Genomic DNA, 72,089 nt, shown 5'->3' with positions numbered 1-72,089 from the left:
CTCTGCTAGCCTGGTTTTTTTCCTCTTCATTGGAGTGGTTCTTGTGACATTTCAGTGGCATTTTCCTGGCTAAAATCCATCACCTGTATTCTGTCATCATCCTTGAACAATAGATTGTGGTACTGTCAGTGAAGACTTTCCCGAGCCTTCCTTGGCCTGCCTTTCTTGCTTTTCCTCCTTCCTGTCACATACAATCTTTCAGCAGCTTCTTGAGCGGGTCCTGTTTCTTTCTCACAGTCTTTCTGGAGCTCTGCAGAGCTGGCAGTGTCTTTTGGGGCTTTTGGCTTTCTAAGTTTTTTTTTTCATTTTTGAGGTGCTTTGCTTTTTAATTTATACTGTCATTTTTTACACAGTTGACTGGGATCAGATCTGTTTTTCTGTTGGCTTATTCTGACTCTTAGAAGTCCACAAAGCACATATTGTCTGATTGGTCTCCTGTTACAGACACCATCACTATATATTTTTTTTCTTTCAGCCAAGCTTCTAACCTGCAAGTTGTCGGTGGTTTTTATCTATTGTGTGAAAGAGAATTTGTGTCCTAGACTTTACTGTTGTTTCCTCCATGAATTCCAGGTCAAGTCTGCTTTCTCTCTCTCTCTCTCTCTCTCTCTTTTTTCAATTATTATTTTTTCTTGCTGTCTAGACAGTTGAAATTCTTGTGCAGGCCCTCACTTCCCATACTGATGGTGATTACTTCCTCTGCAGCTTCTAATACCTATGTTGTGGTTTCCCATCCCTTACTTCCTGTAAATTCCATTGCTGATATTGTGTTGTTGCTTATGGCATAAAGTTTGTCTTCCTCATCCTTCAGATTCCATTTCTTCAGCTGGCCTCCCTTTGTTTCAGGAAATTTGCATTTAAATCTCTGTCCTTACTTTCAAGGTCTTTCTTGGTGCATCCCCTTGCTCTCCCCCATTTATCACTTTTATCACTTGTATCTCTCCTGAGCCTGTTCTGCTTTACTGGCTCTGATTGCCTGGCTTTGCCAGCAGCAGCAGCCGTGTCTGCCCTCTCCCTCCAGCCCCACACAGAATTACCACTCCCACGGACCCACACACCCACCAGCATCTCCTCCTCCACAGCTTTGCTGACATCTGCTTTCCCTAAGTTATTTGCTGTGTCTTCTTGGGGTTTTGGGAGGTTTCTGGAGCCATACTCGCCTGCTGCTGCTGGGCTTCCTACCATAAATATACAAAGTAAAATGTAAATGGTCTTGAGAACGAATGAATCATATTAATCCTTTACTGTTAAAGTAGGTTTATAATGTTTTCCTTGCTTTTATAGCAACTGTTTGCCAGACTGTGTGAGGACATCCATAACATAAGTAGAGTTACTAGAAGTTGCTGAACACTTTACTAGGTAGACTTTTTTTCAGCTCTGTCATCATCAAAGGTACATTTCCAGCAAGTTTTGCTGCTGGTTCTCTGTGAGGAGCTCCAGGAAAATATCACACTGCACATGTGATAAAAGCACACATCAAAAGGAAGCTGTACGTGTGCTGCTGAACACTGTAACAGAAAATGATGCATTCAGCCCATTTTGCAGAAACTGTGCTAGGAAAATATGGTCATTACTCATCCAAGACCTTTATTGGAGACATGTAGTTTAATGGCAAATTCCATGACTGAATAAGAATTGTATGTCAGCTACTGTCTTTTGAATTAGCATCTATTGGTTTGTTTTCCGGATAAGGGAACAGCAAATATCAATTTCTGCTATGGCTAAGTTGTTAAAAATAACTGATAGATTTTCAGCTGGAAATTTCATCAAAATTGAAAACTTCACTGGAATAGTTAAATTGTTATAGAAATTGAATTAAAATTTATCATCTGACCTTATTTGCTTCAGCTTTGACACTGATGGTTTTTTGATCTTAATACAGCTGTTTCCATTTCATGAAGGATATTTAAAATATTATAAATTAGGTAAAACTAAATTCTTAATGACATATGAACTTTTAAAATATGAACTTTTAAAATTTTAAGGTGATTAATCTTTAATATTCTTCCAAAAATATTTCAGAGAAGCAAAGTCTGAGTAAGATGTATTCTAACCTCTTCCTACAGACATACACAGTAATGTGAACACTTAATAGAGTACCCTTGTATATTGATGTAAAAACAGAGCATAGGAACCTGGTGTTCCAATGTTTCTCTTTGTAATGCCAATAAAATTCAGAACTACAGAAGTATTCTTGTGAAAATACTTACATTCTGAAATTAATCTTCTCTGGTACACTTGGCCATTTATATCAATTGACAGTAAAAATATGGAAATAATTTAGATATTCTGTTTTAAAATGGAATGGAATGTGAAACAATAACTGAAGTGGTTGAATGAAACAGAGTTTGAAAATGCTAAGCAAGTTCTTAACAGCTGTGGATGCTAAAGAAAAGAGCATCATCTTTATTATGAATACTGAATAAATTAAAATTATTTGAAAGATGAAAACTGGTTTCCCTATGGAAACAATCTGGTGAATAGTAGGCAGTTATGAGAGACTGGAGCCTAGAAGATGGAAGAATTTTTAAATATGTTGGATGGGTTTTCTTCTGTACCTGAAGTGGTCACCCAGACTTTTTAAAGTTAGTGGAGTGAAATAAGTTCTTTTGGAAATGATCTGAAGAATTACATCTTAAAAGCATGTTTCCAAATTAGTTGTAGACAAATTAGTGTTGTCTACAAACTACATGCCAAAATTAAAGTATATTCTTTAACACACTTATATTTTACATTTTCTTTTTTTTTTATCAACAGAAGTATTTTGAGGTTTGCTGAAGACTGGCAGAGGAAACTTGCAGCATAGGAGTCACTGTCACTATTTAGATAGTTTATTAGCATAATAAAGATGTTTTTCTAAGTGTAGGGAGCAATCTGGTGTGGAAAAGTATTGTTTATAAAAGAGAATAAATTAGTTTAAAATACCAAATCACTCTTAAGCAAGACTTTAGAAATGCCTAGGTTATTACTTTTCATTGGTGACATTAAAAGGAAATTTTCAATTTACACCATCTGCCCAGATGGCTGGTTTGATTCACTCATTGCTTTAGGGACATACAAATGGAAGATTGAGATCTAGCAGGAGATGAAATATGGATGGGGCTGATCACATTATCTTCATGTCAGTCTAGGATTTCTCTGCCAGAAAGGAGCAGAGGCAGTTCACAGTTCAGCACTGGAGTTGTTCTGCTGAGCACATAGCCTCATGTCCAAGAAGAAAGTGATGTGTGACTGAGTAATGCAGCCTTTATTTGTTAAAATTGAAAGCCTTGTTTTTCCTTAAAGGCATGTTCACTTTTGTGTGGGTGTTCAGGTACAGTTCAGCTTTGTTTTTCAGCTGTGTTAAAGGAACATTGAAACTAGTAGAGTTGTTTCAATGCCTATTTACATTTGATCACTGTTGCATCAATTTCCTAACTCAGAAAGCATATATCTATGCATTGAATTTTTCCAGGTGTATGTTATAGGCGCAGCAAACAAAATGAGGCCAAATGCCACTGATCTTCTACTGATAACTTTCTTCTTACTCAATGTTTAAGTGTATTTTGCATTGGTTTTGATTCAGTTCTAAAAAGCAGAGTGGCTTTTGCATTAATAATCAGCTTTAGTTTTGTTTATTTCATTTCACATTATATTAAAATCCTTCTCAAACCCAAGGAAATACTTTCTTTTGTTGGCTGTATTTTAAGATGGTGATTTGGCTATGTGATCTCTTCCCAATCTGTGTTGTTTCTGGTCAGGCTGTGTATATGTAGTTGTTCTACTGTTTGGTTTGTAATCAGTGTTTTGGGAATCTTTCCAACTTCAGAGGTTGACTTTCAGGTTTGTGATTTCCTGAATGATTTTTAAATTTTTTTTTAACCCTTCTCCTCTCTTATCACTGAACTATTTAGCAGGGTTTGTGGAGTACTGGAAATTATGTTAAATTCTTCCCTGGAGTGTATCTCTTCAGGTGCTGTTTGTTTTGGGATTTTTTTTTCCTACTTAAATGGTACCTTTGTGGTACATAATCCCTTTTGCATTTACAGGCATGACTACCTAGACTTTATACTACACCCAGTCCTTGATGAGATGCGATGATAGGCAGAGGGGATGCAATAAGTCAGTGGAAGGATGAGAACTGGATCCAAAAGGACCTACTCTTTTAACAATAGCTTGTTTACTCTTATGTTTGGACAGCTAATGTGTGTGTATGTGTGCATGATAGGAAACTCCCCCAACTGGGCAGAGAAAATCAATAATATATAATTTCACTTACTAGAGCACAGGAAGGGCATGCAGGACGAAATAATGCTATTATTTCCCTTAACTCTTTGATGTTCAGCAGTCTTCATCTTGGCCTGAATTATGAAAGTGAATGATCTGAAGAGACTAATTAATTACTTTACCACAAAGGAAGCTGAGGGAAGCAGATTACAATTTTGATCTCTGTACAAAAAGGTTTGTGTGCTAGTTGAATTAGTCCCTTGAGTACCTTATGGTTTGCAGTATGTCCAACAAAAGGGCACTTGTTTCCTTGTGAAAACACTCTGTGCATACCAACCTTCCCCTGCCAGAACTGGAGGGCTATTCAAGCTGCTGATCAGCATTTCCCACTAGTGTTGGCATTTTCACCTAGAAATATCTAAATACTGTAATGTAGTCCAGGTTTTTCTTTTACATTGAAGTAAAACTATGAATTGTCATACCTGTAAACCAACCAGACTAAAACATACTGAAATAATTTCTAAGTGTTCCGCACATCACTATGTGTTATGCAGCATGATAAAGAGTGAAGATGAGCTTTTTTGATACATAGCTGTACAGTAGATTGTCCTCTAAAGAAAATTGATCAACCAAATCATAGGCTTCCTCATCTCAGAATGGCAACAAAGCAGGGAATTTGTATCAGGAGAAGGGTGTAGTAATGAGCATCACTTAAAAACACAAATTATTCTGTGGGTAACAAGGGAAGATGGGTTGTAGTGATGTCTCATCTTTCCTCCTGGGTTCTTCTCAGTGGTGGCACAGGTCCCCTCCCTCCCTCTGCTCTTTTCCTCTGTATTTTTTTTTTGATACAAAGCCCGTCCCTCCTGCAGGGTGCACAGGTCCCTCCCTGCCATGTGGGCCATGGCAGGCTCTGAACCTTTATACCTGCTCCTCTCCCACTCTCTTCTTGCTGTGTGGCATTAGTCTGCTTCTCTGCTTTCCCTAAGGATGGATTTTTCACAAAACATTTTCACATCTAGTCTGTTGGAGATGACTGAATTCAAACCTACAGGCTGTTTTTGAGCAAAGCATGGGATGGACATCAGAAGCACTCTGCCGTTATACAAGTCTCCTTTTTCTTCAGCAGTGCATTTGAAGGATACTGTGAATACTTTATTGGTCTTCTGCCCCAAAAAATGTATTTTAGGGATTGGAGTCTCACCAGTTTTTCTTGAGGGTTTAATGTATTTCAATCTTTGTATTTCATCTCTTTAAACTTTGTGTTGCCCACTTGCCATCAGCCTCATCATGCATCAGGGTTGCATGAGTATTGTTGCTGCAACCATGTGTCTCATTCCTTAAGTGGTAGCACTTTGTATGAGTACCACTACCATGAGTAGTAACATGTTAATACAGAAACACAGTCTTAGTTATCCCTTTTTCAAAGGTGCAAATAAGTACCCCTTTTTGGTACTATTTGCTGTTAATCATGTCTTTTGTTGACAGTGGTATTCACATTCTATTATGCTGACTCCCTAGCCCTATAGGGTGCTCTTTGCATCTCCTGGTTTTCCCCCTAAAAGCTTTCACTGTGAAAATGCCTTGCACTCTTGCTTCCTTGTGCTCAGCCTTGCTAGAGACTCTATGACTTCACACTCTGTCTTTTCTCTCTTCTGGAACATGATATCTCTATGCGCTTTCATAATTTTATTTTCCTTCCTAAGATACTTGAAGAGCCAGAAGAATTAAAGTGAGAGGTGTTATTTCTTTCAAAGGTACTAACAGTGTCTTGCTTGTTCTGGAGGTAGTATTGTTGGTTGTTGAAACTAATAGTTCTGCCTGCTCTGGATGTCTGAGAATTTCTCCTCTTACCATATTTCCCCTTGGAGCTTTCCTAGTTCTTATTGATTTCTTTTTGTTCTTGGGAAAAATTCGGATAGAACAGGTGATGTATTCTCTGTCCTAGCAGAGACTCCATTGTGTTAAGTTGGCAACCTCATCCAAAAGTTGGAGAGCTGAGAGTGTTAAGGGGAAAGAGGGAGACTTCTGAATAGTATGTGTGAGCTGTTTCCATTTAAAACATGGTCAATGTTTCTTTTAAAAGTAGAGGTATAAAAAAGCAGTTGAAGCAGTTGAAGTGATTGAATTTGAGAGAGCTACACAAATCTTAACAGTTTTGGTATCCTATCTGCAATCCTCCTGTGTCAGGCAGCTAACTGAATTCGGAAGTTAAATAACTTGTTGCAATCCACAGGAAGCAATAGTCTCGTTTTGAATGATAATATGAGTTCCTGACTTTGTGCTCTACCCCAGCAAGTAAATCTGGCTATCTACAGCTCACTCTATTCCAACATACAAATACTATTGAAGTATTGAGCAATGGTCTTCCTACTCTATTCTAGAAATGCTCTATTCTTGTCCCTTGTATAATATAAAACATTACCTGAAATGTAGGTGGAAACATTGGTATGTAAATAAATATATATAAAGAGATGTAAATAAGTAAATATATATATATATATATATATATATATGTATATATATATATAAAAGCATGGGATTTGAAGCTGGTCTGTCAAAATGAAGCTGATACATCTGGGTCCCCACGACTAGAAATAACATAACACTTTTGTGCTGATTTTCTCACCTATTTTTGATGCTGTTAGCAAAGTGAAGGAGGCCTTTGACAATGCATAGGAGCCAGGATAATGAGTGTCTTAGATGTCTTGGGATGTGTGCATGTGGAGTGCATATCAACTCCTTTGCATTTACTTTAGGAGAAAAGGAAGGAGTTGATAAATTTGATTTTTAAAACAGTAAGTGGCTGACACAATCAATATATGGACCACAGTGAATACTGGAGATTTTGGGTAACTGCTGCTTCAAAGACACTTTGCACTTTTCTGTTTTAATTCTTGTTTTTTCCTGAAACTGGGGTTAAATATTTTTGGTCATATGTAGCTGTTCTGGCTTTGTGCTTGGGACTGTTTGTATTTGTAGTCATATGTAGAGGAAAAAAAAAAAAAAGTAATAATTTTCTCATTGAAGTACAGAGTGAAGAAATTGAAAATTGCAGATTTCCTGAATTCTATGTCCCACTTTCTTTATCTTTGACCTCTAAAGTACTCCCAGCACTGACTTTACTTGCCATGTCTTGAAGAGAGCACTGATAGTGACAGGAGGGCCTGACAATATTAACATAGCAGTTTAATTCAGAAATGGACAGAAATGCTTCCCTACTGAATAGCCTTCACAGGCATTTAGCACTCTAGTTTTCTTCTGAAATCTACAGTTCTGCATGGAGGGGAAAGAAATGTGAAGGAAAGCGTTTCTTTGAGTTAAGGAAATATAGGGCTTTTTAATATGAAGAAGGAAAAAATCCTGGGACATTTTTCTCCCCCCAGCCCACAGAAAATGCATAAACCATCATCTAGTACAGTATTTAGAAACTCAGTGCAGATCTGAAAGAGTAAGATACTACCATTAAGATAAAAATCAAACTAATTGGACTAAATTTTTTATGATGCAAGGGTGTTTCTCCCTTTGTCGTATGGGGTTTTGATTCTGTAAGGTTTGATTGTTCATAATTCTGAGTGTAGATTTATATTTTAGTAGTGGTGTTCACTTAGTTTTGTGTTGTAATCATCTTTTGTCAATTTTCTTTTATGATGTGCCAAATAGAATAAAAGCATTTGTGGATAGTCTAAAATGTGTCAGTTCTAATTGTCAAACCAAAACTGACTACGGGCCTTTTTTATCTTTATCCTTCTTTTGAGAATAAAGACCAGTTTCTTCAAGATGAAGTTTCATCTTCAGTGTCACATCTTGCAACAAAGGTAAATACCTGTTCTTTGAAAATGTAACATTTAATATCATATATATATATATATATTTCAGTCCATGTATGTTAGAAAGTTGCCAGAATTTCATGGATAGCTGATTAAGGAATTTATAAAGTCCATTGATGATTTTATAATTATGTATGATCCTTGGTCATGGTGTTGTCACTGAAGTAATACTAGTGGTGCAGGATTAGTTGGAAAGGTCCCTTATTTGCTTTCATTAGTGGGGACGGGAAGGCATCCTGGTTTGTTTTTTCCTCCCAATGGCTATTAAAACACAAGATGAAAATAAGAAGCCACAGGAATTACTGAAGTCTAAAGAAGCTCTAAATTCTAGCTGCAACTGGCAATAAAAACATGAAGAGTAGAAGAGTTTGGGGTTGTTTATTCCATTATATGTCCACTGGCTCTCTGACCACAAGAGGTTAAGGATTTTACTTTTTATCTCTTTCAGGAAAGAAAAGTAGGCATGCAAGTTAAATTTTTTTACCTTGATATGTGTCCAAGAATCTTCTTTAATGTTCTTAAAATACATTAGTAGAAGATGAAAGATGTGGAAGTTATTATGATAAGCTAGAGCTTGTTTTGAAATTCCATAGGTATAAAGAAAAGTGTTTTAAAATACATTCATTAGTGTAAGAGGATACTTTACATTAATATGTATAAACTGAACATCTGTGTCTGTTGCTTCTTTTTGTTCTGCTTCAGATGCAGCATGATTTTCCTTGAAAATAGAAGTCAGATTGTACTACACCTTTTTCTAATCTTTTGAAGAAGTATATTCTTTTTTATGAAAACATAAATTACCATATATTTTATACCAAATGATAAATGTTTAGGGAGAGAATCTTAAAAAGAATCTATTTTCTATTGAAACTTTTTTGCCCCTTTCTTAGTCATTCAGGAAGACTTACTGGGTGTGTGTTATGACTTAAAAAACCAGAAATGTCACTCGATAAACCACTGCAGTATTTTTGTCTTTTAAAGGAAAACTCTCTTGTCTTAAAAATGTATTCTCAAGAAAGCTTCTTATCCTTCCCATCTCCTCTTTGTAAAAGCAATTTTCTATTTTATTTGGTTGTTCTGTTGTCTTAGACCAGTGTCAGTACAGTGATATTCCAGAAGTTCTAAATTTTAATATGTTAATAAAAGGCTGATGAATTGCATGTGTGACCTCTCCAGTATACACATGCCATGAATAAAGTAGTCTCCACATTGAAACAATGTGGTGATGAGCAGCAGAATTCTTGAAGAAGAAGGTAGTGGATGAATAGTGTGTGCTCCTTGGGGAAACAGCCTTACTGGTCTCTTAAAGCCTGAGTTTTAAGACAGTGTTGATGCCCATTTGCAGAGCAAAGCCTTTGACCTAGGTTTGGAGGTCTAAAATTGGGAGCTAGTCCTAAAGGCTGCAGGTGGAGCTTGGAAAATGTTCTTAGATCCTGCTCTTGCAGGAAGCTGCCCACTGAGCACTGAGGACAGGCTGATTGCAGTGCTGAACTTTTCTAGTTCTCGCATCACAGCTCTCTTGAAAGGCAGGTACAGGTGGTTAAAAAACCTTGTGACATCTCAAAGTGAGGAACCATGAGGGCTCCAGTGGTGCTCTGCAAAATGCAGAAATCTGGAACCTGTGTTCACACTCTGCCTGGACATGTGAATTAGAGAGTAAGTCCTCTGAGGAGTAACTGAGGGAGCTGGGAGTGTTTAGCTTGGACAAAAGGAGGCTCAGGGGAGACCTTTACAACTACTTGAGTGGAAGTTGTGGGCAGGTGGGAGTCAGCATCTTCCCCCAATTAGCCAGCAACAGGACAGGAGGAAATGGCCTCAAGCTGCATTGGGGAGGGGAGGGTTGCACATCAAGAGGAATTTCTTCACTGGATGCATGGTTAGCATTGAAATGGGAGAGAGAGGTCGTGGAGTCACCACTCCTGGAGGTGTTTGAGGAATGACTGGATGTGGCACTCAGTGCCACGGTCTGGTTGACCACCTGATGTTCACTCACAGGTTGGACTTGATGATCTCAGAAGTCTTTTCCAACCTAAATGATTCTATGATTTGGCCTCTGAGAAACTCAGTCTTTGGGGGTCTCACTGCCGTGCTCAGCTTCTGAATTAAAAGTATAGTAGAAACTTCATCTGCAGTTGTTTTTAGGCCAGATTTTGAAGAGACAATGTTTTGAGAAATGAAATAGATCAAGAACCTTAATTCACGCAAAGCCATGGAACCTGATGAGATACATTTGTAGGTCCTGAGGGAGCTGGTGGAGAAGTGGCTGAGCCACTATCCAGCATACTTGACAAGGTATGGCAATCTGATGGAGTTCCCACTGACTGGAAAATGGAAAACATGACCTCCATTTCCAAAAAAGGAAAAGAGGACCAGGGAACTGCAGACCATTCAGTTTCATCTCTGTGCCAGGCACGGTCATGAAGCCAATCCTCTTGGAAACTCTACTAAGGCTAATGAAAAATAAGGAGGGAATTGGTGACAGCCAACATGGCTTCATGAAGGGCAAATCATGCCTTTAAATTTGATGACCTTCTACAACAGTGTTACAGCACTGGTGAACGAGGGAGGAGTGACTGATGTCATCTGTGTGGACTTGTGCAAAGAATTTGCACAATCTCATTATCTTTAAACTGGAGAGACATGGATTTGACAGATGGATCATCCAGTAGATAAGAAATTGGCTGTATGGTCACATGCAAAGAATTACGGCCAGTGGATTGATGTCCAAGTGGAAGCCAGTGACAAGTGACATTCCTGAGGGATCGAGGTTGGGACAAGACCTGGCACCATCATTGCTGGGGACAGGGACAGTGGCATTGAGTGCACCCTCTGCAAGCTGGTGGATGGCACCAAATCGTGTGATGCTGTCAGCAAGCTGGAGAGAAGGGATGCCATCCAGAGGGACCTTGGCTGGACAGATGTGGGCCTGTGTGAACTTCATAAAGTTCAACAAGGCAAAGTGACTGATCCTGCAGCTGGGTCGTGGCAGTCCCAAACACAAGTACAGGATGGGTGGGGAATGGACTGAGAACAGCCTTGCTGAGAAGGATTCAAGGGTGCTGGTACACAGCAAGAACCTTTGGTCTGCACGTCAGAAGCTGGCTGACTTGAGAAAATCCCCATCACCACCAATGCTTTAATATATCTGTAAAACAAATATGGAGGGGAGTTTTTAAATTTTGGTTATCTGTCTTCTTGCTAGTTTTAAAGAGGTTTCCTGTCATGTGGGAACAATGCTTCTTTAGTTAAAGCTGATTGGTGTTTTTATAATTGTTTAACACTTAGTTGTAACTTTATTGATCTGTAGGATACTTATATAGAAAATTATATCTCTAGCTTTTTATTTTAGCTTTATTTTTTTTAGGGGAGGAGTGAGGGAAACTGTGGAACAAACAATTATTTCTTCTCAGTCAAGGTCAAGAGGAAAATCCATTAATTTTGTTTATATTTATTAAAAAATTCTGCAAGTGTTTTGTGAAGTGCCTCTTACTTAACTGGAGAATTTTGATTCACCAGTTGTCAATCCTCTGTGAAAATACTTGTGAAGGTCTGCTGAAACATGGTCCAAATACAAATTTCTGGAAATCTCATTTCATACATGCTGAGCAGTGCCTTTTAAGGAATTAGCTGCTTAACTACACAATGGTATTGAAAGTGCTGGTTCTCACTGCAGGTGTACAGCAAGAATGCCCTGTAATTGCTAATTTTGCTTACTAAGACTCTGTCATGTGGCTTGCTCTAGCCCTCAGAGAGTGATTTCTGTGCTCCAGAGCCCTGCTGGCCTGGCAGTCTGGAAGTAGAAGAGTCTAACAGGAATATTCTGAAAGTACCAGTACCCACTCCTAATGCAGTCAGGGTAAATTCAATCATAGTTGAATCTCTTGCTTTGTGAACTGCTTGTCTTGTACCTCTAACTCTGTGATCCACAGCTCATTATTATTCTTTGACTTGATTGAGTTCTATGCTTTTTTATCTCTCCCATTATAAGAAGTTTGCCTGTATTAACCATATTGATCTGATGCACAAGTTTACCTGTTTTCAGTTAAATTTACATAATCTTCCTGTTTAGCATACATCCAACTCTATCTGCATACTTTTTTTGGATGCAATAAACTTTTGAAATTTGCTTTTTATACTGAACTACTTTAGTTTATACCCAGCTGTTAGTATTCCTCATTTGTTGCCTTTTACCCTAATATTTCATGAACCTTCTTGCCCTCTAGCAGAGCTCTAATTATCAACTGTTCACTTTTGACAGTAAAATTAACTGAAAATCTTCCTAGTGATGCTTTACTGTTTCTCAGTAGACTCTTTGATTATTCATTTTCCTGTTTACCTATTATTACCTATTGTCTTTGCCTGTTTATCTATCATGGGAAGATTGTCATGTAAACATCAGAGTTTGTTGATGTGGTGAAAAATGGTGTCCTTAAAGTAATTTTTGGTAATATTAGCTATCAATTTTGTAGGAGACCTATCAATTTAAGGGGTCCTGACTCATTGTGGGGCATTTTATAAAGTTAACTATCAGTAGACATTTGTTCCCTGTTTTATCTAAAGAAAAAGTGCAGTCAATGTATGCAATTTGTATAAAGTTAATTCACTTGAATCAATACAGGTAACAGCTGAAGTCTTACTATGAAGGCTGAGATTAGAGTGGAGCTTAGGGGTTTGGGGAGAACTATAATGTATGTACAAAGCTGTGATTATGGAAGAAAGCTGATAGATGACTGCAATTTTCAGAGAGTGCTTCAGATGTTACAATAGTTGCTGGTACAAAAAAGGTGCTGTTGCCCCTAAATTCCATGTGCTTTATCTTTAATTAATTAATTCATAGCACTAAACTAAAAGAATGCAATAAATGAGGGAGTTAAATTTCTGCTGGCTTAAGCAATTGAAGCAGTTTTCCACAGCATCACACAGGTACAAAACCATAGCATAAGGAAAGCAATATCAGGGAGCAGGCAATGGCCTGGGCTGGCCCTTTATCAGATAAATCAGATCTGATAAAGCAGGTCTGCCTCTGTGATCCCCTCTCTCTGGGGATCTGTCTGACAGATGGGCACTGATCCTGAGGCACTGGCAAAGCAGAGGGAAGAGGAGGGAGCAGGAGAAACAGCAAACAGCTTGACCAGGGACATAGACCACATCCTTTGCATGATGTTCTACGAGGGACTGCTTGTACTCCCACTTTCAGAAGATACACTAATTAGATGGCAGCTCTCTCATGGTGGAAAAAAAAGTGCTTCATAAGCTAGAAGGAGTTAAAGGAAAAGAATCTGTGCTCTGGTCTTGAGCTCTTGAGATACCAGTTGGAACAAACCATGATGGCTTTTCAATAGTTTGCCAGTTGATGGACTAATATGTATGTTTAATTTCACTTTTTACTGATTCTTTTAGGTGATTGAACAGGACATTGTTGCACAGGTTTTCCCAGCCTAAAGTGGAAGATACAGGAGAAAATTTATTAATTTATTAATTGCTGTCATAGTCAAACTGCTATGAGACCAACCTGTATTTCTACTTCAGGGAATACTGAAATGGCTTCTTGAGAAGTTCCTGCTTTGTTTCTCATTGATATTTTTGACAAATAGTAGACTGCAGCATCCAACATGGTCCTCTAATTCTAACATCTGATGTTCAAGTTCAGTTGTAATCAGCAATAATGCTCTCTTCCTTAATAAAGGTCCCCTATTTTTTTGGCTGCCCCATGACCATTTCACTGATTTTTTTAAACTTAGATTGTATGCCTGGTTCTATCAGTCAGCTTTGATTTTCAAAGATCACCTACTCAAAGTTCAAACCCAACCCATCAGGCAGAGAAAGAAGCAAAGGTGGCAGGAGGCATGAATGTGATATCCCTGAAAAACCTCAAACATTAAAGGAGGCATTCTAGGGGTGGAAGCAAGGTCAAGTGACTTGAGGGGAATATAGATACCCTCTTTGAGTATGCAGGGATGGGGTCAGGAAGGATTAAACCCACTAGAGGGGATTTAATCTGGTGAGCAACAAGAAAGGTTTTTGTGCTTGTACACCAGCAGCAGAGAGTGTGAAGAGGATGGAGCCTGGCTGTTCTCAGGGTGCTCAGTGAATGGGCAAGAGGCAATGGGCACAAACTGAAATAGAAAAAATATAATATAAAAATAAGAAAAAATGTTTTCACCATGAGTATGTTCAAGCCAAGGAACAGGTTTCTGGGGAGGTTGTGGATTCTCCAGCTGTGGAGATACTCAACACCTGGCTGTCCATGATCCTCAGCAGACTGCTGAGGGTGACCCTGCTTTGAGCAGTGGGGTAGGACTAGATGGTCTCCAGAGGTCCTTTCCAGCTGTAAAGGATGGAATTTCTGTGAATTCTGAATGTTGAGTTATTTTGTTTTCCAATGGAAAAGTAGTTTAAAGATTTGAGAATATAATCAGGTCAGTTACATTTATAAACCTCCTAGGAAATTTTAGGAGTAGTACTTTTGTGTAGAGAGTTACATCATAAAAATTAAGTACTGAGCTTCTGCCAATGGATTGATGCTTTAAGCCCATCTCAGTCCTGTGTTTTCATACTTTGCATAACTTTAATAGTTTTACATAAAACAAGTCTCCAGTGTGGTGAGGAGTCAGCTTACTGAAGTGTTGTCTTTACTTACTGACCTTCCTTGGACATCCATTGCAGGGAAGCTAAATTGTCCTGGGATATGGGTCTTTCTCCAGGGGCTCTGTGAGGTTGTAAGTGATTCCCAACTGATTTACGTTCTGGCAATCTGTGACTGCAGCAAAAGGAGATGGTGTTCAGGGAGAGCATAACATGGCTGGTGTGCAGGGCCTCTTCCCCTAACACCAAGATCATTGTCTTGAGGTATTAGAGGCTGCACCCCTTTAAACAGGGGGTATTCATATATGGATCTCCTGTCTGAATTGGTCTAATTTTTATTGTGATGGTTCCCTGCCCTTTTTTGCTATATGGCTGCTGCATGTCAAACTGATGGTTAGAGGGAAGGGGTGACTCCAAGATCTCCTTCCTGAGGAGCTGTACCCACCAGCTGACAGAGTTGTAACTGTTCCAGCTGCACTCGTCAGTTGGTTAAAAGTGTTTAAAGAGCTCTGAAAAGAAACATGGAAATGCAGCAGGCTGTTCTGAGGAATTTTGTTATTATGTGTCAGCTATATGACAGCAGGAGTCAAAAAACAAGATTGTTGCCTTAAAAACAGTTCAGTAGTTACAAAAAAGCTTCTGGAAGTGTGAAATTTGTATTTGACCACCGCCTCCACTAAGGTTTCCGTTCAGGAGTGTGCTGCCACTGACAGTCAGGAGTGAGCTGTTCGCTCCTGGTCCGTGCAGTGCAAAGGTGCTGCAGCAGGTCGGTGCTGGTGCAGGCAGGTGCAGAAGAGGAGGCTCAGGCATGGTAGGCAGAGGGTCTGGTTTCACTCTTGGCAATTCCTGGTTTCTTTCAGCTTAGTCTGTTTGATATGTAGTAGGCTTTGTGTAGTGAGTTGTATCACATATTGGAAAAATGTGGTTTACTTGGACATAGGTGTTCTTAAGCAGATTATCCTGAGAGTGTTTCCTTTGGAAACCCCAAATAAGTAGTGGAGGTGTATCTTAAATGTTTAGTGTGCATTTCTCCTAAGGACCAGTTGAGAGAAGGAATAAATCAGTGACAGTCTGGGTATTGGCCTTGTATGTACCTACCAACTACCATGGACATGAAAATATGGAAGGAATGGTACAATGTGTACATAGACAAAGATTTACATACAGATAGGAGGAGTGCAGAGCTTGTAAAAGTTTATCCAAAGATCTATGCATAGAAATTTTCTCATTATTGTTCTTAAAGATATATGTCAGAATTAGAAAAATGAAATTAAATTTTAAAAAATTCTAAAGTTAAAAAGTGTAGAAAGCTTCCGGGGTATTTTTGTTTGGGGGTTTTCATTTTTGTTTTTGTTTTTTTTTTTTTTGGAGGGGGATTGCTTGGGTATCCAGACAGTGCAGCAAAGGTTGGGATTGCATTGGCAAAGTATGTACGATATTCTAGATTAAAGAAGGTGTATGTACAGGTATTTCCTTTTTACATTGGATATAAATGTATATAAATGCTTGTCTCCAAGCATTTAATCAGTGTTGTTCTTTAAAAGTACATATAATTTAAATGAAGCCTCTTCTGTGTCCTAAATTGCTATCTGAAAACTAGTAACAAGGTTCTATTTTTTCATAATCAGCAAATTTATTAGATGGAAATCACTTGATGCAGCATCATTTTTGAAAGAAGGCAGCTTATCTATGAATTGCATCATCCAGTTTAAAGGGGAAAAGAGTTTTTAAGTGCAGCTTGTAGCTGTGTTTTTGCCTTTGGTGGCAAATGTTCCTTCCCCAAAAGGCCTGAAGTAATAGAATTTTAGTAAGATAACAGATGATGGAGTCATGGAATGGTTTGGGTTGGGTGAGACCTTAAAGATCATCTAGTTCCAAACCTCTGGCCATGGGCAGGGACACTTTCCACTAGACATGATTGCTCAAAGCCCCATCCAACCTGGCCTTGACAATTACAGGGATGAGGCATCCACAGCTTCTCTGGGCAACCTGTTCCAGTGCCTCACCACCCTCAAAGTAAAGAATTTCTTCCTAATGTTTAATCTAAACCTACCCTCCCTCATCTTAAGGCCATTTCCCCTTGTTCTATTACTACTTGCTAAAACCTACTGCTTGTATTGACAACTGTGGTTTTGTTTTGATTATTATACTTCATAAGGTATCATATTTTTTAATATAGTCAAGTAACACTGACAGACTGTCTCTGCTGTTCTTACTGGATCCTGTGAAGAAGAGCAGCAACTTTCATATTCTGTGCTTGGCACTCAGTGTGTGTTTTTGTGAGCGTGCTATCAAAGTAAAAATAATCCATACCTAGTTATTCACCTTGATGGAGGGAGAATCAAACTTTTAATAAAGTTTTAAAAGCAATTTATGCTGTATGCTCAATGGTCACAGTAAATTTAGAGAACACACTGTAGTGCACATGGCACTGGTGAGCCAATGCTCTTACCCTTCTTGCTTGCAGGGCAGGGAGTTGTAGTTTGAAGATCACAGAGAGGGACAATGTGTGTAAAGCAGGTTAAATCCAAAGAGTTTCATAATGTATGTGGCTGTCCTGTCTGTCAACTCTTTCTAGACCTGACTGTTTCATTTCTTGTCTACTGGAGCCCTTTAGACTGTCTTTAAACCTGCCTAGATTCTCCTCTTACTGTGATACATTTAAATGGAGCCCAGCTGTACTTGATGGCATCCCAAAACCACAGAGGATTGGTATTGTTTGCTCAGCAAGGGAGAGCTCTTGCTGCAGTCACCAGACCAGCTCTGTTCCCAGGCATGGCCATCCCCTGCAGCTCCAGTGACCCCACGTGCAGGGGCCACAGCCACAGCCCTCTCTGTGCCTGCCAGTCTCTCACCCACACTGATGGGGATTTGCTGCTCTCTGTAGGTTCAAGGTGCAAGTTTCCGGGGCTGGAAGGAGGTGACCTCTATGTTCAATAAAGACGACGAACAGCAATTGCTAGCAGGATGCAAGTCTCCAAAATCCAAAGGGTGAGTAAAGCCATTTACAGTCTATCTGCTATTGAAATAGTCTATCTGGTATTGAAATACTATTAAAACACAGAAAATAGCTGTGCAAATTAATGGAGCTGGATGCTGAGGAACAGCAGTGCCCAACTGCTGGAAGTCAAATTGACACAGGAAGTTTTTTGGGCAAAGCTATATATACATTGAGCTTACAATGAATAAGGCACGCTGTATTAGGAAAGGACAGATGATATTTTAAACATTTTTAGGCTTGTCAGGGAAGAAAAAGGAATTTAGCTGCATAATAATTTTCTTACTGTAGAAAAGTAGTAAAGGGTCATTCTCACACTTTCACTATCCTCTTAGGGATTAATTATGGTTGAGTTTATGAATTCCCTTTTTTACATGCCTTACTCTCTCTTTTGATGTCTTACTCCACCTAGAAAGGTTAAGTGGAGTAGCTGTACTAGGATCTGGAAGTCTTACCTGTTGGCACTGAGCTGTGTTTTGGCACAGTTGTGTGCTGGTGTGGTGAGGGCAGCTCCCTGGACAGAACACATTTCCAGGACAGACCATCTTCCTGTTACAAGTGTGTGTAGGCTTCCCGTGCACGGGCTGCCTCACAGCCTTGGTTACAAACCAAATATACCACATAGCAGTAGATCTGTTCCTGCCAAATATTAGCTTTGATAAGCTTGTATCAAAATGGCTGATTCGGTGTAGTAGGCTTTGTCTCCAGTTAACTTTGAAATAAATGTGTTTCAGGATGCAACACCACATATCCACATATAGGGAGTGTATGTGTATAAACAAACAATTTAGAATATAAATCCATAAATTTTATTTCCATTTGAGCCTCTTCCATAAAACTTCCCAAAAGTTGCCAGCCACTAATCCATGAGCCATCTTATGGGTGTTATTAAGATGTTAGGCTACTGTAATAATGCTTTGCAATTGATGCTGAATGTAAGAACCAAGTAATACGGTGAAGACAGCAGGAGTATGATAACAGAGTTACCACCAATGTAGAAAGCTATTTTGGTATTACTGCCTGTTTTTTAAGTTCAGGATATTATTCTTTAATTATACACCATGATTTTTACTCCACTTTTAAAGACACATGCAACTTTCAAGTGTGCTGTTTACAAAATACAGGAGTGTTTGGAGTCTGTGGCTGGTTTTAGCAAAATGAAATTTCTGAGGAATCATAAATTCAAAATCCAGTAAAGGAAAAGTGATTTTTAAAGGTATTGGTTAAGTTGCTTCTGTTTAAATATGATAGAACTAAGCTTTCATTAATGGAACAAAGCTTTTTTAATAGAAATGTTTAAAAGAGATTCAATGGTGAGTTTAGTTGTGGCTAAGGAATTGACATGCTACTACAGATAATGTTTTCAATTTGCTTTTTAGCTCATTGAACCGTTAAGGTTGTCTTTCATCCCTGGTGTTCAGTCTTTCCTTGTGGCCCATTATTTGATTATATACATAATCCTGCATATAAAGTTATGCATAAATATTTGACGTTCTGTAATTCAAATATTCCACACTGCAGAATTACTCAGGTTGAAGATTCTTAAGGGGATAAGAAAAGTAATAATATGACTAGCCTTTCCAATGTCTGAGAGAGAAGTTCCAGTTATTTTTTGGGTTTGGGAGGGGCGTTTTGAGAGATCTTACCAGAAATACAAAACAGCTGTTATCACATTATTGTGTGGATTTTTATGAAAGTATTAATAAAAAAGCTTGGTATCTTTCAAGGCCTAATACTGTGTACATCAACTATTTTGAGGTATAAGGTTTACCTGGTAAGGTGATAGCAGGTATATGAAACTGAGTAACATGGTGAGTGTTAAAGCTGGTGTTAGAACATTTTCAAATTCTTTCTACTATTGTAGTCCTAGGTTCTTTAAAATTTGGTTTTGTTTTTTGTTGTTTTTTTGTTAAAGTCCTAAATTGTTCAAATGCATCCTAAAATCTTTCATACATTTCCAAAGGCAGCTCTGTGGAGTTCACCCCACAGGAATGGGGGGGAGATGGTGGTGTGTCAATTCTCTTGTAATAGAAAATGACCATACTCAGTCCTCTTCTGATTTATCACTGCAGGATTCAGCTGTGTTTAGGTTTATGTGTATGTGAGGGTGTTTTACCTGAAGCTGACAGCTATGGATGTGCTGCCACAGGCTGACAATTATTAGCACTCCTTACTGTAAAACATAATTTAATTGAATGTTTATTAATAACTACTACATACATTCTTAAATGTATTTTTTTAATTAATCACGACATCATTGTTATTTTCTAGAACAAACCTAAAACTAAAGGAAGAGATGAAGTCTGAAAAGAAGCCAGGTTTTTGGGACAGTTTGGTGATAAAGCAGAATGTTCCATCCAGGAAACCAGATGAAATTGAGGGATGGGAACCACCACAGATTACCACTTCTGACTCTACCAGTGATGCAGCAACTCCTTTAAGTGACTATTCAGCCTGGTCAGGCTGGGAAGATGAAACCAAAGGCTCCACAAAATACACAAACCTGGCCAGCTCAGGAAACAGCTCCAGGTGGAGTATCAAATCAGCTGGAAAGCTGGTTAGTATTAGACGTCAAAGCAAAGGTAACCTTACTGACAACTGGGAAGAACTAGAATGATACTGGTAATACTGGTGAAATACTTTATACACAAGAAGAGAACAGTTCCATGATTTATTCACATGTTTAAACCAAAATCAAATCTGCTCAATATTGCACCTTTATACAGTAATTTGTTTTATTCAGATTGTTACAAATTTTTTGCTCACCTGATAGTAAATTTTCTTATTGCATTGTTAATAGCTATGTTTTCCACACTGAAAAAAAGTAGAGAATCTATTTTGTGCCTATATTTCACATTCAGACTTTGCAGTGTGTCAGATTGTTGGTTTTACCAAAAAAATGTAATTCCTTAGTGAATGTATACACTGGTTGTAAATTTGACTGCCTTATGAAGGAACTGCCACTAGCTTGAGGTCCTGCTTCTGGTATTTGAGGGCCATTCAAAATTTTAGTTTTGATGCTGTCCCTTTTAAACTAAGAATACCAATCTGTGGCTTGCAGGGAGAGGGCTTGTACTTAGTACTGTTTTCCAAATCTTCAGCCTCAGCTTATGCTTCAGCTTGTGCATACAAGATGCTTAGTGTCACATTGTGCTGTACTCTGTGTGACATGGGAAAATACTGTTCTGATGTAATTCCTTCCATTACAGGATTGTCACCAACAGTCAGGGTCTTCCAGAGTTGGGGTGTTTTTTGTGTTTTCGACTTTTTCCCTGCTTTTTTGGTTGTTGTTTTTTGTTTTGGTTTTTTTTTTTTTGGTTGGTTGCTTTTTTTTTAATATTGAACTTCTTTTGACAAAGCTAAGTTTCTCAGTTTGTAAGATGCGTGTTACGCCAAAAATAGAAGTTACTGAAAATTTGGAAAACAGGATTGAGTAAACTGTAAGATGATGTCAGCATTCTGGAGGAATATTGAATCTGGATGTAGGAATAAGTTGCTTCTTATGGAAAGGCATATGTTTGCATTTTTTTACAATAGCTGATCCTTGTTTTACAAACAACCTTTTTGGTTTTGGCTGTGTTCTTCCTTCCTTCCTTCCTTCCTTCCTTCCTTCCTTCCTTCCTTCCTTCCTTCCTTACTTCCTTCCGCCACTTCCTTCCGCCACTTCCTTCCGCCACTTCCTTCCGCCACTTCCTTCCGCCACTTCCTTCCGCCACTTCCTTCCGCCACTTCCTTCCGCCACTTCCTTCCGCCACTTCCTTCCGCCACTTCCTTCCGCCACTTCCTTCCGCCACTTCCTTCCTTCCGCCACTTCCTTCCTTCCTTCCGCCACTTCCTTCCTTCCTTCCGCCACTTCCTTCCTTCCTTCCTTCCTTCTCCATAAGCAATGATCAAATTATACTCCAGCATTTTCAGGGTAGCTGAGTAACTGAGCCATTGCAAGTATGTGCATGCACACAACATTTTTGTTGAAAAGTTCCATCTTATTAGCTACTGATACTTTGAGTTTTTGGTAAAAGAAAGTGAAATGTTAAACTTGAGATTTGAAATGTATATATGACTAATAAAAGTGCCTCTTTTTAGCATATTGTCTCTCACTAGTGGTGCAGCTGATGTCAGATCCAAAGTCAATTTCTGTTTTGTTTATATGACCCACACAAAGATTATTTTAACATTCATGAATAAAAATCAAACCAAAAGTTTCATAAGAAATTAAGAGTAGGAATTTTCTCTCCTGATTGTTAAACTGGTGTAACAGAATTGAAACTTGACTGTCTAGCAAAATGGCCAGTGCAATTGGAAGATGAAGCTAGCATGTCAGAGAAAATCAGCATTTTTACAAGAAAGTATAGACCTTTATATAACAGATGTCTTGTAAACATATTTTTGCAAGAAGCTTGTGCTGATGAAAAGGGATGCATGCAATTTTTTTCTAAGCTTGTTTCTGTTACTGCCACATTACTCCTCCCTTAGCTCTCTTTCTTCTCCTCCAATTCATGTGTAGTTTTCTGGCTTGCAGTTCCTGCATAGCTATTTTTTGGAGATTCCTGCTGAGATGTGCCTGGAGGGAAACTGTAGCAAAATGGTTTTAGTAGTTTGGGGGTTTTTTTTCCTAATACTGATAGGATGCTAAAAGACATTGTTCTGAGGTTTACCAAAAAGAACGGTGATGTTTTGTGCTACAAAACAGAATCTTAAAACTGGCAAATATACTTGTAAAATTTGCATTAGATATTAAAAAGTATTCATAGGGGAGAAAAGGTTAGCATTTATATTGCATTGTTTAGTCTATGAGTAAACTCTATTTTTGCCTTGGGCAAATATGTATGCTGAGGTTAATTATAGGAAAGAATTAGTATTCTTGGGTATAGTATGCTGCATTTTATAGTTTATGGAATACCCTCTAAGGGATGAGCTAGTATTTAATTTGGTTGTTAGTGCTGATCTGAAAGAACAGAAAAAGATTTGTTAGCAGCCCTTAATATTCTCAAAGATGGACTGAGAACTTTTAATTTCACTCCTGAAGAAACTATTTATACTGTGACTAGTAAGGGTTTTGCCTTGCACATTATACTGTCAAGTGCCTGTTTCTCACCTTGATGATGTGTTTGATGCACAGCTTAACTGCAACCTTTTTCAATTTGTTTTTAGATATATGATAAAGAATATGCTCACAAATATGAAGCCTATTATAAAAGAAAAGTGGGAAATTGAGATATGTAAAATTCCAATTTCATTCCTAGTGATGAAAGTTTTGGTGTGCTTTTTAAGTGATATTTCCTCAGAAATAACCATTTTAAGGATCAACATTATTAAATTTAATATAATTTATTGTTATGCTTTAATAATGTATTTGTCTGTTGAGAACTCACTGGTGTGAGCTTTCCTTCTCTCATGTTTATAAATGTGTCTGAATTTTTAGAATGGGGTCCTTTCATCTTTTAGCATTTGTTAGATGCTTAACTACATTAAATGTTATGAGCTTAAGCTATACACAGCTCCATATGTGGAATAAGTGTAGAATATGTCCTTAATATTTGTTTTGAAATTGCATTTCAATCTGTGTGAAATGTTTTAGAAGAAGGTAGCATTAAGATGGTATGATAAGATTGCACAAAATAAAATAGTTTATATTGCTTTCTCGTAGCCAATCTGCATGATTGTTGGCGTGGTTTTAACGGGAATTAAAAGCTTTGTGTGGCTGTTACTAGTCACTTAGCTCTGAGCAAAGTCCTTTCTGAGTATTTTTATTTATTAGCATCATTTGCAAAAAGAAAAGTAGTATTTTCCATATGAATAAAGATTTAGTTTGAACTGAAACACCTTATTCTTTGACTATTTTTTTCCCAGTTGAATTTGTCATGTGAATATGTTTACATTTGCTTGGATAGGTTTGGCCACCACAACATAAGAAAGATAATTAAACTATTAGAGAGTGTCCAAAGGAGGGCAACAAAGATGGGGAAGAGCCTTGAGGGGAAGCTGCGTGAGGAGCAGCTGAGGTCACTTGGTCTGTTCAGCCTGGAGGAGACTGAGGGAAACCTCACTGCAGTTACAGCTGCCTGTGAGGGGAAGAGGAGGGACAGACCCTGATCTTTTCCCTGTGGTGACGATGACAGGACCCAAGGGAATGGCCTGGAGTTGTGTCAGGGGAGGTTTAGGTTGGATATCAGGAAAAGGTTCTTCACCCAGAGGGTGTTTGGGCACTGGAACAGCTCCCCAGGGAAGTGGTCACAGCACCAAGCCTGACAGAGCTCAAGATGGGTTTAGACACTGCCCTTGGACACTGGTGTGACTCTTGGGGATGATTCTGTGCAGGGCCAGGAGTTGGACTCAGATCCTTGTGGGTCCCTTCCAACTCAGCTGATTCTGTGATTCTGTGATGTTACTTCCACCATTGTAGAGTATGGCCAAGGAGGTGATAGCAATGTTTGCCCAAACTCTGTGAATATCATAACTTGCAGCATCCTAGATTTAAAGCATCACACACTGCTTTTACAGTGGCAAGAATTCATTGGTTTCAACAAACTAAAAATATTTTGGGGTTTTTTTTGGTTTAAAATACTGTGGGTTTTGTTGGTTTTTGGTTTTGGGTTTTTTTTTAACTTATTGGCCGTTGTGAAAGCTTGGGCAGAGCAGCATTCTTTCCCTGAAGATTTCCCAGCTACATGCAGAGTGGAGGACCTGAAATGCTTTTGCCCACACTGGCCCCCAACAAGGAGACACCGGCACGGCCTGGCCTGTGACACGTGAGGAGCAGCCTCTGCTTCCAGTGCAGCACCTGCAGAGGGAAGTTTATTGTCAGTGTCCCATTCTTCTACTCCAGTCTGCTGGCGCTGTGGTTGTCTACACAGACTGAGCAGGGAAAATTTAGGCAAAATGTTTCTTGCCATAATGTGTGAAGTAACTAAACCAGAAAATCTCATTCATACAAATTTTACTCTTACTGGGGAGCAAAAAGACTGCATTGACACACCCCGGACTAGACACAGGTGGGGCAGGTGCACAGCTAGGCAGCTGGAAGGAAGTGGAAGAACCTGCATTTCCAGAGCTGAGCAGACAAGAACCCTGTCAAATTTTGAGCATAGATGTTCCTATAGCCTGGCATCTGTCTCAATTTCTGAAACTTATTAAAATGCTTGTTATTGCATGATGAAACTGTAGGTTGTGTGCAATCTGAAAGCATGAATGTGCATGTTATATAGCTGTTTCATGCACATCCAATGTAGCACAACTGTTTGTGCTAATTTTGCAGGGGTTTGTTTGATCCTTTCCTCTGAGTGCCTGCTACTTTGTTTGAGGTATCTGGGAAATAAAATCAGTACTGTGAAGAGGAAAAGTAATTTCCTAGAAGGCTTATCACCAGCAACAGTTGGCAAAGGTGTGTATCAGTAGGTACTGTCAGTCTCAAAAATTTCTTGTGGCATGACTGGTTTGTACCATATAAGACAGGCAATCAACCATACAGGCAAAAAAAAAGCCAGTTTAGAAATCAAAGGGAGAGAATTACATTTAAGTGCCGTCAGCATCATTGTGGAGCCTTCCTGTTCTGAGGAGGCTGTAATGCTACACATCATAGCATAGAAAGTAATGCTGCTTCTGTAGTTACAAAGAAATAAAGAGTATGAAAACAATAAAAATAGGAATATAAATAATAGGAATTTATATTAAATATATAATAGTAAACAAGGTGTAGGGACATAATGGTTTTCCACATGGTATCTACTGACTGTTATCACTGGTAATGAAAAAAGAAATACCTACTCTGCACTTGGGAAGAAATTTTCCTATTCTGTGTCCAGCAATTACTAAAAGATGCAAGAAAGTGAGAATATTCTTTTCAAGGCCATAACAATCTGGTAAAAGCTTGGCTGGCATTAAAGTTTTTATGCTCTTGAGACCAAAATAGCACTACTAGAAGCTTTATGACATATTTTGAACTGTGAGTTTGCTATTGGAAAAGAAAAAGGATTATTCTTTGCATAGAAAAGTGCACAGCTGTGTTTTCTGAGATAGGTTTGTCCACTTCTGAAAGTAATCATGTGATATTTTGCTTTCTAGTTGCTCCAGCCGCTTGTACTGAGGAGACTGAACAGTTGAGTTTAAGTAATTTTTCAGACAATTGGCTGGATTCATTATTTGAGATTGTACAGTAAAATATATCAGATTTTATATAGAAATATTCCTGTAAATTTGCAATGTCTTTTAGCCATTTTTATCTTGCACCTTTTTCCTTGAAACCCCCAAATGCTGTGGTCTTGACCATCTTGTTTGTCCAGGAGTCTTGGATTCCCTGCAAGGTTACACTGCCAAATTCCTCTGGTATTTGAGGGGTGGAGGAAATGCTGGAAAAAGTGTTTGTTCTAGAGAAAGGATGGGAGGCAAATGTATCCTGACACCAAGTATTGCACTTGGTATATTATTTTTTTCTGCTAAAGTTTTCTAATATGCAAGATGATGAATATTAATTTTTATTTTGATTGGTTTTATTTTTTGTACTTCTCTGTTAGCTTTTTAGGAGGGGTGTCACAGATGCAAAGACATCCTGATTGCATGAAGAGCAACTTTTTGGTGTTTCTCTCATGACCAACACACCCCTTTTAGGCTGAAATGCCTTCAGTTTAGGTAGTGCCTTAAACAGTTTATCTTCTGAACATTTGGACAGAAACTTGGCAACCAACATTTGACAGGACAAAAAAAGGAAAACAAGCATCACTTCCCATTAGGAAGTAAACCATTGTTTGATGGGATGAAGCACAAGATTCCCAGAAGTCATACTACAGATAGAGTAAATCTGTGTATAGGGTTATTTTAGACACTTAATGAAAAAGATATATGCTCTTTTTTTTTATTTTCTAAACTAACCCTGAAGTGCAGTAACCCATCTGCACAGCATGGCTGCCTCAGAGCTCCGTGCCTGAGAGCAGCTGTGACCTGAGCAAACCATCGAGGCCAGGGTGAGCAGCAGCTGAGGCCACGGTGCAGGGTCTGGGGTTCTGGGCTGTGCACTGAGGACTGGATGCACTGGGCACAGGGGGAGGGGCTGCAGCACCAGGGAAGGAGCTGATGCTCTGGCATCGAGCAATGAGGCACACTGGAAAGAGAAGTAAGAAGTGCAGAACGTCTGGGAATGTTCCTACAGCTTTAGTACCAATATTTATTCTTAGGCCAGGGTTTTGGTCTTAGAGAATCAGAACTAACACAGGTCTTTTTTCCTGGTGTTCCAGTTCAAGACCAGGACTTCTGGCTTTTGATGAGCAACTGAAAAAACCATCCCCTGTGGACAGGTACAAAGGGCAAGTTCAGTTTGTTTGTAGCATTGTGCCTTCAACTTGCAGCAAACACTTCTCCAGATCTATTCCATAAAACTATGCCTATAAATTAGACTTAGTTGAGGGAAAATGTAGAAGGTGAGTGCAGGCAGCAGAAGCAACAGGATCAGCAGAGGCCTATGGGCAGCTTGCAGCAAGAGCTGAAGGGGTGGTAGGATTACCCTGCTGCAGGGAGGGGGCGGAACTAGGCCATGGAGCAGCACCCATCCCGGTTAGGGGGGCTCTCACTCCTGCCCAGTGGCTGCTGAAACATGGGCAGGCTCAGGGGAAGGGCACAGAGGGCACAGGAGCAGGCTCTGCACTGGGGAGCTGTGTAAGGAACAACAGCAGAGGTGCAGCCTGGGACACACAACTGCAGGAGCTGCTGCATCATGGTCAAGCATTTCTGGTTCTAGTGAAAATGGTGCCAAAGTATTGCTTTTATAAATTCACCAAGTTCTAAAGGGAAACCAGTGAGTTCAGAAGGGGAGTGCAGGTCTGCAGCTTTAAAAGTTTCCTGTAGGAATAGGGCTAAAAATAATGGCTGTTCCTGATAGAATAACGGGGACCAAAACATTGGGAAGAGGTGCTCTCAGCATTCAGAACTTTGTTCTATAGCTGAGCATTATGTGGGAATGATAACTGACCCCAGCAAACAAATTATTCTTTCCATTATTGTTCTGCTATAAATACTACAGGAAAATAGCATTCAAGTGGGAAGAGCATATAAAAATCAAGTAAATTTTAGAATTAAGTGGTTGCTGTTCATGTAGACCCTGAAAATTGTTAGAAAAACTTTCAGCTGAAGGCACAATGACTATAATGTGCAAGAGATATAAAACTGAAGATGTTTTATTCATATTTGTAGAAGAACGTACACATAAACCTGCAGGAAATAAGCATTACCAGCATGCCTGACAGGTAGAGGGACAGGTCTGTGTGTGGCACAGAGGATGGCCCATGGGAATTAAAAGAAAGAAACCCAACCTTACTCTCACCTCTCATGTCCTGATCCACTTATCTGTCACGTCCTTCAACAGAGACATGTTAAGCATTAAAGGTAACCCTCATCCTACTGAACTTTGTAGGAATTTTTGCTGGGAATTGTGTTCCAGTGTCTTTGCGGGTTTGGACCTGAACCTTGCAGATGAAAGTACAAAAACACTGCAAACAAAGAGCATAATTAGCTAATGTTTCTATATTCTGAACTCTAATTTATTAAACAACTGTCTCCAAACATTTGATATTGATTTATTTAATGCAGGTACTTATCTGCCAATTCAAGCAACTTTAGTTGGATGTTAAGTGTCTGGCCTTCCTTTTAGTTCTTTGCCAGTGATGGAGCTGTAAGGAAGCTAATTTGTGCACCATGAAATCCAAAACATTGTGCTGCTGTTCCCCATCCTACCCCCTCCTCCCTGCTAGCCCTCACTGCTTCTGCCTTCTAGACTGCAAAAGGCCACTAGTGTTTTAATGCTAGTCCTTGCAGAGAACTCTTAGGTTTGAGCTTGGTGTTTTCCTGAAGTTCAGCTGCTTCCTTCTCCTAAAGCAACTTAATGTAACCCTTTAGGGATGGGGAGCAGGGGGAAAGAAAGAGCAAGGTCCCACTGCTCTGTTTTCTCCAGGGAAGAGCCTCAGTCCTGTCAGACTCCAAGGAAAAAGGCTCACACAGTGCTCTTAGAGAAGGTCCATGGCAGAATGTCTCTTCCCAGAAATAGGTGAACAAAACTGTTGGGAAAGAATGTAATAAAAAAGGCAAGGAGTCTCTCAGAGACAGGTTTGGGAGGCAGTGACTGGGGAGTGGGAAGGAAGACCTTGTTTTTCAAAATTGTAATTTCAAGCTCCTTGTGGACTATGGCAGTGAATATCCTGATTGCCTTTGAACTGCTGTTCTCAGGACTAGAATTCATTAAAGCCAAATCAGGATTGGGAAGTGATCATGGAGGGGCCACAGTTGAAACACTATTTCCCACCACTGCCAAATCTGTCTATAAAGAGATCTAGGTTTGGGGACAAAAGCTGTCCCCAAAGAAAAAGAAACCTCTGCTTTAGAGATTTAGGACACATTTCTAGGCACCCTTTCTGCTGAAGGGGAGAAGGCCTGCCCTTCCTCCTTGGACAGCAGCACACAGGAGGCCACAGAGCAGAGGTTTCATGTTAAGGCATAACCCTTCTCATGGTTACAGTGCTTTAGGTTACACAAGAGAGTGCTGGAGTAAAGGAAGATAAATTCAGGCAGTCAAAATATGTTCTGTGCTTCAGGTGAGGTATTAAAGATTGCTATCCTAAAGGTGAAATCCTTTCCCCATTCTTTATGTGATTTAAATTAAAAAACTCAACAGACCGACACAAAAACTCAACCACCACCAACCCTATTACAAAATAACTGCCCTAGCTTTTTTGCCTAAGTAACACAACTGAAAGTTACCTTCTTATGCATGCAGTGACCTCCCATCACATAGTCACTCTTAATCAAGCTCTTATTTTCCTAAGTCTAAGCAATGTATTCACTATTTAACAAATCTGTGGAACTGTTCTCAAAACAGTTTGGCCAATGTTAAAAGCCTGTATTACTGCTCATGACAATGTGATTCCACACTCACTGTTTAAGATTTCTTAAATAGTCATGAACTGAAATACTTCTCAGCACATCGGTGCTGAAGAAATGTTTAAAAAGCCACTTTACTGCCTTTGGGGCCTTGGAGTCCTGGTGGGCACCAAGTTGAACGTGAAGAAAATTCTTACAGATACTGAGTTTTTCCAAACCTGTCTTTAAATGGCTTATAAGACCTTAAAATAATTTCTCTCTGTCCTCAATTCAGTGGCTAGGAGAGAGGTTTTCTTTCAGGTGTCTTAATACCTTTGCCCAGCTGTCACCTTATTTGTCTTTTGAGTGCTGGGCATCTCTCAGGTGACAGTGTAAGAGCTTTGCCCTCTGTCTGCAGGAGAGGTGGCTCTGCACAGTCCCTCAGCACAAGGGGGAAGAGCTCAAGCAGCATCAAACCACATGCTGACTTTAAAACATTTCCTTCAAGCCCTCAGAGAAAGCATCCATATATTCACAGGAAGTTTTATATAGGGTAACAAAACTAACCCTGATAAAGGAGTGATTAGTGGATGTCAGCCAGCACCAGCCACTGTCAGGGTTACTGAGGTCACAGAGACAGGAAAGCAACTGAGCTCTTACAGGAATTAAATAAATGAGGTACAAATTGTTGTTAAAGAAGGGCTACTGGGTCCTTAACAAATGCAGTGGCTGCAGCAGTGCTTGGCTGGGAAAGCAAGGCTTGCACCAATGCTCTGAATGAATGAATGAACAGGAATAAGAATGGAGGTCCTTGGATCCACACCTGGCCATTACTTTTGCCACAGCCAACACCTGCATGGAAAGAAAAAAAAAAAAATCCACAAAACCCTGTACTGAAAAATCCACAAAAAATCGGCAATTCAATTCAATCACAAAGATTAAATTAACATAAAACTATTTGAGGACAAATATTCTCCTCTTCTTGTGCAGCCTATTAACAGCCCAGCTCTCCTATTACAAAAAGGGTTAATACAACAAACTACTGTAAAGCAATAGCACTAGGACTGCTTGTATGCTTCTCATTCCATTACCAATTACTACAGACAACAGGTTACAGAAAGATCTTACACAATTCAAATGGATTCATCTCTATGCACCAGAGGCTTCTAGGAATAACAGATAAAAACATGATTTATTACTCTGTACAAAACTGGATTGAGAACAGGCAAGTGCAGAATGTGGTACATGATTTATTTTTTCTGTATGTTACATATTGTTAAATTTCATTGACAAATCCAAAACTTTCACAATTTTTCCTTTACCTGCTTAAGCCAAGCAATTAATTTTGTTCTACAGGATAGAAAAAAAATAGCTTCCTGAAGAATTTATCATCTGATTAACTTGGCAGAAGGTGCTCCAGCTCAGACTGACTTTCAGTATTTCCCATAGCTTGTCAGGTTAGAACCTCAGTTGGGAGCATAGTGTTCTGCCACTGTACCACTCTAGGAACAAGCAACTCCATCCTCATTAAATTTCAATAATGTCTTCTTCTTAGAAGATGAAATTAGTACAGTTGCACTTGTAGACATTCCAAACAGTATAAATGAAGGCTGCAGCTACCATCAGAAAGATTTCCAGTAGCCCCAGATTGGTCTCATGAGTTCTGCAAGATGTGCTAAGACAGGTTAAATGTTTAATAAAGTCCTTAAGAAAAATAAATATTTTTGCATAATGTATGTACAAAAATTGGTTGATTTCCTTCATTCATATAGGTTCAACAGCAGATATAACCACAGTTATATTTCACTCACTAACTCCTAAAAATGAATGCCACCTTTGTAATGATGTAGTAAGAGCCTAAGAGAATATTGGCCTATTCTTTATAATAGTGCAAATTATATGGAGGTGTTTTGAAAACCATGGCTTATAGAAAGAAGGATTAACAAAAACCCCCCTCCTTTGGTCCCTGCAAGAGTAGTTTAATTCTTCCATGAAATTTTCAAAACTCCCCTACATAATTTTAACCAACTATTAAGGCGTCAAAAGCATAGATTTAAAGTTGAGATTAAAGTGGTCTTTCTTGGACTTGAAAAAAAGTCCACTGGAGATTTCCTGACAACGAAATTTTCTGAATGTTTCTCCTTTCCTCCTTGCTATTCTGCACAAAAGCAATATGCCTAATGAACCTCTCTGATAATCTCTCCCATATATTTATTTAAACTACAATAAAACATGACACTTAAATATATTGCACAAAAAGCATAACATATCCTGCCCAACTCTTCACAAAAATGGCCACAAACACAGGAGAACAGCTACTGAACATCTCAAAATTTGAAGAGATCAATAAAATGCTGAGGAGATACTGGCATGAGACAGGTGTTTGGATCACTGGCTGTGCAGGGGTGTCCTGTATCCTGAAAAATGAACGAGAAAAATAAGCAAATTCTCTTTGCATATTCAGTCTCCTTTCACCCCCAATTTAGGAAAAAAAACCCCAACAAAACAATAAAAAAAGCACAAACCCAAAACAATTCTCTCCTTGTACCAGAACCTGAGCTGGAGCCCTTGAAAAACTATTATCTTCCTTATTCATTATTTTTAGGTAAGCATAACAAAAAGGCAAAAGGCACCAGCTTTACTGAGCCTAAATTATCTATTTAATCAAAACCTGAAGTCATCTATTGCTCTGGGGGAAAATGAGTCCCTTGCTTTGAAAATTATGGGCAGCAGATATTTCCTCAAAAAACATGACCAGTGTGTTTGAATTCTCAGTCTTAAAAACTTTCCTACCTTGCTACATTTCCCTCCTAAGCCTCCTTTCATCTTTCATGCCCATCTTTTCCCCAAGTGAAATGAAAGCACTGCCTTAAAACTGAAGTTGGCACCTAGGCAAGGTAGGAATAGAGAAGTAAGACAGGGTGGAAAGGCTTTGCCATTACAAATTCACTAAGCCTGCAGGGCTTTCTTTCCTCTTACAGAAATTTGACCTCAGCAGACCTGTCTGATTTTTTAAGATTCAAATTCTTCTTTGGACAAAAAGTTGTAGTTTGCATCTTATTAAAACCCCTAAATGAGGGAAATGCAGAGGTGTAATGAGAAGAAGTTCCCAGAGAGTTCAATGGAGAAGTTAAAAAAACTTGTCAGTGTTGTTGTAAGGCTCAGAAGTGTCCTCATCAGGCTTTAAGAAGTTTCTGTCTCTTTTCCACCAATGCTGGTGAATGCACCATGTGAGGCAAGAAAACTAGATAAATACATGACAAACAGATCACAGACTACCATGGTCCTCATTGCTTTTGTTTCCATAGAAAAAGAAATTACATGCCATTCTGTTAATAGAAGGAAAGAATCTCTAAGTCATTATTTTTCTCACTGCCACATTCCCACCCAAAGTCTTTGCAGCACCAAAGTGCACCAGGTGAAATACATTCTAAATACTGCTCAGCTTTGCCAGTGAAAATTGTTACTCAATAGATTTATTATCTGTGTTTTTCCAGTAAGTCTATGGAGGACTACAAGAATACACCAGGTGCTATCACCTCCTCATCCTCCCACCCTTTTAAATAATTGCTTTAACATCACCTGAGAAACAGATTCATGACAGAGGGAAAGACAAACATACACCTAAAAAAGAGACCCAGGTAGAACTGCCTACTGGGGGAATCTGCAGATGAGAAAGAACAGATGACCAAGACCAAAATCAGAAGTGTTAAACTTAACACTTTCATGTTGAGATGACATCTGCAAGGAAGAGCTGCACCACTCCTGAAAACACTCTTAAAGGTAGCTGCTAATGGACTATTATCTTCTCTACCCATTGCCATGTCAATGTCATGTCATTACTTTCCTAGTTTCCAGAAAAAAACACCATCAGAATTATAATTCTGGGAAACAAGGTAGGGATTATCCTCTTTCTTATCTGTACTCCTGAATATTTTAAACTGAGTTTGTAACATGCTGCTTTCTCTGCACATAATTATAAAAGCATTTTTGAAAGTTCTACCCAGCTGGGAAATACAGGTGCAACAAAAATCTCAGAGAACAGTTACTGGTGGTTTTAGTTATTGAAAACTAAATAAGTTTTACAGTGAAAAAAGTGATGAGGACTGAAAAAAAGAATCACAACTTTCTTGTAATTATGAGTACTCATCATTTCAAGAGAAATACATTTTCATGGGAATAATAAACTAAATAATAAAAACACTCAATAAAGTGTTAAAATCATTTGATTTCAAAGTTTCAAAGCTAAAGCAGACTTATTTCAAAGTAAGAAGAGAATTCCCCAGGAGGAGTGTTTACTGGCAAATGTAGTTGTTTTCCTCAAAATCTACCATAGCTAGACATTAAGAAGCTCTGTAAAAGTATTTTCACCATTTATTCTTTCAGAAGGCAACAATATAATTGCTTCCCTTGACTATCTCAGTCACGTGCAGCTTGTTTTGGGGAATTTCTTTTCAGAGAAATTCTCCATAAAAGTAAATATGACTATAGGATTCCAAGTGCAATAAAATCAATTTTAGTACCTTGGTATGAAAGTTATCTGAGGTGCATGTTACTCTTCAGATTTAAGTACTGAATTAAATACATCAGGGAATGCAGGAAACAGTTTATAATAACACTGAATGCAGAGAAACCTATTTCTTAGCAAAATCTGTCTGATCCCACTGACACCTATGCTCATTAGAAATTGAATTATGGCTCTAGTTTAAAAGGCATTAGGAGGGAATATGGCAATAATAAAAGACAAAATGATGAAAAGCTGAGATGAGAAGTCATCACTACCTTTATCTAAAAGGGAACAAGAAACAAACTATTCCTGCTGCTGAACTGATGTGCAGAAAGAAAAATCAAAACAAAGAGCAAGAGACAATTAGAAAGGAACACATTATTCACTTTGACATTATGGAACAGTCAGCAATGAAAACAGATGAGACACAAGAAATACCTGGAGTAACAAAGCAAGGTGGTAGTCCTTTGAAATCGTGAAGAAGGAAGGAGAGCCATAAAGTAAAAGAAGCAGAGTTAAGGTTTATTTAAGCAAAGGTTGATAAGCCATTTAGAAAAAGTCTTTTATTCTTGTGGCAAATCACAAGCAGCTTTGTGGAAACCAAAATCAGCACAAGCTGCAAGACAACAAAAACTAAGTGTTATGCAAAGTGATTACACTGTTTTCATAAAGCCCTGGAAACTGAAAGAAGAAAAGATATTTCAGCTTCTGTGGCCACATCTGAGATAATTGAAAAGTATTACTAAGTAAGCTCAGGAAAATAAAAGAACCTGCCACAATTGCAATGGTGCCTAGTGGAATAGAGGAAATAGTATAAATGAAAGCACTCAGAGGTATCACACAATAATTAGTCATTACTTTTGCACTATTGAAATTATGTGGGTTTTTTCAGTTTCATCACGGACAAATCCTTTAGCAAGAAGTAATTTTGAAAACAGATGTTCAATATGAAAATTTTCCTATGAACCCCTCCTAACACAGAGTACAAAAGCCACTGTACTTCCAACAAAGAACTTGGGAGACTTCTACATGCTATATATACATTGACTTGGGTTACAGATTTTAGACAAGTAAAGGAATACACATGCCTCTTCCTGAAAAACTCCTCAAGACTTGTAAAAAACCCACTATGATCATTATATGTATACTGAAAAAGTGAAAAAGTAATTTCCCTACTTCATCAGTTCAATAGGTAATTCAATTCAGCAGCCATCAGTCCCTTCTTTTGCAAGGCCTTCTTTGAAAAGAACACCAAACAGAGGGCTCCAAGAATTTCCTGGGAGTAGCCCTTGCACATTGTCAGCAATTACATTATATTATCCATTTCATAAATTGCTGAAAATTCTTCTCATCACTAGCTAGGCCTGTGTTTTTGGGCTGTTTGAGACCCTTGTCTCAAATAGAAACTCCTACCTCCCAGCACAATTTACTTGCATCAAGGATGGCCCTTAGTGTAAATAATTCCCCTAAGCAGTCTCATGCTTATGCACCACTTCTGTCCCCAAAAACAATTTATGGAGAGCAGTCACGTTCCTTGTTAGCACAACTGAGTTAAGAGAAATTAATCATTCCTAGACTTCATGCCCTGATTGCTTTAGCACTTTTTTCTCTGCAACTATTCCAACATTTCACTTTGCTCTTTAATGAAGGAAGAAAAATAAAAATAGATCCCTTATGAAGAAAAGTTCAGCTCTGCCTGAAGTTCTTCTGAATAACCTTGGAAACAAAAGTTGCCTGACTTCTCAATTATACCATTAAATGAGGAAACAAAATTTTTACATATTATCAGCTATCTCAGGAATACAGGGCTTCCATTTGTTTCAAGATTCAAACACTTGTTACTCTTCCTCTGCAGTAATTGTGATTTCTCTTTTAAAATTTGGATTTGGTGGTAGTGTTTTTGTTGTTTTTTTGCTTTGTTTATTTTGGATTTTTCTGGCCATGCATTAGAGATATAATTGTATATCAAGCACTCATATACTCATATTTAGTTTAACAATCTTTCTAATCAAGGATGATACTGAAGCTTGAATAAATTTTTAAAGCCTGACAAAAGTTCTGATTAAGGAGTATTTTCACCTAGAACAGGATTTACTTAGAATTAATAAAGTAGATCCTGTACCTTTGCCCCTCATCCCTGCTTTATTTCTCACCTCTCTTTAGCAAGCTTGGGGAAGGATACAGACACAAGTGTCTGAAAAAAAAAGGCAGCACTACTTTTTTCCCATATAACTGAGTGACCAGCACTACTTGACCCCCCCACACTGCCCTGTAAAAAGAGGGACAGTATTTCAGATGAACAATTCACTTGTGCCAATTATGCATAAATCAATTCATTTAACAATCCACTTCAGCCTGATCATCATTTATTTTAAGACAGAGACAAGGCTGAGATGCCAAGACTAGAGAAGGAATACTGTAATATAGGCTCACAGAATGATCAGGCTGGGAGGCACTCAGGAGGTCTCCAGCCCAGCCTCCTGCTCAAAGGCCAGACCAGGCTGCTCTGAGCTTCATCCAGTGAGTTCCTGAACACATCCAAGGATGGAAACTGCATCAGCTCTGTGGTCAAACTGTTCCCTTGCTTGGCTGTCCTCAGGGCAGGCTCCTATGTCCCCTGAAGCAGTCTTCTCCACCACTCCTCACATGGCCAGTCCTCCAGCTCCCTGATTGTATGACCCTCACCTGAACTTCACCCAGCTTATCAGTATCTCCCTTCTGCTGGCGGCCTCATGGCTGCAGCATCCCAGATGGTCTAATGAGTGCTGCATGAAAAGGGATAATGGCTTTCCTCAACCTGCTGACTGTGCTCTTGTTGAAACAGCTGATCCCAAACACCTGCTCCAATATTTTTGTGCAGAAGGACACAGCCAATCTATAACTGCACTGCCACTACAAGAGCAGCCCGAATTGCCAGGATGAGGCAGCACTGGAATGGTGATCTAGGAGGTACTGCTCATCAGTCCAAAGTACCTTTAGATCTTCCTGTGCTGTATCTCAAAGGATTTAGAAGTCCAAAATGAACCCTATTATTCCAGCAGTACATTGGAACATTCCTGTCACCTTGACTGCTATAACCTACTACTGGAATACTACTGCAACCTGCACAGGTTCACTGCCTCCTACTGTCCCACCATCTCCAAAGTTAAACACTTCATTCCAAACACATTCAAAGTAATTCCTAATATTAGAGACTTGTACTTTTCTATTATATTAAGATCAAAATGAGAGAAATTTAGTGTGGAAAGCATTAACTCTACACAGTGATGGCAGGCAATCCAGAGAAATCTGCTACCACAAATACCCACCTAAATGCACCTGTGTACTTACCTTTGAAATTTCCCCTTTCAGAGAGAAGATTTATCCTACATATTGAGCTACATGCTAAAGACTTATTCCACTGCAATGAAAGCTCTTAGTCATTCTTGACACAGATCCTTCAGAAGATGCCCAGGCTTTTCACAGTAGAAGCCAATTTGGGCTACCTGCTTTCCTATTATTAACTTTGCAAAGCATTACTACCTGGAAGGACTCCCATGATATCAAAAATACTCAACTTCAAGATCACATCATTAAGGAACACGCTATTTCTAGCGGGATTTAGCTTATCCTGTTAAACAGCCTAGGTTTTTTGAAGGAAAATTTAAAAGCCTCACACTAACATACAACTTCTCATAAAAATCACAGAAAGATGACACAAGAGCAACTAACTTATGTTGATTAGAATATGAGTAATATGAGTATTTTCCAAGATTTCTCAAACATTTCTTGCTCTTTGCTGTCCACTTGACACTACCCTTATCTGATCTTTCAGCTGTAAAATTAAGGAAGCCTCTGTTACAGTGCAACACAGAAAAAAGCAGGATTAGGTAATAACACACATTAAAGAAGAGAATGCCCTACTGAAATTAAAACCATCCTGTAAGACAACATATGCTTCATGGCAAATCTCAAAGCCAGGGTAAAACACGCTCTGGATCAAGTTTTAAATATTCCTCCAAGCTTCATATGGGACAGAAGCAAAAATACAAAAGTACAGAGCTCTACACCAATGTGTAGGAAAATATGTAGTAATTACTTCTCATTAGACATAAATTGATTACCATGGCATCATTAAAAACACTAACTTCAGACTAGTCCCTCAAAATTTTCTTTAAGATCAAATTAATAAAAATAGAGTAACTCTTTCCACATGGCACTTTTCATTGCAATTCTAAGTATTGAGGTTATCAGATACCAAGAAATAAGAAGGCAAGCTTAAGAACAACTTTAGAATTTAACAGAGATTTTATATGGAAGTTATATATATTATTTTGAAGTTAGATATTATCCAATCACCTTTCACATGAGAAAGCTGATAAGATGACCATAATATTTTTCCTTACAGATGATTACCAGTAGCTGTTTGAACTTATTTCTGATTACCTGTTCCAAAGCTCTTACCTTCCAAAACAGAATACTACAGTGTCGACAGAAATGCAAGGTGTCCCCGTACTGTTCCTTTATTGGGTAATATTTCTGAAGTGCAAAGTACATCAACTTCCAGTCAATGTGACCTTTCTCTGATGGAATCAAATGCCTACAAAACTAGACATAAAATTAATATCTTCCTTTAAAATTGTTGTAGTCAATTCAGGCAAAGGACATGGGAAGGTGGGGGGAAGGTGGGTAACTGAAGTTTTGTAACTAGAATTCTTTGAAGTCAATATTATGACATCATACATCTCTGCAAAGCAGTAACAGAGATCTGGCCACAAAAAAGATGGAAGGCAAAGACTAAAAATAGGAGAGTGCATATTTGCCAAGAAAAACTAGGCCATACACAGTTGATCTAATTCTACTGTCTCAAAATTATTCTAATTATAGTCAAGAAGCATTTAACAAAACAGTATTTAGAGCTGTAAGCAATTAATTTTATTCTTTTAAAAAACCCAAACCACTCAGAAATGAGATTTAAAAACATGATTGTGCATTTCAGAGGGTGGTTTTCTGTTAAAAATCCATTATGAATTTAAATAAAGCTCTTTCTTTAATTCTAAAAGCATATACATGTTTATTTTTCACATTTGGTTGTGATCTTTCTAAAAGAATAGCAACAATTAGTGATTGATGTACTTCTTGAGGACTTAATCTGCATGTAAAGATTAGCTGCTGCACTACAGCTATTCCTCCCCAGCTTGAGAGACAGACAAGGTTTATTAAGTATGTATTACAAAAGACTTCTGTTCCACTCAGTGTGGATTAATGCTAATACATTGAAGGCTTTCCTCATTCAGAAGACAATTCCTGAATGGGGAGAGAATAGAAATGTCTTTCTGATTTCAGATACACTTTATTTTGTTTCATAATGGCTCTCATTTTTCTTCCAAAAATGCTCTTCAGATATCAATTATGTTTTAATGGTTGTTTCAATGGCTCAACAAACACACTGCAGGGGACAGAAAACACCAACCTCATGTGATTCTGTGGCTTATTAAGCAGTACAATTTTAAGGAGAAGCTGAATTTGATAAGGGAATATCATTAAATAATAACTTAGTAAGAAATTGAATGTGAACATTCAGGAACATACTGGAAACACTACTTCATGGGGCACAGGGACAGCTAATTACACTGAAACCCTTCAGCATCCTTCTCCCTGCATTACCCTAGTATAAGAAGTTCCTCTCTAACCAGTTTTGTCACTGTTCAATAGAGCTCACCTCATCTACCCTCAAAATCCACTCAACTGCTACACAAGCTTAAATTTGTTATCCTTGTAACTTCACCTTGAATTCTTCTAGGCTGCTTCTGAAGATGGGTTTTCAGTTTGCTTCTGTCTGTTTTTTTCCACAGTTAATTCTAAAACCTTTCATCTCACACCAAAAAAAAAATCTTATTTGGGTCAATGGTGCATGAGTTAATCAAGCTTCAGTTCTGTCTTCTCCATTACAATAATACTTAATCTGGTAGTCACCAAGCAACTTCAACCTGCCAGATTTAAGAAGGGACACTTTGGCTTCCTCCAGTACAGAAGGTACTAGATTTCAGAAGTTCTTCCTCCAGCTCTGGTGAGGTACCTTCCACTTTCTTAGGCTTATTTTCACCTAGTTTGATTTTTCTCCAGCATTTATTACCATCAGAAAATGAAGACAGTTCTGGAGTCATTCCGAGATTAATGCTCTTTATGAGGAAGTGACAGGAAACTACTGCTTCTCTCTCTTTTATTAATTTCAAAACTTTTGTTCTTATCTCCTTAGCAAAGATTCAAGTTGGCTTCTCCAGAATTTTCATAGCTTAAAAGTTGGAGGAACCTGTCTGCCTACCTTAGTTGGTAAAGCAAGCTCTATTTCAGAAGAAGGGTTTAGAGGTTTCCTCTACAACCCTGGCCAGGCAGTTTTCTAAAAAGCCCACCCTGCCATCATTGTGCAGTAATCCTGAATATTCTCTGTATCTGGGGCTTGATTCCTCCTAAATATTGCATTCAGTATGTCTGCAAGTTTAAGATAACTACTGAGCTGTTTCCTTGCATTCACTTTCAAAAATAATGCATTCCCTTTCAAAAATAATGCATTCCCTTTCAAAAATAATGCAAGGAAACAGCCCAGTAGTTACCCTAAACTCACAGACATACTGAATTGAACACTTAGGAGGAATCAAGCCCCACATACAGAGTACTCATGATTATGGCACAATGATACACTTATATCTCAAAAAGGGCAAGTTCATGCTCCATTATTACTATATGATATCAAAAAAGCTACATTTGTATAAATAACAGAGTTTATTACCTGCTTTTCTGCAAAATGGTACTGGCAGAGTTTTTTCCACAACTGCCTGTCTTCACTAAGCATGTACAAAGTTGGGGTCACTTGACCCAGAGTAATAATGTCCCAGCCATCAGAGAACCTGTACAAGATGTTATTCAGCATATGGAGAGGGAGATCGCTAAGTGTAAGTCCATTGTTGACTTGCTGGAAATAAGAGTTGAAGACTTTTAGCTACAAAAGCATGACAGTATAAAGTATAAATAACATTCTTTACTTTAGAGGTATCTTAGGTCTTTGTTTACTTTTTTCAAATCATTGAGTAAAATCTATGGTTAATGCTTGCCTACAATTATTCTCTAACTGCTGTTGAAAATTTACATTAATGCACAGAAAAAGCAACAAACTGTAAGCTTTATAATTCATAGCTTTCCTACTGTTAAAATAAACATATCATTAATCCATTATTTGAATTTCAAATAATTTTTGAAACAATTCTGTTTTCTCAAAATAATATTATGCAGTCTTGAAAACTATAATGCAGTCAATTCCATTGATAGTGTGCTAAAGCCTTGACTATAAAAAAGGCATGAACTGATTATTTCAAACTTGTTGAATCACTATAGTGTCTCAATTTTTATTAACACACAAAACACATATCAACTTGCCTTAAGCCAACTCAAGTACAGAATAGAATATAGAATACAGGATTGAAGACCAGAGATACAAAATGAAAGCATTTTGGAAGTTAGAGGCAGAAGAGAGTGGGATATTTTCTGAAGCTTAGAGAAAGTTCTCCCTTATTTATAAATGAGATGTGCAGAGGTGGCAGAGGAGAGCACTGAGAACATTTTCATTAGGATTATACACCTCTGTGAGCTGCAGTGGGTAAGCAGCAGCACAGCTGTGACAGGACTATAGCTGGAGCCCACAGTGGCAGGTGGCAGAGGCCCAGCAGGCTGGAGGCCGTGTCCCAGCTGGCACGGAGGGAGCAGGGGCAGCTGCCAGCCCCAGGGAGCAGAGCTGCCCTGTCACAAGGTGGTGGCAGCACAGCAGCCCTGCACCCATGGGCTCACATTTCTGTTGCTTCCTTCCCAGCCATTCACGTTGCTTAGAGACCAGAATTTCCATGGAGTCATCTGGTCCAAGCACTGCTGGTGCAGCAGCATTCCTCCTCTGAGGAATGACTGTGTGAGCACTACAGATGCAAGATTCCTCATGGAATCTTCAGCCAGTGTAAAACAGCTCCAAGGGAAGAGTCACACTGGAAGGGAACAAGTGCAGCAGTAACTGCACTGTCTCAGAAGTGTCTGTGCTGTGGTTGCCTGGTGCATGGAAACTGCTGAGACCAGGTTTCTCAGTTCTCCTTTCTATTCCAAAAGTAGCTGGTTTATTCAGATAACCAGCCCACACAGAAAGGACAACTTCAAAATTTCATAGCTGGAAGTCAATAGATAAAACACCTGTATGACTTTATAGAGAGCAATATCTTACAGGATTTCTTCCAGGAGTAACCCAGTCAGATTAAAAAAGTTGTCTGCCTATCATCAGAAGTTTCCACCATAAAACCTTGGAACAGTGCATACCACATGCTTTGAACACAGTCACATGAGGAGAATCCAGATGCTGAAGTCATTATCTTTTTTTTTTTTTTTTAACAAAAGCAACTGTGCTAATGAATAAATCTGTAAAATTGCTACTTGAGTTGATACACCTCCAAAATGTCTTTTAGATTTTTATTTCTTCAGTTGTAGAAAATTTAATTTAGAACTAAAAATTTGGGCTTTTTCCCCATATCTATCTGACAAACCAGAGACAATTTTTTAAAACCTGAGTGGGAAAACCTATCTATAAATCTCTACTACAAAGCAGCAGTACAGACACTGTAGCAGTTTTCACCAGAGAAAAGCTACTAAATCATTAGAAAATTAGGTTGATGCCAGTGAGTTAATTTCACATTACTTCTTCATAAAACAAAACAAGTAAAACTGTTTAAAATGTATTTGAAACTTGGTTCACTTACAAATCCTCATGCAATATTCAACATAATTCTACTCCCCCAAATATTAATTAACATGATTTAATAATGTACCTTGTTCATCTGAAGATTTTTTAATTGTTGTTGCCACAGAAGGATAGTTTCTAATCGGCAAATCCAAATATTGATGTTGCCTACCAACACAGACTTTCCTACTCCCCTAATCAGTATACAGAGAGTAGAACTCAGATCCTGCAGAAGATCCTTGATCAATCGTGGATTATATTGGTCTTCCATTACTGGAAAACAAAACAAACCAAACACAATTTTGGTTGACAGAGTTAATCAAGCTAATAGCTCAAGCTAATCAACACTCCTTTTTCAGATGAATTAATTACAACTCAATTGTTTGTGTACAAATAACTGCCCTAATTCCCACCATGACATTCATTGGTGCTGTTCCTCAGATGCAAGATCAATAATGAACAATTTCACAGGCAAATTTGATGCAAAAATTCATGCTATGCATTTAATAAGCTTAATGCTAAACAGGTAGGTATAAATCCAATTTCTTCAGTTCAAAGCACACAGTATAACATCTTCATTAATGTGGTTACCACAAAAAAGAAAAAAAATCAATATAATGTAATGGCTTTTTCCTAAAATAATCAAAATGTATGTTTTTTGAGTCACAGTACATCATGAAAACTGAAACCCAAAAATTTTATTAGCCTAAAAGCTTCTGCATTTTGTGAAGAGTATGATTTAACAGTAACCAATAGTTTTTGAATAGAATCTAAATGTCACATAATTTCACCAACCTGTTTCAATAGACTTTATTCAATAAGAGAAAATAGCTTATTGCATTCACAGGATGGGAAGTATGAAACCTGGCATAATTAAGAATGCCATTACTATGTCTTACAATGCAAAAATGGTAATAAGACTAACAACAACAAAAAAATCAGTTGATAGCTTAGTTACACCAATTAAATCTGAACTGTTAGATTAAAAATCTTTAGGTCTTACCCTTCTGCACAATTTTGTCCAAAATGTTAAAGTAGTTCTTCTGGGCTGCACCACTCAGTGAAGTTAACTGGGATTTTGCAATTAACTGCAAAAGCTATGACAAAAAATTTAAAGTCAGAAGAATGACAGAAGTAAAGGATGGTTTTAAATGCACATTTAGTGCATACACTCACCTACAACAGCCTGAACTGGCATTTTGTAAAAATACAACTACAGATTTCATAAGAGAAAGTAAGTCACAGGGAAAGGTTTAAGCATTCCTACTGGCATCCTATGAGCAATTTCTGAAGGATGCACACTTTCAAAATACTGTACAAATGCTTATCTCTGGCAAAGCACATGACATACTTTATGAGCTGCAGTGAAACGACAGAGAAAGTCTGTTTTGAGGGCTCACAAATACAAATGTGAACTTGCATGTGGCTGGGTCCTAAAGTCCCTGACAGATCTGGTGGCCAGGAACATCACGCTGAACTGATACCAGCTACCAGAATTACAGCTTCTGAGTGAAAGTATCATACTGGACAAACTGAAGTATGATGGATTTAGTGCACTACTTTCTACTCATGGAGAGGAAATACCCTATTTTGCCTAAACTAGGCAAAACCAACTTCTGTATTAGACCTACATTCAGGTCCCTGGTAGAATACACCACAGCAATCTAATAATGAGCAGTGTACAAACCATATCAGTAACTTTCTCTTAAGTATTATAGTAAGAATCTCCAAGCTGTCCAGAAGTCTGTCTGAAACCAGTGTAAGCAAAAAAAGTGACAAGAATGGTGGCAATGGTTTAGGGCAAAATAATCACAACAGCTTAAGTTCTTGCCTCACATGAATGCTAAGCTATAGCTACTAGCTCCATTCTGGCACATTTGCTTTTACATTTCAGATTCATTAGCTCTTCAACAAAAAAATGTTCTCTTATTATGAGAGACTTTGATGTTGTGACACCATTGCAATGTTTGGAGGTGTGGCACTGAGCTTTGCAATTTGCACTTCATAACAATGAGTTCAGAACAAGTGTTCTCAACACTGGAAAGGGAAAGCATGGAGCAGAAAACAGCACTCCCTACAGAGTGTTCTGGTACAAGGTAGCACCAAGTGTTGGCACAGCAAATGAAAAAGACTAAGCTTGCCAAAAATTATATTGTATCTTCATTTCTCAAACACCAATTTGACACTTCACTCAACAATAATTTTCCTCGGGAGGGAGAAAGAATACACCTGTTCTGTCCCTGATTTAATAATGTTACTTCTGGCTCCTCTGCACCATCTCTGACAAAATATTATGTGCTATGAAAGAAAGAATTGTCCTGACGTATTTAAATACAAGCAATCTAGTCTCAAAAACTGTATAAATAGGTACCAGGATCTCTTTGTCGGATTTTTCAAAGTCTATTAGCTTGATTAATAATTGAGAACATACCTAGAGGTCCCTGGCAGCCTGCCAGTTCAAGCAAGTAGGTACATTTCTCTTGATTAATTAAAAAAAAAAAATCAGTTATGTTGCTCAGTCTAAAGAGGAAATTAAAGAAACAAATTCCACCTGATTAATTGGAATGAAGATTCCAATTTCAGTGAAAGTTAATATGCAAGGATTAAGACAATTGCAGCAAAAGCAAAGTAGCAGAGCACTAGGATCACACACTGATACATGCAGAGCCATGGCTTATGTTGTCTACTAGAGATTGTAACTTCGAATGATCTCTGTTTGCTCAGAAACATTGGGACAAAACCCACCCACATCAAATTCAGTGTATCCGAACTGAACAGCTGCAAAGTTATCAATACACTACAGCACCAACAAATACAAAAAACTAATTGATCCTACCTTTCCCCCCTCACTGCCTATCCTGAGTCCTGGACAGACAGCAATATTAACTTTTAATAACGAATGACATATTTTTAGTTAGTTGGAGAATCATCTTGATGGTCTGGCATCAAAGAAGAGCTAGGGTAGGGATTGGTCTTTAAAAATAGTAAAAATAGTTCTTGAGTTACACCTTGCTATCAACAAACAGCAACCACCTCAGAGGAACTGGTGCAAAAACATGATCAAAGTTTTGTATTTGCAAAACAATTCTAAATTTTAAACATTCCAAATAAATTCTAAAACATTTAAAGGACTTTAGAAGTCTATCTACTATTTTAAATTCACTCAGATTTCTTAGGGTCTGCTATTAGCAGAATAATGGTTTGGATTGCAAAGCTAAATTTCTGAATTTTAAAGTACTGCTCCTTCCTCAATGATCTTAAGCCTGGTTGACTAAACCAGCTTTTTATATTTCTTGGTCAACAGAAGAAAAACTGGTCAACATGCTTGTGCTGGACTTTGCACCTTGTCTTGATCAACTGTTTTGAGCAACCCAGTTTAGGCACTGCAGCATCTAAAACAAATGCAAAATTCTAGATCTGCATCCCTTTTACCTGCTTGCTATTCAAGTGAGACACCCAAGGTTGACACCATTTATACCAAGTCACCTTTTTTAAGTGGTTTGGTTTTTCCTCTTCCTACTGTGTTCAAGGCTGAAAAGTCTTGGGAAGGATCAAGGCTCTTGATTCTGCTCCCAAAACAGCATTAGAAAGTAATGTTCTAAACCACAACACATACATATACCAAAAACCCCCAAACCCTGCAAGGGGAACAAGCCAGGCAAGTACCCTAACCACTAGCCTGGAAGCAAATCCTTTTTATTTCTACATCTCTTGTTTTTCTGAAAGTACAATACATTGCCTCATCTTCACAGCAATGGGTAGAATGTGTTTTCTCTACAAATAATCCACAGGCTAGTGGTAAGGCTGTTCTCCTGGTATGTTTGTTTAATTTTGATTTGTGTCTTTTCAAGTTCAGGATGCATTCCAAGAAATACAATATTTGTGAACAGCCCCATCACTGAACAGTCCACTCTAGTCCTGATATGACTCAGATTTTGAGCTTCTCTAGGAGCTGCGACAAGCACTTTACTACCTCATGTTAGATAATAAAACAAACCTGGGCCTAGAACAAGATCAGTATCCCCAAAACAGGCATTTCCAAGTGGGCAGCTGGTGAGACATTGAGGTAATTAAGGCTCCAGCCTCAAGTTATAAGGAATATTAACAAAGATAAATGCATAGATATCTTGTCCTGGATTTAAAAAAAACTGCAATGAATCAGAGGACTGGTAAGAAGTTACAGAAGATACAGCTCATAGCAGAATACTTATACATCAAGTATTCTTCTGGAAATTGTTATTTGAAACATATTTGAGATGCAGCAATGTATATTTAAGATTGATAACACTTTACTATTTTTGGTTGTATAGAAATTATTTTACTTTTAAAGAGAGTTCTTTACCCAGACTGATGAACAACTGAAACTACCATTGATGTTTCCCTTTTAAATAACACAGCACACTGGCCATCACCATCCTCCTCAAAGCTACAGGCTTTCAGACAGCCATATAATGAGCTTTCCCCAGAGAAAATTTACTCAATTTTTCTAATATACATATAAAACAAAGAGCTTACTTTGACCACGTAATTGAACCTCCTGATGTCCTGAATCGCACTCGAAAAGTCCAAGCGGTTAAAGGCTTCTCCCAAGGTGCAATAGCCATGTCTCTGAGAAAGGAAAAAACACACTTTAAATGGAAGGAAACAAAGACAAAATTGAGCAAAACATTCAGAAAAGCACTCTGACATGCAGCTGATGCTAATGGATACCATGCTCCCTGGAAATACAGCGCCTCTGGACTGAAGAGTTATTTGTTCTACAAGAAATTAAATGAAACAAGATATGCTATTTGTAACTATCAGGTATGTAGGCAAGGCCTTCCAATTCATACTAAATGTGTAATCTGGCATCACTGGTATTTGATTTCCCTGGGAATCTACTCCACACTCACAATGCTGGCACTCCCTCATAGCTAGCACAGTTCCCATTTACCCTGCCCAAGGAAGGGCTTGCTTCTACAGCTGTCTGAGCCTACAATTATGAGAATTATTGGATTCACACTTGAGGGTGAGAACATAGCACATTGCTGTGGGATCTCAGCACCTCAGGATGGAGGTGCAGAGTGGCCGAGAACACCCTTGGGGGGCTCGGGAGTCCTGGAATGTTGCCAGAAGTGTCTGGTGGCAGGATTTTGATCCTACACAGGAGATGAGACCTGTATGAGGACTGGGATTAGAGTGTAAAACACAGGATTTAGGATTTTGGTACAGGGGGGTCTAAAGAAGTAAGATGGAGGAATTGGGGCGTGTCCTGTCCTTCTTCTTCTTCTTCTTGGCCTCCATCTTCTGTGGTGATGGTGGCACTTTGGGATTGGTTATTACTAAAAGTGCACCGGTTAATAAGGGTAGAAGGTATTGGGGAAAAATGATAAATATTGTACACGTAACTTCGGGTATAAAGATAAGTGACCGCCCAGGGGCTTGGAGTGTGCCCATGGCTGACTTGCTGTGCAGACCTCTGTCGGGCTGAAAGAAAATCTTTTAGATAAACAATTAATAAACACCAAGACCGAGACGAGATCAGAAGTCTCTCCTCGTCCTTTGAAGCGCCGGCTCTTCAAGGCCATCCCTGGGCCTTTCCAGGCCACCTAAACAGCACCGAAAACTTACACATTGCTTCTGGGATCAGAAGAAAAAATGGTCTCAACATCTACAATTTGTTTTCCAGGTGCTAGAAGCTTAGGCACTTTTTTTTTTAAGCACCAAGAGCAAAAGCAAGTACATTTTCCTTTGGTACTTCTCCACATCCTAATGTGAAAATGGAAGTTTCAGAGGCTGTTGAGAACAACTTAAGGTGGTAGAAGCAGCCCAAACTGACATGGGATTATGTAAACTCAGTACATTTAGAGCCACAAAGCCACACTGGAGCCCAGGACCAAATATACTGAGGCTAGGAAAATCTCTGACCGGTAAAAAGAGTCCCACAGAGAAGTGTGCTATTATGGTTTTATTAGCCCAGAGAAGGAGGAGGATAAATAATTACTTAAAGCTCATTCCTAGACAGACTTCCTTGGTAAATTATGGGATGTTGACAAGTTTTGAAGTACAAATAATGTACCTTTTTGGGACTCAGTGAACACATACCATGCATGTACCCCAGCAGGGTGGGTCAGTTAAGAATTCACTGCAGAGTGGTGATAATTACTGCCTGTTGGTTAATGACCAAATTCAGGATTGCACTGCTTGCTCATTCAGCTGATGCACCTCAGACCCAAGCATGCTGTGCACTTCTCAATATGCACACCTTGCTTAGCTAACAGCAATACAGTCAACAAAGCTTCTGTTGAAATTTTTGAAATTGTTGAAATATTTGTGGCTGTTCTCTGGCTAAACAGTTATCATTAGGTCATGCTTAAAACATTAACATAAGAGACATTTCCCTGAACAGACTGCTATGAAACTACAGATCCATCTTTCCCAGTGTACCATCATGACAAAATTTTTCAAAAAACATCTCCAATTTCATTTCAACAATACTTGGTTTTGTTTTCTTTCATTTCAATGCTCTCCCATAGTATGTTTCACATGTTTCTTATCAATACCTCCCTATCTTGTCATTTTGCCCTAAAAAACAGTATCCAGCTTGGGAAAAAATGCTTCCTAGTTGTGAGACCATTATTTCAAAATAAAGAAAGATTATAACCTGTAACAAAAACTAGAACCTACAAATTATGTTTTAGATTAGCTTAAATTGCTGCTCTGGATTTTTTGGTTCATGTATTCTTATTTCTTGCTACTTTTTCGACCTACTACTCTAAGCTTTTAAATTTATACAAATAATTACTTGAAAGATAAGTGCTTAATTCTAACTATCCTTGGCTTGTTTTTTTATATTAAAAACCCAAATAAACCTGAAAGATGAATGGGCAAATATGAGAAGGTAACCAAAATATTTTGTCTGCTCTCTGAATGGAAAAGGAACAGAAGCAAATACTTACATGACACAAGTGCACCAACTTCTGCACAAGTAGGGGAAAAATAATCCCTTTATATATGGATTATGAATGAGACCAATGCATGATTTTAGGCTATTTGTATTTTGGCCTCAATGTACTTTTGAAACATCAGCTTAACCTCATCATTCAAAGCACCACAATAACTGGTGACAGATTGTTGCCCCCCTGCTCTTTCTCACTCTAATTTAAGAGAGCACAAAGGCAAAAAGCATGCTTGAGACTTTTGCAGACCAATCCAAGTAACCTAATCTAGAAGATAAAGCAGAAAGAGGGCTGTGAATCTGGTGAAAGGCTTTAAAGCACCCTTCAGATGTAGACAGGCAGTCTCTGGGTCACTGGTCTATAAGGGCTGCAAAGCCTTGCAGTATGTCCTTTTATGGAAGCTCTCCTCCACAGCATGCCCTTCCTGAGTAAAAAGCTCTGCATTGTCACTCTCAGCTCTAAAATGCAAAGCTACTTCTGCCTGCATGACTACAGGCATCAGCCTCACCTCCTTCCCCCTCTCCTGGCTGGCATGACCATGTGGATGTAAAACCTCCTTACTGGTGTTCCAGTTCCACACATCTCAGATAGCCATGGCAACCAGCACAGGGATGGAACTCACACTTCAAGACAGTTTAATCTCTACATACAATGGATGTATTTTAACCTTCCAAGAGGTCACTCCAAGAGCTTTCATATTCCCTTTGCAGTTTCATGATATAGTTTATATGCCAAACTGAAAACATGTTGACTTTGTTGAAAATAATCATCCTCTTTGTAAAATTTGAAACTGATGTTTTACTTCCTTCTATTCAAATTTACACCATGATCCCAAAATATCAGGTGGCTGCCTGCAAGCAACTTCTTTCGAGATATTTCTCTGGTTTTGCAAATTCTTTCAATTTTAGTTCAGAGACAGTACAAAGATAGATGGGCTTGGATAAGCAGTGAAGAACTGTATTTCTATCCTTGCAAATTCCCACATCTCTGCCACAAAGACCTACTGAGAAGTCACTCTGCCAGATGCCTTTGCCTCACCATGAGCAGGTGTCCAGTGCTGCCAATGAAGAGAGTTAAGTACAGCCCCTAAGACCATCTGGCAAAAATACTTTTTTCAATATACTGTCTATCAATTAAGAATCACAAAGTTTATAGCAATTGACCCACACCATGCAGACTTACTTCCTTGGTGCTTTCTTTATGAACATAAATCCACTTTTCACGATAAAAACCTAAAATAAAAATCAAAATACAATCATTTTAGGCTTCCACATTAGTTAATGCCTTTCAGAACATACAACTTTCAATAAAACACTTCATAAGATAGCAGAACAGTTTTAATGAAAGAAGTTTATAAATGATGGAAAAGATAACTAAAAATTGTCACAAGATAAGGACTTCATGAAAATAATAGAAAAGTTATATAAATGCTTTTTTAAAACCCCATGAGCTGGCACACAATTGGCAGATGAATGACAACTTTTGCCAGCTGTGACCAACCAGTGACATAACAGTGGTCCTACATAACTCCTGACTTTTTTTTTTTATACAAATGCTCCTTAGCATTTGAAAGTAGAGCAGATATAGACAACACTTTTGTTCCTGACCACTCCACCCCTCTAATGCATTTTCTTCTGTACAGGTGCCTGTTCTACATTGACTTGGTATCAACTAACTGCAGAGGACTGCAGGGAAGGCAAGGATTCAAGACTAATAAATGCAATCAGGCTGACCTTCAGCTTTTACAAGTCTTGCGTGTTGTCAAATGAGACATAGAGCCCCTTGAACCTTCTGAAATACCTGAAACTCTGACAAGCCTGGAGAAGCTTGCAGCTTTCTGCAACACCATCTCTCTAACAGTTTTGGGGATATACAAGTAACAGATCATTTCAAGATCAAAGCATTAGAAATTGCCAATTTGCTGCTAACCAACTTACCTTTTTTTTACCTACTCTACCAAACTCTCTGCTTCAATAATATACTTGCTGCCATACACACCTCCAGTCCAAAGTACAAGCAATCTTTTACAAATGAGAACTGATAAAATGGCTTCTTTCATATCTTAATTTTTTAAAAGAGACTTGTCTCCAAGAAATTCAGGACTGATAAAATCTTTATCAAGAGATATGATTATTATGACAAAATATGTTCATTTATGAACTGATTCTGGAATTAGTTGATTAATTAGAACTTGAAATAAACAAAATAAACCATCTGCTTTGGGAAGCAGAAGCTTCCATATGCATCCAGAAGAATTTAATCTAAAACTAGTCCACAACATATAACAGTGGTTAGTATCAGAAGACACCTAATACTCAGCAATTACTATTCTTAAATGCATTACCTCTGGGTCTTTGAAAAAAGAAATCCAACACAATAAATGAGCAATAACAAAGTTTCAGTTAAGACATATCACTTTTGACACCAGAATTTGTTGCCAATACAGAAATAGGCATAATTTTGAAGGCTACTCCATAGGTAAGTATGACTATTACAACATTTCTCTGAATCTACATGAGTCTTCTCAAATAAATGAAAAACCCCAGCCTTACACTGAGAATCTGTGTTATTCCTAAAATGATCTTTTTTCCTTTTCTTTGCTGCAAACTCACAGTCTTCAGTATTGTACACTTCTTCATTCTCCTCATCTCCAGTTATGATACTGAAATAAAAACATCTAATTAGAATAGCAGTAATCAAATATTTAAGATGCATACATCTTACAATTTTCTGCATTAAAGTCTACCAGTTAAAAAAAAAAAGAGATCATGTTCTTAATTAAGATCCTCTACCTCATTGTCTATAGCACCATGTATCTGGAGAGAAGCTGTCTTCTCTTCTTCCCAGAGGGGTTGAATTTTATGCCAAAGTGATTAATACATGAAAGTATCTTCCTAAGAAGTACCTTGAAAACCATTATTGACATTCAGGAATGAATGTCTGACTGCTAAGGAGATAGTACTAGCTGGACAACTCTGCAAAGTTCTGGTGTACAAAAATCTTTTTTATGTGGACCAAGCCTTAACTGCACACAGGTAAAAAGTCTGTGAAGAATTATTGCATATCCTTGCACAGGCAGAAAGCCAGCAATGAATAACATCTCTCTTACTACTGTCACCTTTGGGGCAAAGAAAGTCCTTCTTTTCAGACACTTGTGATTCACAACTCTGCACATACTACAGGTGTCATGGCACTGTTTCACCAAAGATTTGTACAGCATCAAGAGCCAAGAGGTCTTTCACTGCCAGAGAGACTCAACTATGTCACTTCTGACAGTTAACTATGGAACCCAACACTGAGAACTACACCAAATGCTCATGTATATTCAACACAAAGTGTGAATATTAAAAAAATACACATATAAATCATTGAAAATAAGCTAACACTTCTAAAATGTAAATGCATTTAAAACTGTCTGTGCTACAGGAAATCTACACAGCTCGTGAAATTTTCATTCAATTTTTGCAGATAACTATAAGGACCACCACCAAAGATAAGAATGGGTGTTCTCTGTACTAGCACTGATAAGGAAGATACCTCATATGAAGGCCACGGTCTTGCACAGATAAGAAAAATAACGAAGGATACATGGTAATGAAGTTCATCTAGGGGACTTATTTGTTTCTACATTACTGCTCTTTGGTAACAAAGTTGCAACTCCTCACATCTGTTACTATTTTTAATCTGAATTGCTTTTTATCACTGCCAGTTTGAACTTCAGAACTGAATACTGTAAACTGAAGGACAGAAGTTTTTTCAAAAGTAACCTGTATCTGGGCATTAAAGTGACAAAAATCAAATTATTTTAGTCTATTGCTACTAGCTTTCAGAGTTAAAATTTTCAGGTTTGAACCATCTGCTAAACAACACCATAAAAATTTTTTGGCTTCTGAATTGTTCTAATCAGTACATGCTAGCTTAGCTTAAGGATACACAGGTTGAGAAGATTTAGAAAAAGAAAGTTGGTTTCATCTTAGCTTTTTTTTTTCAGGATTTAAACCTAACATCTGCATTCAGATAGTGCTCAATACCATGTGATGACATTAGTTCAGTCTTTAATATTTTTAAAGCAGAGGATAAAGACTCAACACCTTAAATATTCTATAGAACTGTGCCAAATATCACATCTGGTCAAACAGCAGGAGTTCAGAGAGAAGAAACCAGCAAGAGACAAAACCAAAACATCAACACAAGTTATTTGATTATGTAACATTCCAATCCAGCAGTTTGTTTTTGTGGGTTTTTTCCCCCAAAGCTATCATACAGGAAACCTCTAAACTCACTAAAATGATTTTAATTATGATTTAGCATATTGACTGCATCACCATGTCATGTGAGAAGCTATGACAGAATCTGAAGAGTTGCTACAGAACCACAAATTGAGCCCAAAGCTCCCCGAGTTCTGTCATCCTAACAACAGATACAAGACCAGGGAGACAGGTCCTGATACTCTGCACCACAACCCAAGCAGCACAGAAACTCTCTCATGGCCCTTGACCCAGGGCAAGCAAGGGCAGAGGGTGGAAGGCCACATTCCTGAAGGCCTGCTTAGAAGAGGAAGGTTAATATGGAAACATTCCTTCTTTTGATCCTGGATCCCAGTGTCCCTACAAAGTAATTCAGGCCAGTAACATACCTGAAGTGATTTGAATCCCACTCCTGACACCCCATAAGATACACTTCCCAAGCACCACATAAACAACTGAGGCAGCTTTAGGAGTCAATAAACATAAGGAATTGTGAACATAATGACTTATTTCAAACACCTTTACCTGGCATTCAAATTTGCCTGTGACATTCCTGGAATTCCTCAAGTCTCTTTAGAGAAAAGACAAATTGTACTGTTACCTCTGAGGATCTTCTGATATGAGGTTTTATTTCCTCATGTTCTGTCCCACTTCACACAGAGAGTCTTTCCCTACTGATCTGCAAACACCACCACTCTTCTTGACAAACCTTTAGTCTGAGAGCAATGAATGAAAGTGAGGGTCTCACAGACATCAGAAGAATGGGACAGACGCAGAGTTAGCCAGTGACTGCTGGCATTCCTTCCAGAAATCTGCAGAGCTGCTTGACAAGTAATAAACCTTCTCTACTGTTCCAAAAGCAATCCCTGCCCCCTCAAACACCAAGCTAAGATACAAGAAATCAAATCAAGTGCTGCACGTGCCATATGGTGAAACAGAAGCCTTAATTTAGTGTTTTTATTATAATGCTGCACGTGACATTTGAGTGCACCTGGCAGGATTTAAATACATACACAATACTGCCAATTTACAGCTATTCTTACTCTCTTGTCTTGATGACACACTTCATAAAAAATTATTCTAAAGCTTTTAAAAGCAAAGTACCTGGTGTCCCTAGAACTACAGTATCTTAGATAGATCATGCAACAATTTCAGTTTTTTCCAAAAATAGTAATTTCATAGCAGTATTTAAATAACCTCTTGGGTATGACACTTAAAATTATGGAAAATGTGAAAGCGCTATATGAGCTCCAACTATTTTCCCTCATCCCCTTGCTTCTTTTCATGTGGCCCTCAACTCATGCAATTATTTACAGAGACATTATTTTAGAAGTGACTCTAACAGCTTGACCATGGAAAATCCTGAGCTAAGTGCACACACCAAATGATTTTGTCATTTGACAAATATATTGTAATGTTATCTGTTAACAGATTCAAACCAAAGGACTTCTATCCAGTGGCAATATCACTCTTGTGAACACTGTGTCTCACAGAATTAGACAAGAGACACTGCAGACTGAAGTGACTACTTTGCTAGCCCAAGTTGTTCATATGAATCTAACACAAAGTAAATATCACCATCGTGAAAATATTATTAGTCTAATTCTCTTCCTTTTACCTCAAAAGGAACACATAAGACAGCTTTAGCCCTAAGTTGCAGGCTAATGAAAGATACTTGCATACAGTTCTGTAAGGCAGCTCCACCCCCACCAAGCCTCTCTCCATCACAACACTTCAAGGACACAGTGCCACAGCACTGGAAGTGTCTTTGCTTCAATTCACAGGCACTCATGGCCAGCATCCACAGCACAGAGCTGGAATGCACACAGCCCAAGCCACATTTCCAGCTACTTGTGAACTGAACACAAGGCACTCTCATGCAAATAACTAAGACCTACTGAAGTGATGGTCTCATTTTTTTTCAATCTTAGTTTCCAGAAAAGATCTAAAGTGCAATTATTCAAGCATTATGCCAAATAATTAAAACTGTTCCTGCACAAGTGATTATATTTGTTCAAGCTTGTTTATCATAAGGTCCACCAATTTTACTAAATCAGCAGCTGGATTCACCAAAGCATTGGATGACTAATCAAGCAAAGTTTGAAGTTCTTATTAAATAGAATACATTATTCAATTTAAGTAACTTATGTGTCTTTAAGGTCTATTTCTGAATCTATTTGTGATTATTCATAATTTCTGAAGAGAAGGTATTTGCAATGGGTAAAGGACAATGTTTGGCAAGCAACTCTATCTATACTTCCACAGAAGAGAATAGAAGCAAAACTAAAAAGGGTTTCATTTAACTATAGAGCTTGAATTTATTTCTGTATAATGGAAAACTTCTATAACCGCTCCCTTAAATACAACACTAAAGTACTAACTTCAGAAGAGATTCTTAGAGAATATTGTAGTGAAAAAGATTATTCCTTACAATGGATATAAATGAACAAAACCCTGCTAGAACTGTCAGATTGGCATATACCATCATCCCTATCCACAGGGCAGCTTAAAAAGAAACAAATAGGTATTTTTGTACTGTTTACCACATGTTTCTTCTACAAGGAAGCACTTTATCAAGTCTCATTTTTCTTTAGCGCTACATCATGTTAACAAACCTCCTAAACTGAGTTATCTTCAATGTACACCATAATTATTTCCAAATAGCATAAGATGGTACAGAGATCCAGCCAGCAGCACATCTTACACTGCTGTGCCACCATGTGAAGCCATCATGACACAGAAGAAGCCCAAGCCTGGGTATATGCTGGGACAGACTGGATAGGAAGCAGTTTTGCAGGAAAGGAGCCAGGAGGCTGGAGGATAAGTAGCTGAAAACAGGTCAGCAGTGTGCCCTTGTGTTGTGTTAGGCCAACTGCACCCTGGATTGAGCTAAGGAAAGTGTATCCTGCACACTGACAGAAGCAAACATCCATCTTTATTTGGCAGGAATACTCATCTGGAACACTGTGTCTAGTCTGGGGCCCCCCAAAAGAGTGAAAACTTTGTCATACTGGAACAACTCCAGTGGGGAGTCCCCAAGCCACTGGAGTATGTGGTGCACAGGGGTAGAGAAATGACCTTGCTCAGTTCTAGAGCTGGTGGTGGAGGGAAATCTAATTGCTGTCAGCTTTTAAAATGAGGATACATATAAGATGGAGCAACACTGTAAGGCTGGAGGAGGTAGTAAGTAGTAAGTTAAGTGGTAATGGACACAACCTGTGATAAGAGAAATTCTTACTGAAATGAGGAGGGCAGGGAGAAATGATACAACATAGGACAGCACAACAACAACAAAATAACATTGACAGTAACAGGACTTAGAACAGGAATCCAGAAAAGAGCTTCCATTATTGGAAAAGCACAAAGCTGAACTGGGCAAGGCCCTGCAGAACCCAACCTCAGCTGGCCTTGCTTTCAGCATGTGTTTCAACCAGATGATGCTCAGAGGTCATTTCCACTCTAAATTGTTCCATAATGTTGTGCAAATAGACATTAATTGCAGTTTAGTGGCAAAACTTAACTGGCATATAAAAAGTTCAAGTTATAATCAGAGATCCAAATTTAAAAGTGTAGTGAAATTATTCCTAAGTAGTGCTACAATGCCAAGACATACCAACTTGAATTCTCTAGTCTGAGTTTGAACAACATACATTTTTAATTGAATAGACGGAAGTACAGTTTTTGGCCCCAGAAGAGCTCAATTCTAGGGTCTTCCAAGACTAAGGCAAAAATAAAAGAAAAAGAAAATCCAGTATTTTTGCTCAAAGAAGCCATAAAAGTACCTCACCTTGTTCTTTGGAGAAAAAGATACATTATACATTTATACACACACACAATTATGAGCAGAAGTCTTAATGGTATTCACAAAGACTGATAATTCCTTTCATACTTATCAAACAGTATTAGTTAAGCAACCGACACGATAGTTATTTTTGAAGCAATTTGCACAGTTGCTAAATACTCTAGATTTCCCTTACTTTACTAAATACCTTTTTTCAAAGGTATTTAAGGCAATTTTTATGTTGGAGGCTTACTGAACATTCTTCCAGACAAAGTTTTGTATCCACAGTGGCTAGACTGTGTGGATAAAGAAGCCCAAATGAGATCAGTGACAGATTAACACAAAAGGAAAAAAGGCATGAAGGAAACAGTAGGTTAAGCTTAATAATAATAATGCTTCACTGCTTGATAACTCCCTTGAGGATTGTTTTACAAATGTAGAAAACACAGGTGTGTGACTACAGCAAATCCTAGCTTCCCAGTAAATCCCTCTCTAAACCAGATGAGATATCTTTTACTGGACTAACAACAAAACACCAAATGTTCCCTTTCCTCATTATGAACACATTATGCTGGAATTTATGACCAAGAATCCTACCCCTAAGAATTGCTTCTTTGTGGAGAAGTTTGTCTTGACAGAATGATTTATATCACAGCAGCCTGTGGCCATTTGCAACAAGTATCACTTTATTTACCTGATCTTTCTCTCACCTGTCCTACAGGAGCACATACAGTCATCTGTTGTGTTAGAGAATGAGCATTAAGCTACCACTGACTGTATATTTGGAGCAAAGGCATTTTATGGCTGCCACAAACTAACCCAACACCCACTCAGCAGAAAGCCTGCATTCACTTCCAGGTTCAATTGCAATTTACAAGTGTCACTTTTACCTTTAAATAGCACTCAACAGGCGTCAGAGGGCAGGGGTTTTGTTGGATTTTTTTAAAGTATTTATTGTTTTATTATTTTGAAAGACATCTGGCTAAGAAGGGGTCTGGCTGCCTCAAATAAGCAACTCACAAAGCAGTGACAAAAGACAGACATTCTCCACAGGGGTCTCCTGTCTGCCTAACTAACTAAACACATGATTGCATTTGTATACAGATGACATCAGCTACCACAAACAGTTGCAATCTGAATGGAAATTAAGTCAATTTTGCCTTCCCACCTGCTATTAATTCATGCAGAATCACCTTTTTTTTTAAACTTACACAGTGTGGCTGATATCATTCAGCTGATTATTCCCATCCTCAAGTGCATGACTAAAGGTTTCACATCTCTTCCATCCATCTTCTGTTTTAACCCATCTCCATCCAGGGGATCTCCAGTCCTGGCCCAAAAACGGCATGGTTTCTCTACAAGCAGCAAGAAGAGATTCTTTGTCTATTATTTATTTTAAGAGTTTCAAAACTTCCTGTCATTATTTCAGTTTTCTCTTTAGCCTTAAAAAGAAAATACCTTGAGAAAAGTTCTCTGTAGAGCAGCCTTTAAAGAAACAGATTCAGCAGTTTACGTATAATTTTTATTCTCTAATGATATTCTTCTTGTCTTTCAGCATTTTATTAGACCAAGGCCATTAGAATTCCTTGTTCTTTGGAGAACAAGGGAAAATATCCTGGTAGTCCATTAATGGAATGATACCAAAAAAAGAAAATGATAACAATTACATCATGTGTAATCTGCTCTGTCATGATCAAACAGATTACTGATTTTCATATGTGACTAATAAATTGTTTTAAAGAGATTGACAGCTCACAAAATCAGTGTTGCTCCTTTTGTTTTTTCTAATCCTTACAAATACTGAGTTTATGGTACAATGTGTAATGATGCTTTGGGATAGGAATTTTAACATTCCCAAAAATCTTTTTGTTGTTTTTGAGGCCACCTCCCATGCCATCCTATTAAGCAGATAAGGACAAAAGGAGACTGCAACAAAGTCCATTGTGACACATCTCCAGAAATTCCTACAAATAGACACAGGTCATCACAGCTATATCACTCAAACAATGTTCTGCTACCATTTCTCAAAAGTGAGATTCACTTCTGACACATTAAGAATTTGAACAAGGCAGTTTCCTACACTTTGAAGACCATAACTTTGCCAGCTTTTGCTCTCTTCTTCCCATTCATCACACACACATATTGCTCCTTGGTTTAACAAGAGATTTCCCATGCAAGCTATAGAGGGAAGAGAGCGTTATGATATTCAAAACACATGTTAATATACAGCAGCAACAGCTTTGATCCTCACAAACATGCATTTTCTAATAGTTTTATTACTTGAAAAAATATTAGACCCCATCAGTAAACATCACTAGGAAGTTATTTAAAACTTTGCACTCTTGACCAGCATTTGCCCAACATATTTGTCAGAAGAGGATAAAAAGCCAGAAGAAATACAGGCTAAGTGAGCCAGCTGGGTTTTTCTTTATTTAAAAATCTGCACAGTATGCAAAACAAAGTGCATTGCCTAGGCCTCAGGATTGACTGAAGTCCCCTTCCTACTAAGAACTCAGCTTTCCTCTGCTCCTAACAAGAACCTTTTCCAAAATTGACATCATCCATTCCCCCAGTTGCAACAAACTTTATTCATGCCTACCTGCTTTTCCAATCCTTTTACTGCTTCCTAGGAACAACATGAACCACCAGAAGTACTCCCCTCATACTGGTGTCTCTATCACAGAAGGGTTTGGGTTGGAAGGACCTTAAAGATCACCCAGTTCCAATCTGGGTGACATCTTCCACTAAACCAGGCTGCTCAGAGCCCCATCCAATCTGACCTTGAATGTTAAAAAGGACAGGACACCCAACATTCCCCTGGGCAACCTGTGCCAGTGCCTCATCACTCTCACAGTAAAGAACTTTTCCCCAAGACCTAACCTAAGCCTACCTTCTCCCAGGCTGATGCCATTCTGCCTTGTTCTGCCACTACAGTCACTTGTAGAAAGTCCTTCCCCAGTTCTCTCGTAGCCCTCCTTTAAAGGACTGGAAGACTGCTCTAATGGTCTCCCCAAAGCCTTCTCTTCACCTGGCTATACAATCCCAATTCTCTCAGCCAGTGATCATAGGTGCTCTATCCCTCCTCTGGACCCTCTCCAGCACAGTCACAGCCTTCCTATGGTGAGAATCCCAGAGCTGGATGCAATGCTGCAGGCGGTGTACAAGGAGAGCAGAGCAGAGGGGCAGAATCACCTCCCTTGCACACTTATTTTGGTGTACCCCAGAACACCTCCAGCTTTCTGGGCTGCCAGCGCACATTGCTGACTCATACTGAGCTCCCTGTCAATCAACAGCTCTGAGTCCTTTCCTCAAAGCTGCTTTCAGTCCATGCTCCACCCATCCTGTACCTGTGCTGGGCACTGCCATGACCCAGCTGCAGGACCTAGCACTCAGCCTTGCTGAATTTCAGGCTGTCTGCACACACTCCTTTCTGTCCTGCCAAGGTGCCTCTGGATGGCATCCCTACTCTCCAGCTTGTTGACTGCACTACACAATCTGGTACTTTCCAAAAACTCGCAGAAGATACACTCAATCCCACTGTCCATGTCCCTAACAAAGATGTTAAACAGGCCCAGTCCCAATCCCAACCCCTCAAGGATGTCACTTGCCACTCATCTCCACTTGGACACAGAGCTGTTGACTGTAACTCTTTGGGGACGACCATGCTGCCAGCTCCTTATTGACCCAGTGGTTCATATGTCAAATTCATGTCTGTCCAGTTCAGAGACAAGGAATTTGTGTGAGACAGCATCAAATGCTTTTCACAAGTTCAGGCAAACCACACCAGTCACAGTGTGACCCTGGATGGCCTCATCCACCAACACCGAAATCCCACCGTAGAAGGCCACCAGACCTGCGAGGCAGGGTGTGCCCCTGGTGACACCACGCTGGCTCCCACCCTCACACCCCAACACCCACTGGTCCAGGCAGCTCCCCGCACCCCCCTCCAGCCCCCTCAGTGCTGCCTGTCCCCCCCGGCCCCGGCCCCATGGCCCCACCCTGACCTTTAACACCCTGTCCCACACTCCTGCAGCTCCGCACGCCCCTAAGAGGCGGCCCCAAACCCCTCAAGCCACGACCGCCCACGCTCAGCCCCAACCCCGCGGGCCGACGGGGCTTCCACGCACGGCCCCACAGGCGCCATCCCGACCCCGCTGCAGGGCAGGGCAGGGCAGGGCAGGGCAAGGCAGGGCAGGGCAGGGCAGGGCCGCGCTCACCTCCCGGCACCGCTCGCACCGACGCCGCCGCTCCCCGCCCGGCGCTCGGCCCGGGCCCGGAGCTGTTGCCGGAAGTACCATGGGCCGCGCTGGCCACGCCCCCGCCCCGCGCTGATTGGCCGCCGCCCGCCGCGCTTGTTGCTACCCGGCAGCGCGCGCCGCCATTGGCGCAGCGGGGCGGGGCAGTCTCCGCCCCGGCGCGAGCCGGCCGCGTCACGTGACGGGCGCCCGCGGGCCGCACGTGCCAATGTTTTGGTCGGCGGGGGCGGGGCGTTGGCGCGCGCGGGGCGGAGCGTGTGGAGCGCGTGGGGCGGGGCGAGGCGGGCCGGGGCCCCCGGGGCGGGGCGGGGCCTCCTGGGGAACCCCCCCGGTGTGACTCCGGTGTGACCCCATAGGGAACCCCCCCGGTGTGACTCCGGTGCGATCCCATAGGGAACCCCCTCGGTGTGACTCCGGTGTGATCCCATAGGGAACGCCCCCGGTGTGACTCCGGTGTGACCCCATAGGCAACCCCCCCGGTGTGACTCCGGTGTGACCCCATAGGGAACCCCCCCGGTGTGACTCCGGTGTGACCCCATAGGGAACCCCCCCCCCGGTGTGAGGGCCCCCAGCCTAGGGAAACCCCCGGTGTGAGCCCCTGGGGAATCCCCCGGTGTAACACCCGGTGTGACCCCATAGGGAACCCCCCCGGTGTGATCCCCTAGAGAACCTCCTGGTGTGAGCAGTATGACCCGCCCGGTGTGCCCCCTCCCTGTCACCGCTGTGACCCCTCTCTTCCATGCCCAGCGTGACTCCCCGGCAGGAGCGGTGTGCCTGGTACGACTCTCCCCGTCCCCGCTGTGACCCTGTGTCCCCGGTGTGCCCGGAGAACCCTGGTGGGGTCTCCCTCTGTGTGCCCCAGCGAGCCCCTCTGCGCCCCGGGTGTGCCAGCGTGCCTGGAAAAGCGAGTTTATGGAGGGCCTTGTTTGTTAAAATCTCAAATCATTAATATATGATTGTATAAACATTTCTGACTTCAAATCAGTTATTTTCACTTAAAATTAATTGTGGAGAAAACTATTTTAAAAAAGTCAAGGCATTAATAGTAAAATTAAAGTAGTGTTTTCAAACATTGTAATTGGTCCTAAATTTTGTGCTGTACAAAAAGGCTTTATTATTTTAATTATTTGAATGCTTGGGATTGACTACACTACAATCACTGCAACTTGTCCCTACCTGGAAGCAACCCTTAATCTTTTTGCTAGTCTTTCCCATAAGAAAATGGAGTTTATGAGCTTATAAAATAATTTCAGTGTTATAACAGAACAGAATTCAGCAAAGACCTGGAAGGGCTTCTTTTCTGTCTTTGGTCTTGAAAAACTCACATGAGTAATTTTATTTGGTCTAGGATTCATTGTGTTCTCAATATGTTACCATTAATAATTAAACTAGAGATAGGATTCCTTTCTTTTCTTGAAGACAGAAAAAAAAAAAAAAAAGTTGAATACTCCAATATTTTTCAAGAGCCCAATATCCTGACACAGATACAGCCATGGCAAAGGTGCTGCCTTTGCACAGCCAGGGCCTGTAGGCCGCTCACTCTCTCTGCCTCACTGAAAACATTCCCAGCCCCGCACTGGAAAATGATGTGAGTCAATATTAAAAACTGTACACCACTACTCTGCCAGAAACATGTCAATCTCCTTTTCCAGCCCATGAAAGGGTTTTGGGTTTTTTTCTGTTCTTTGGCACCTGGGTCTACAAAATTCCTTCATAATGTGCCACAAATCTTTTTGTCTCTAGGATCCTTCCACATTTTCTTTGAGGAGTCCTGGGGTGTGTGGGCATAAAATGAGTACTCAGCTCATTGCTCTGGTGGGGTTGTTCCTTTAGGGCAGGCTGGATTTAACTAGCAGAGCTTCATGAGTGAAACATCTAATCAAAAAGTGATGCACTTCAGAAAATATGCTGTGGTTCTCTTGCGTTTACCTGAGGAGTAAGCAGCATTAAAACCGTGAAAGACAGTAAGTAGGAGGTTACTTCTTGAAAAGTGCAGCATTTTGGGAGGGACTCACACTGGAACAGTTTGTGGAGGAACTCTGTCCAGTGAGAATTCCAGAGCAGGGAGCAGCATGAGAAGGAAGGGGTGGCACAGACAAAGTGTTGTGAACAGACCCCAACTGCAGTTTCCCATCTCCCTGGGACACCTGTGGAAGAGAGGAGGTGGCAGAAAAGTCAAGAACAAAGAGTGGAGTTGAGGCTGGGAAAAAAGGGAGTTGACAAAAAGGTGCTTCTGTTTTTTGTTCTGTTTCTTACAGTGCTATTTTTAAAATACCCATTTTTTAATTCACAGCACATTAAATTAATCTTCCCCAAGTTGATTCTGGTTTACCTACGATGGTAGTTGGTGGGTTATGGTTATTGGTGGATGTTAATTGGCTCACTGTCGTTATCTGGACCCAGAAGCTTTTTCATTATTTTTTTTTCCCCTGTCCTACTGAAGAGGAGGAGTGAGAGAGCAGAGAGGTGGGCACCACACCTCCTAATATCATGGAATGGTTTGGGTTGGAAAGGATCTTTGAAGGTCACCTATTTCCAAGCCCCCTGCCATGGGCAGGGACACCTTCCCCTAGATGCACCCTAAAGCTCCATCCAGCCTGGCCTTGAACACTTCCAGGGGTGGAGGGTCCTCAGCTTCCCTGGGCAGCCTGTGGCAGTGGCTCACCAGCCTCACAGGGCAGAAAGGCTCCCAGGTATCTACTCTAAAGATACTCTCTCCCAGTTTAAAGCTTTTCTTGCTTTTCTGCGAAAAACGCCAATCACTTGTTTTTAAAATTTTCGAAGTTTAATAGTAATAAAATGGTTATAAAAATAGTAACACAGAGTAATAATGATATGGACAATTTGAATTAGGATAATATGAGACAATAAAAACAAAGAGTTACGGACGTCCAGGTACCTTTTTCTGGGCAGCACAAGCCCGAAAAGGGACACCCGTTAACAGAGGATTAACCCTTAAATCAATAGCCTGTTGCGTAGTCATACACCTCATACATGATGCATAAATTCCATTCAAACACAGGATTCTGTCTGGTCTTCATCAACTTCTTCCTCTGAATCCTAACAGTGCCTTCGAGGTGGGAAGAAGTTCGTTTCTTCTGATAAGAGAGCAATAAATTCCCTTTCTCTGAAAGATCTAGGTGTCCTGTGGCTGCTATCTTGCTGCAAGCCCTTTCTTTTAAACAAAGCATCTTACATAGCATAGTTTCTATTTTAACAATTTTTATGACCTAAAACTATATTTAACACAGTACTTAAGAGAATTAATACAGCATTACCTTCTAACACAACACATACAATATTCATTTTAATATTTGCGAAAAGCCAATCATAAAATACATGCATTTTTAACATTTTCTTATAAGTACATGCCCTTGTAAAAAGCCTCTCTGTGGGTTTTTTGTAGGCCTTTTTCATTTATTGGAAGCTGTAGAAGGTCTGCCTGGAGCCTCCTCTGAATAGCCCCAGCTCTCTCAGACAGCCTTTGTGGCCGAGGTGCTCCAGCCCTCTGAGCATCTTCATGGCCCTTCTCTGTCCCCAGTGCTGGATGCAGCACCCCAGGAGGGGCAGAGTCCCCTCCTCAGCCAGCTGGTCACTCCTGCTGCTGGTCCTGCTGCTCACCCCTGCTGCTCTCACCTGCTGCTCACACCTGCTGCTCTCACCTGATGCTCACATCTCCTGCTCTCACCTGCTGCTCACCCCTGCTGCTCTCACCTGATGCTCACATCTCCTGCTGTCACCTGCTGCTCTCACCTGCTGCTCTCACCTGATGCTCACATCTCCTGCTCACTCCTGCTGCTCCTGCTGGTCACCCCTGCTGCTCACACCTGCTGCGCAGTCCTGCTGCTCTCACCTGCTGTTCACACCTGCTGCTCACTCCTGCTGCCCATACCTGCTGCCATCAAGCCCAGCTGGAGGATGTTACATTGGGTGAATGCCTCACACTTTAGGGAGGATACAATAGGGAGGGAAGAAACTGTTCCTTCCTATATGTTTCTAGTTTTTTTCTTTTTTTTTTCTCGTATAGGTCCTAGAAGGACAAGGACAAGTGTGTCTTCCAGCTTAGGCGGTCACACTCTTTGACTTGTGCTTCAAATTTAATAAAGTTATTAATAGCTGAGGTACATAAGTAATTGGGTTTTCTGTGACAACTCTCTTTCCTGCATATTTGCTGCTACTCATGCCCAGCTATTATAATATTTCACCTGCTGGCTTCAGCATATTTATATTAATTATACAATAGAGGGAGCTGGAAGAATGTTATTTTTAATTTATTTTGAGTAGAGAGCCACTTATTACAAGACTTTATGTATATGTGATTTCATTCCAAGTGTCTAAAAGTCTTGTGATTATTCAACAAGCAGATGCAAAGTGGTTATTGCCCAGAGTTACTACTTAACCATCCTCTCTTGCTAGTGAAATTTTCTAACTCCATACTTCAAAACCATTTTGCTGTATAGTGTTTGTGAAGTAATTCTAGTATTTAATGCTTTTGATACCTTTCCATCTGCCTTTTTTTGTAACAAAATATGATAAATTTTCAAATGACAAAATTTAGAGATACTTCCCATGATAAGAATGGTTGTTATCTTGAGAGTCCCATGCTCTGACCTGTAAAAGTTAATTGAAGACTGAGAAATTTATTTAAAAATATTTTTTATGTGTAGTGCATGTCTGTGTTAAAAGTATACAAAAGAAATCAAGAAAGCAAAAGAAAGGGGGTTTTCAAGATATAAAATAACTTAATAGACTGTGGAAGCTTTTAAGACTATTCTGATCAACATGGAGTAGCTTGAGTAGTTCTTGAATAATTTAATATTGATTGACACTATTCCATTTCACATATTCCTTGTAAGGTTCTATGGTAATTTTCTTATTCTGGTGTCACAGCCTTCTATTATGTTTTATTTAATACTAAAGCATTTTAAACCTTCCCAGTGGAAATTGAACAAACTGATCTGCAGTGTGGCTGTTAGTGCTTTTGATTGTTTCAGAGAGATTTTTAAGTGAAAATTTCATTAAACCCAGATGAGTTTTGTGATTGGGATAGTTACCCTTACTGCTGATTGCAAGTCCATGTAGATGAGACACTAGATCATTGCTACATTAGCATGAAATTAGGAGAATAAAATGGTGAATTCCATCTTTCCCATTTTTTGCTATTAAATTACTGAAATTATTATTTCTTTTTAATAACCCACAGCAAAGGTGAATTCTTTAAATGAGCTTGCACTGAAGGAAATCCAAGCTATTTTACTTTAAAATTACAATTGCTTGTAAGAACTGAGACGCATTATTAAAAGCCAAAGGAATGTTATTTGTTGTGCCTTAGGATAACCTCACATAAAGCATCTTGTTATTAAGATTCATATTTTCTTAGCTGTTTGGTCTCAAATGATGCATTGCAGGTATGTTTAAATGTGTTTATGTTTGCATACAGTATATTAATAGGAATCACTTCCAATTTTTTCTTAGAAATCACCTGAAAATGAGGGTTGTGGTAGATGCAAATGGCCTTCTTTCCTTTGGGAGAGTGGTTTTCATTTTGCTGAGTAATGTCTATACATATTTTAAAAAATAGAATAGTTCTGACCAATAATACCACAGCCCGATTGAGTTACTTAGCAACATTTAATGTCAACAAAAAGAAACAGGAAAGTGATGCAGGAGCAATAAAATCATTAGAAAGCAGAAGGAAACACATGACAATGATGAAGACAAAACTCATAAGTAAAACAAAAATTGAAAAGAACACATAATCCAAGCACTTGGTCTTTTTCCAAGGAGTCAGTTGCTTAATAGTTTCATTTCTCAGGAAAAAATCTCCCAACCTATAAAAACAAATACCAAAACTTGGAGAAAAGCTTCATCATCCCAGATATTTCTTAATGTGTGTTTTTCAGTGTATTACACAGTTTTTGAGAAATTTCTTTTGTGGCTTGCATTTTTTTCTTTAATACTTATCATGGACACTGCCAAAACAAGAGGTAATGCCGCCTCTCTTCCTTCATTAGGTTTATTACTCCCCTCAGTGTGAGAGGATAAATAACTTAATAGAATGTGTAAGCTTTTAAGACTATTCTGATCAACATGGAGTAGCTTGAGCAGTTCTTGACTAATTTAATGTTGATTGACACTATTCCATTTCACATATTCCTTATAAAGTTCTATGGTAATTTTAGTGTACTAGGGAAACTGCAGATGCACAAGACAACACTTCCCTTCCCAAAGGCTTGGCTGCTGAGGAGCAGGTGCAGATCAGCACTGGTGCATCCCAGGGCAGTCCTTTCCTCCTGGGAATGCTGGAGAGAGGCTGCTGCCAGTGCCAGGGGAACCAGACTGGCCTGGCCATGTAGCCTGCTGGGCTGGGTTCCTACCTAGACCTGCACATTGGCTTCCCAGCTCGACCTTGGGGCTGCCTGGAGCTGCCTTACCCCTTGATCTGGGCTCCTGCTTGAACCTGGCCACCATCCCTTGCCTTGTGCAGAGAGGCTGTGGCTGCAAAGCTCCTGCCTTGTCACCCAGTGCCCCTCTCAGCTCCCCGGTCCACAGGGATGTGGTACCATCAGACAAACTGCTCCCCAAAGAGCATGGGGAATGGGGAGAATTGATGAACAGAAACATCTTGTAAGAGCTTTGTGGGGAAAAAAGGATTCACAGATGTACAGTAGGTTGTTAATGATTACACTCAGAAAAGTAACTGTCTTCGGCAGATTTGCAAATCAATGTTCGTTGCAGAAATTTAACATGGAAGATGTATTTTATAATAATTCACTGTTGAATGTAAAAATCAGATTTACTTTGGTTGGAACAAACACTATATAGCAGAGGGAAAAGAATTTTGAAAGCTAATAATTACTCTGTAGAAAAAATTAGTAACACTTTGCTGGGAAATAACATTAAGGGAGAAACTGAAGAACTTTCAGTGTGGCAGTAAAAACCATGATTTTAGATAACTCCAGAGAAGCAATCTGAAAAAGAGCATGTACCATATCTTGATACAAATCTTTAATTGAAAGCCCTGGGACATGAACAGAAATTACACCATTTGATCAATGGCAGGTTGGATACTGCAACTAACTCATTTGTGGTGGGGAGAATGTGAGGTCAGAACTAAGGTTTGAAAAAGAAATGTTCATTTTCCAAGAAATATGTGCTTTGCCTATTTTAGAGAAAGATAACAAAGAAAGAAAATTAATTCGTTTAGGAATTTGCAGTGTGAGGTGGAATTTCATGGCAGTCCAAGCTATAGAAATTGATAAGAAATTACCCATCAAAATAAGGTTTATTGCTTTTATGGTAATGAAGGATGGCAAGAGGTTTCTAACCTCCTTGAAACCTTTAATCAGAAAAAACCATCAATTTTTAGAAGCAGACTTTCTATATTGGTAAGTTACCATCTGTTTTCATTATATTTGTATGCATCCATAGAATCTTTAAATTGGTTTGGATTAGTGATTTCAAATATGTTCCTAAGAGAAAGTGACTTCTGCAGCAAAAGCTGGGAACATAGAACTGAAGGAAAAAATGGATCAAAACTGAGGACAATGTTGTAAAAATTAAGATAGATATGCAATTAATGTGTAAATGAGAAGATATCTGTTGAAGGAGAGAGGGTTTTTCTCTCTCCTGTTTCTGTTGGCTTTTTTCAGAAGAAGATTTGAAAAAAAGAAATCTAATTTTACAGAGAAGTTTCATCAGTACAGGAAGAGAAGCTTAGTCAGTCATATGATATAGTTATGATATAGATATGGTATAGAATCTGACTGAAGGGAACTGAATGCAAACTAGTAAATGTACCTAGAAGGATAAGAAAAGAAGTAAACTATTAGTCTGCTATTCTATAAAATGATATGCACTGGTGTTTGCTAAAATGCTCAGCTGAAGGAGATGGCTAGCAGAACTGCTAGTTGAAAAGGGTAAATTTTCAAAGACAAAGAGAAAAATATGGTTTGAAAGAGAAAGACAGCTAGAATGTTTAAAGAAATTATATGTTTATTAGTTTGAGTGGACCTGAAAAATCGAGTTATAGAGCTAGTAAGCAATCAAAGATGCTAGACTTTATATAGAAAACATATAGAGGATTAGAAAGTGTGACAGATCTGCAAAAGAGCATATACTGTGTCTGTTCTAAAAAAATGAAAATAAATCACATCAATTAAAATTTGTAAATTTAACTTTAACTTCAAGTGGAAAAATCCAATACTAATATGACTTCTATAGTGAGCTGGAATACCGAATTAAGCGTATACATGTTAAATTGGTAGATGGTGGGAAATTGGCAAGATCTCTAAGAATGTGGAAAGACATGCTAGGAATTAAAAATTACCTTGGAGAAATGGTCTGAAACAGAATGAAATTCCCTACAGACCTTCATTTGTATATCTACTCATAATTAAACCTCTGTCCATAGGGTGCTTTACTCCCATTTAGCTATGCCTATGGCATACATGGTTTAATGGAATAGCATAAACCCAAACATAATTACTAATGCTATCAGTAACTGTCTTTATCTCAGCAGCAGAAGCTGTGTCTGATATAACAGCAATGTTATTTTGATAAAGCTGACCAGTGAAGAAATAAAAAGGAAAGCATGCTGAAATCAAAAGAAATCCCAACCCTGAAGCTTACTTAGGTTTTGCTTATATCAAATGAAACACCTATAAATAACAATTGTGTTAGTCAATTTATGTTGTGGTTTATGGAAATGGTAGAACAGAATCACACTTTCTGATTTATGAACATTTTAATGGAAGCTAGCAGACATAAGTTCTTAACTTTAGTAATTCAAGTTACACTCAGCTACCGCGCTTTAGCTCAGTGGTATCAAAGAACTGTGGTTCTGGCTAACAAAATGTCCTGTTTCGGGTTTGTTTCTTGAAGCAAACTGCAAATGCATAGTAAGGAAAAAGAAAATTCTTGTACAATAAAAATTGTGATTATAGTCCCTAAAGTCGAAGTGTCCTTCCACTGGCAATGCAGACTCCACAGAAATTTCTAAATAAAACTAACCAATTTCTTATTTCAACTGTTTTTATACTATACCTATACCTATGTTTTTTTTAGAACTGGTCATTCTTCCACTCTTACTGGAAACCTTTCTCTGGATTTGTGCATGTTGAACTGAACATTTAGTTTATTGAGGTTTTAGTAAGTTTCAGTTCCTGTGTCTTTCATCTGAGCAATTTTCAACAGTGCAAAGGAGGGGACAAGGTTAGAATGAGATAGTGGCACAAGGAGGAAGAAGACATGCTGAAATAAAAACAATTACTTCTGTAGAGGTAGGTGGTAGAATAAGGGGATTGGGATAATCACACGATGAGCTCTGGAGCATTGTAAATTCTGCTGGCAGGTGTATTCACTTCTGTGGGATGCAGGTTTTACTCTCATGCTCATCTTTTATGACAAATGTAAGTGCAATGCATTATGTTTATCACCTCATGGTGCAGCTTTGTGGCCAGAAGTGATGTTTTAGCAGCTTTGGGACCTTGAGCCCTTGTAGACATTTGCATATTAGACTGAGCTTTAATGGCTGCTTTCTTTGAGGGGTGTTATGTCTGCCATCAATAGTGGCAGTCAGATGGCTGCTTGCACTGTAAGGTGTCATCCCTTGCAGGTGTCCTGCAGGGGCTTTGAAACCTCACATTTCCACTCCCCCTTCCCAGGAGGTTCTGAATTAGGATGGTTTTCTTTTCAAAGCCCCTGGACATTCAGCTTGAGCTCAGGCTGTCCATGGCTTTGGCCAAAGGGAGCTACTGTCATATTTAAAATGTACCATCTCCAGCAACTGGAAATTAGTGCTTTTAATCTACTCTTTGTGTACATGTAAGCCATTACAGTGACCTGAGTGGGTTGCTGCTGGTGAGAGATGGACGGTGAATCTTGTTTCTTGATCAGAAGGCTGGATTTATTGATATATCATATATAATACATTATGACTATACTAAATAGGAATAAAGAGAGAGATTTGCAGAGGCTGCTGCTGAGCTAGGCTAAGAATAGAAAGAAAGAAATCTATAACAAAGTTGTGTCCAAAGACTCTGTCCCTAGCTTGTTCCTTGTGATTGGCCCTTAATTATAAACATGGGAACATGAACCAATCACCAATCAAAATAGGTGATTGCATTTCACAGCAGCTGATAATAATTGTTTAT

General features: G+C 39.2%; 2 protein-coding genes across 6 annotated transcripts in view; one reads left to right on the top strand and one right to left on the bottom strand.

Moving 5' to 3' along the window:
• The window catches only part of TDRP (testis development related protein), a 25,630-nt gene extending 4,442 nt beyond the window's left edge, over positions 1-21,188 (top strand). Inside the window, exons 2-4 of one of the 2 annotated variants that reach the window (XM_058802581.1) lie at positions 7,965-8,024; positions 17,509-17,612; positions 19,891-21,188. In XM_058802581.1, the coding sequence (XP_058658564.1) occupies positions 7,965-8,024; positions 17,509-17,612; positions 19,891-20,236 (510 nt within the window). In that variant the 3' untranslated portion in view covers positions 20,237-21,188. The remainder of the gene's footprint in view (positions 1-7,964; positions 8,025-17,508; positions 17,613-19,890) is intronic. The other variant, XM_058802582.1, reaches the window with a different exon arrangement.
• Positions 21,189-30,673: 9,485 nt separating this feature from the next.
• Positions 30,674-61,975, bottom strand: FBXO25 (F-box protein 25). Of its 4 annotated transcripts, none has more exons than XM_058801311.1 (11): positions 61,897-61,975; positions 58,891-59,034; positions 52,204-52,313; positions 50,834-50,883; positions 47,229-47,321; positions 43,717-43,810; positions 42,802-42,986; positions 40,734-40,916; positions 38,408-38,551; positions 34,403-34,429; positions 30,674-31,874 (listed from the first exon to the last, which is right to left on the bottom strand). In XM_058801311.1, exons 2-11 carry the CDS (start codon positions 59,025-59,027, stop codon positions 31,785-31,787), a joined length of 1,113 nt encoding a protein of 370 aa, XP_058657294.1. In that variant the 5' UTR covers positions 59,028-59,034; positions 61,897-61,975; the 3' UTR covers positions 30,674-31,784. The 4 variants fall into 4 exon arrangements, with proteins under 4 accessions (XP_058657294.1, XP_058657295.1, XP_058657296.1 ...); XM_058801312.1 differs by lacking the exon at positions 61,897-61,975 and adding an exon at positions 61,684-61,877; XM_058801313.1 differs by lacking the exons at positions 34,403-34,429; positions 61,897-61,975 and adding an exon at positions 61,684-61,868.
• Between the last annotated feature and the right edge of the window lie 10,114 nt (positions 61,976-72,089).

The sequence above is a fragment of the Ammospiza caudacuta genome, chromosome 3 (assembly GCF_027887145.1).
Source record: "Ammospiza caudacuta isolate bAmmCau1 chromosome 3, bAmmCau1.pri, whole genome shotgun sequence".
NCBI classification, from domain to species: domain Eukaryota; kingdom Metazoa; phylum Chordata; class Aves; order Passeriformes; family Passerellidae; genus Ammospiza; species Ammospiza caudacuta.
Note: the sequence above shows the minus strand (reverse complement) of the source record. Positions and strands in the feature narration are given on the sequence as shown.

Excerpts from the sequence above, each read along its gene's own strand:
- FBXO25 (XM_058801311.1), bottom strand. The coding sequence starts at position 59,027 with ATGCCGTTTTTGGGCCAGGACTGGAGATCCCCTGGATGGAGATGGGTT. Across the intron at positions 43,811-47,228 it reads GGTTCAATTACGTGGTCAAA|CTTTTGCAGTTAATTGCAAA; the intron begins GTAAGCTCTTTG and ends TTTTTGTCATAG. Across the intron at positions 34,430-38,407 it reads GTAGTATTCTGTTTTGGAAG|GACTACCACCTTGCTTTGTT; the intron begins GTAAGAGCTTTG and ends ACGATTTCAAAG.